The following is a 72089-nucleotide window of genomic DNA, read 5'->3' as shown; positions in this document are numbered from 1 at the left end:
AACGACATTCTCTTATTTGGACATGGCTCGATTGAAGAATGCAAAAGTATTTGTAACATAATTGTGTTGTATTGTGAAGCTACATGAATGGAAGTTATTCCTTCCAAGTCAATTATGTTAACTAATGGAGTTATTGAAAGTCTTAAATTTAAAAATAATCCTTCCTTTCCATATTTTTCCTTTAGATGAGGGAAAAAAATATATTGATTATCATTTAAAGGCTAACAATTACAAAGTTGTAGTTTGGCTTTGGATGGTAAAGAAAGTGGAATATAAGATCAACCATTGGTGCAACCGATGGCTCTTTTTGGGAGGCTAATTGATCCTGGTAAAATAAATTTTTGAAGCAAATCCACTCTATTTGTTGGCCGTTGCTATTGTACCAAGGAAAATTCTAAACATAATTAGAAGTTTATGATTCCATTTTCTTTGGAAAGGCAAAAAACACAGAAAGGGATGCAGTTAGCAAGATAGAAACATATTGCCAACCCAAAAAAATGGGAGGATGTGGGCTCAAAAACATTTTCATTTTTGCAAAGTTGCCAAAAGTCTTTAGAGAAGTATGTTTGACGTTGTCCCATGGGGAACTTTGATGTGAGACAAGTATTGGAAGAATAAAAAAATCAAATAATGGGTTTGATCATAGACGAAGTCATGGTAGAGAGGGTCAAATACTTTGAAGGTGTTGCTATCAGTGTTTGACACAATTAAAAAAAAAAATCGCTTGGTAGGTGTTGATGCCTCTAAAATTGCTGCATCAACATCGGGGAAAACCACCCGGTCTGGACCTTAAAGCATCTCCTTTTCCATTTGGTGTGGTGGCTCCCACTGGATGTAATGGGACCAGTTTCCCAGTGATATATGGGTGGATGGGTGATTGATTGGTAATATAACGGGAATGATAAGTGCTCTGTTCTACAATGCAAAAGTACACAAAGATAACTAATCTATCCCGAGAATTCTTTATCTTAGTACGATTCTTGATTGTTTTTATTGACAAGTAAACATGAAGATGACATAATCATAAATAAAAATATGCATTCATATGATAATTACTTTGTTCAATTAATTGAACAAAGTAATAATTAAAACATTATCGCACTAACCATAATATATCACTGACATATATATGAAAGATGACAATTCTAGAAACATTCAATAGTGAAAGGTTAAAGAATTGTTGTAGAAACATATACACATCAATAATAGCAAAATTGATAAATGCTTAATTCACACAAAAACATAAAGCAAAAACATAGATAGCAGTACCGTATGCATTTGTATATTCTCCGATGTGAAACACATTCAAATTTTATCTCCTAATTTGAGAATACTTTCATAGGAAGCAAAAGTGCATATCTCATAAAAGCCTTCTTTGTCAAAATTCAGAATTCAGGTCTAGTCTTTTATAAAAATAAATATGTCGGAAGCACAGTAGTGTAACTCCCAACTTAAGTCTTAATACAAAAAATGAGGACCCTTTCTAAAAACATGAAAGGGTCTATAAATACTACAAAAATAACAAACAATGAAAGAAATATGCTATGCGCTGGTATAACCAAAACACAAAAATGTGGAGTTCGTCTTGAAATAGCAGTGCTACAGTCGGTTGAAGGGATTCATTGAATCGACTTATCTTCTTGTGATCGGAGTTGACAAATGGCAAGCAATGGTTGGACCTTTGGTGTCTAACTCATACGAGAGTGTAACTGAGCTGCGAATGTGGCATCGACAAGTTTGGGGATCATGTGATTGATCGCATCAGTGAGATACTTCATCGCCATTCGCTGACTATGTGGTTTTACAAGGAAAACCAAAATGTTTCCCATGTTAAGCTGTGAATGCCTTCGATCAGTTTCTCTCTATGCATTAGATCTTGTTTCCACTGTTGTTCTAATGCTTTCACCTGTGGGAGTTTGCCTTAAGAGCATTCTGTTATTAGATTACATAAATACAGACTATTTTTGATTAATTCAATCAAATTATTTGTCGCTGATCTGCATCTGGATGTAGCTCTCTCAGCTTTCATTAACTGAGATTCCCATTCGGAAAATAGAATTTCTTTATGTGACTCCTGTATCTTTGGCAGATTAGCAGCTTTTCCTTCGTTTGTATCTTGCCAAGATAAAAACTTAGTTAAGCTTTCATCTGCCTTTTCTAGCTCAAGCCTTGCATCTACTGATTTATCGATCATAGCTGCTGAGATATCACATAAAGGAATAACCAACGAGATATTATAACACAGAAGGTCCAACTGCCGAGATAGAGCCTTTGTCATCTCTAGGGCTTCAGTTCTGAATTCTTCTACCTTGGGATATCCTTTGAATTGCTCTATTTGATCCTTCATTTGAGCGATTTGCTCTTCTTTTGATTTATTCGCTTGCTCGTTCAATAGTTGTAGTTTGCTCAATGCTTGGGACAACTCTTGCTGCTTAAGGATGGCTTGTTCATCAATTCTCTGCTTTTCATTAGTTAACTGCTCATTCAATTGTTCATTAAGTTGTCTCTGTTCCGCCAACTACTGTTCAAGCTACTCTATTTTTTGTTGTCGCTCTACCGATTGTGCCTCTAGCTGAGTGATCACCTGATCTTTTTCATTCAATAAATGATTAACCTCTGAAACCTTATATATTGTTGTTGTTGTATATGCTCCAGCATACTGAGAAAGTTTGGCTAATCTTCGGAAAGATTTACTTCCTCTCTCCATACCACATTCATCATTTCCATCTGAGGAGTCAAAAGAGGAGAGTGATCAATTTTCCTCTTTTTCCTCTGTCTTTTAACTACAACCCTATGCTTAGGGCTGTAGAAGACATCTAATGGTGGTATCTCTTCTACATGCAAAATAATTTCATCAGTGGGGTTTTCAGGGATGATCTCAATTTCTTTATGGAACTTGGGTGGGCCGCTTGTTCCTGTAATCGGAACTGTGTCGACTATTGATTTTTGTGTTGTAGACACCTCTGGTGTAGTGAACCCTTGGGTATTCTCTAGATTACTGATGATAGAATCGAATTGTTCCCATTCCTTGATCAACTTAGGGTCAACATTAATGTGTGTATCAAGGGGTTCACTAATTGTTACCTGGTTCTGCTCCTCTTCTGGTGTCTTCTTTTTTTCAAGAATCTTCTCCATTTCAGGAGCATTCTTAGTGATTTTCTGTTCACTGTGGCCTTGTGGTTGAACCGTTGAGGTTGTGGCTAATAAATCTAAAGGCAGGGTTTCCAATCTCTGGGCCCTGAGCCTATTGAATTTTTCTAATCCTCCTGGTCCCAATTTAGTCTTAGCCAATCCTTTGACCTGGAAAAATAGTTCTGCTAAAGAAAACAGGTCGTCAAAGCTATCCTCTTCATGATCAAATCTGGCGATTTTAGCCTGTGAGGTAACATTATAGGCAACCTTTTTAGGGTCATACTGCCTGTTTGGAATAGTCGCAAGATTTAACAACTTGATTTTCTCGGCCTCTTTTTCTGCATGTTTATAATCATGCAGAGTAAAGGTGCCACACCGAAGGGGAAATGTAGGCCACATGTGTTTCTTGGAATCCCTAAGGGTCTTTGACATTCCTGCAACTGTTATCTGATATGCTAATTCGCGGGCCAATAGTTTATCGGGGATGTACAGAGGAAGAACATGAGGATTAGTGAGACTGCTGAAAAGCCTTATATAGGTGAATTTCTCTTCTCCAAACCAACTACCCACTGCTGTTAGGTCAATTGCTGCTTCCTGGGATATCCTAGGGGCAGGCTTATCGAATAAGGAGTAATGTACAGGAAGAATAAAACCATTACAAATTCTATACAAATGGTTCTTATAATGGGCCTTCCATAGCTCTTTGTGATAGATGTGAATGGGATTGGGATCCTGGGGAGTCCATTTCCATCTGAGAACGGGGTATTCAGAATTAAAATAGATGGTGTCCATAATATAGGCACTGAAGTAAAAAGGAGGTATCACCGAGGAAACCACAAACCTATTTCTTCTATATTCAAGTATCTCAGTGGTCATTTTGTTGGACAAAATGTTTGCCCAATCCATAATATAGCCATGAACTGCAGCTTCCATTAAAGGAACCATATCTATAGAGAACTTAGCAGAATTATGGACTCCGAAGAGTCTGCACATTAATGCGCCAGCATAACAATAAGGAGAGGCTAATGAATCTACAGAGTACATACCCGATGTCTCGTGCTTGTGTTTGCTCGGGAAGTGTCTCCATTGCCGGATAGGATCTGATTCAATGTTGTTTTCCTTTGCAAAAGCTTCTAAGAATGCTTTATTATAATACTTCTTTGGCTTGGGTAAATGATACATTTGTCTGAGATCCTCCGCTCTAAACGACCCAAACACTTTTCCTTCGGCTGTACTAAACGTCCTGTCTGTAGTTGCAATGCTTTCAACAATCCATCTGACCATGTCATTATATGGCAAAACCTTGGCTCACACTGCTATCCTATGTAGGAACGAGCAAGCCAATTCTTTCAATGTATTTTTTGATTTGCTTGTAGAATCTCTAGTAGCTTCTTCCTCGAGTTCTTCAGGTTCTTCCGCTTCTAGTAAATTGTAGACGCTTTCCCAGCTTGCTTTTCATAAACCAAGGCAAGTCATATCTGATATCAATCCTTTCTTATTCAGCTCTGGTTGGGTTGGTTCTTTAACAACGACAGGGGCCTTGGCTTTCTTCACCTTCTTTCCCATATTTTCCAGATTCATAAGCTTAGAGTAGCTCTACACAGGCAATGGAAAACGTAACAGAGAAATACTTGCGCTGAAAGCTAAAACGGAATGAAAACAGTTAAGGCAATTCGCATATGATAAACCCAATGTATTTAAGAATCACCACGGTGAAATCCTCGAAAGATTCACCCTTAACTGCGAAATTAATAACCATCATATCGACCAATCGTAGTAAATAAATGTCATAATTACCCGTCGCATTGGCCATATGCTTAATGATCCTTTCAAGTGTGTCTTTAGATTTCCCCGATCAACGATCAATGATAAATCACGAATTGCAATCGGGAGATTCAACGGGTCGGGCTCAGTGTTTGAGGTCAAAAACTTCGATTGCGATAAAGGAATATAATAAGGCAGGATATGTTCAACGAATGGTTTAGTTTATTACTTTTAAAATTTATATTCGGAACCAATACCTTTTAACGAGGTTTCTTTGAAATGAGCGGCTTATTATAATATCGCAGTCAGGGAATTTTAAGTCCTTCTCGCTATGTGTTGTGTGATACCTTCGATTGTCGATTGCAATTATGTTATCGGATCAGAGGCTTTAGTGAGGACCTTTTTGAGTGCGTGCTTTTATCATTGCGATATGCGATCTTCGATCGCTTTATCGCATCAGAGAGTTTCTTAGTATGCCTTTTCAAAAAGATATTTCACATTTTATCAAAAGTTTTTAAGATAGGAGTTTTATTGTGTCGAGGCTTTTGATAAGGGTTTTCATGTGTTATATGGTTAATGCCATGCAAGCGATTTTATTGAATAACTAATTTAGTAAGTTTATTAAAAAGGGACCCATTTCTAATTAAAGCTTTTTGGGTAAAAATTAAGAAATGGGGGTTGTTGTACAACACAACAATTGGCGATTCACTAGAAGAAACAGTTATCTCTGAGAAAATAATGCAATATTCTAACTTTCTTTATTTGAAAACCTTTGAGTAAAGAGAAAATCTAAGGTCAACTAGATAATCATGAACTTTGAACATAATAAAATGTTTCTGCAATTTCTTTCTCATCTTAAAAATAAAAACATTCTAAGTTTATTTAAGCCTTGATTGGTTGATAAAGATAAAACAAGAAGATTTCTCCAACTTAGCTTATATAATGACTCCGTTGTCATAGGTAGAGCCTCTGCTACTAGCAAACATTTATAGTCTCGACAGGGTTACCTTTTAACCATTTAATCATTCATTGTCCCATCCATTTCAGAGTATAATTTCCAAGAGTAAATCCAAAAAGATATGTTTCCACATATTTTCTTTATTGCATTTTCCATCTTTTTTATTTTTATTTTAAAAGATAAAAAACCATTGTCCTGGTTTGGTGGCCAGCTATTGACAATGCCATTCACTGGTTGTAACTGAACTGAACAAGCTGGCTCGTGATGAGACCCCTTGTCTTATAATTATAAGCCATTACCCTGTTTTGATATGCAGTATTGGTAATGTTAGTTTAATTAGTTCCCTATGATCATGGTAAGCAGGCTCGTAATGAGACCCCTTATCTTTTACAACAAACATATTTTAGAATTACACTCTGAAATGTCAAAATCTTTGTGGATGGGGTGAATGATTTACTCCTTAAGAGAATATGGATGACAATGTAAGAGTTGAAGATGCTAAGTTTGGATAGGCCTTTGCTTTCTATAGATCACCTCATTCTGGCTCTAACAACTTGGAATGATTTACAATATTTTTTTAGATTTGAAAAGATCTTACAAAAATAAAAGAGGTTTTCAGAGTTTAGCTGTTATCTAATTCCCTTGTACTTCCTTCTTTTCCTTTAAGGCTTCCATTTATCAAAAGTAAATATTAACACTATTTCCTTTAAGCAAGTTTCAAAAATAGTAAAGGCCAATAGAAGGCTATTTCCAACCTTATTTTCTAGTAAACAAACAAAACTGCAAATCCACACAAATTCACACAAATTGAATATTTACAAATAAGAAGGGGTTACCTTCTTAAGTAAAGAATTTCTTCAAGATAAGCCCGTTGACAGGAAGAGAATCTCTCTTTCCTGATAGATCTTGCAATATAAATGTTGATGGGCCTACCTTCTCGATGATTTGAAATGGTCCTAGCCACATTTTCTGAAATTTAGTGTGTTTACCTTTATCTTCGTGGGCTTTGTCCCATTTCAAAACAAGATCACCAATCTGTAAAAATTTTGGGCCGGTAGAAGTTGTATCAAAAGAGGACTTAATAACCTGTTGATGCTTTGCATGTGTTATTCTGGCTTTTTCCCTTTCTTCTTCCAATTTAAGGATTTGATTATGTCTCAATTGAATAGAAGATGAGGGATTTTCTTCAATAAACTGCACTAAGGCTAGTGATGGGAGTGCTAAGTTGGCTGGTATGACAAATTCCTTTCCATACACTAAATGGAATGGAGAAGTGCCTATTGAGGCCTTCTGTGTTATGCGGTCTGCCCATAGTGCGAATACTAAAGACTTGTGCCAATTCTTTTGACTCTGATCAACAGTTCTCTTAATGATTTTGATAAGATTTTTATTGGTCGATTCTGCTAAACCATTACCCTGTGGGTAGTAGCTTGCAGAATATTTCAATTTAAATCCTCTTTTAATAGCAAATTCAAGTATAGTATTTCCATAGAAATAATATGCATTATCGAAAATGAGAGCATTAAGTACACCAAACCTGCTAATGATGAACTGATCTATGAAGTTGATAATTGCCTCAGAATTGGCTATCTTTAAAGGAATTGCTTCTACCCACTTTGTAAAGTAATCTGTGGCTGTAAGGATATATCTGTGTTGTTTGGATGAATGTGGAATAATTTCTCCGATGATATCCAGTCCCCATTGTTCAAAAGGTTGTTCGATGTTGACTGGTTGCAAAGGAAAGGCTGACTTCCTTTGTCTTCCACTAGCAGTCTGACACATTCTACATTTCCTTACGTATTCATGGGAATCTTTAAACAACGTGGGCCAATAATAACCAACATGTATAATTTTGTGAGTTGTTGTATCACCTCCAAAATGTCCTCCTGTTGGACCATCATGTAATTCCTGCAAGACCTTTTGTGCCTCAGTTTTTTCAAGGCATCTTAACAAAACCGAATCATAATTCCTTCTAAATAACACATCATAAATAATCTCTAAGTTTTTAGCTTTCAGTCTTATGGCATGTTTATTTTTATAGGAAATATTAGAAAGAGCATATCCATTTTTCAAATAAAATATCAAATTTGCATATTGAGATTCAGGATCGATGGTACTTATCTCATTGATTTCTTCAATATTGTTAGAACCTTCATGTTCCTGAATGTTAGAAGCTCCTGCTAACAACCTGCAAAAACCTTGACCTTTGACAATCTTTGCTGGTTTAATGTCCAAATCATATTCTTGTAATGTCGTGACCCAGTTTGCCCTCTTCTCTCCCAATTCCCTTTGGACTAGTAATTGTCTTACTGCTGAAAAAGGGACTATTACTTTTGTATGAGTCTTTAAGAGGAAGGGCCTAAAGTGTTTAATGGATTTGAACACAGCGAAGGCTTGCTTTTCTACATCGGAATAATTAAGCTCAGCACCTTGAAGATTTGAACTAAAAAATGATATGGGTGCTTCCATGTTTTGATCATTGATTTGTGTCAACACAACTGCATAGGAGTTATCGGATGCCAAAGTATATAAAATGAAATGATTTGAAAAATTGGGAGTGTTTAATGCAGGAGCAATTATGATTGTCTGTTTGATTGAATCAAAAGCTTCCTTTTCTTTATGCCCCCATTTGAACACTACGTTTTTCTTGATCATGGTCTGTAGTGGGAAAACGATCTGTGAAAATTCTGGAACAAACCTTTTTACAAAATTTATTTGACCTAAAAATGATTGCATCGATTTTTTATTATGTGGAAGTGGAATTTCAGAAATCTCCTTGATCCTTTCGGGATCGATATAAATACTGTCTTTTGAGACAATAAACCCCAAGAGTTTACCTTGGTCAAGAGCAAAAAATGATTTCTTAGGATTCAATGAAATCCCGTACCTTTTACAGTGTTCAAAGGTTTGTTTTAAATCATGTAAATGATTTGACCTTTTCTTGGAGAAGACAGTAATGTCATCTAAATAGACAACAACCGACTTATTAATCAAACCTTTGAATGCTATATCCATTGCTCTCTGGAATGTAGCCCCAACATTAATCAATCCGAAAGGCATTTTTTGGTAGGCATATGTTCCCCACTTAGTCCTGAAAATAGTCTTGAGTCTGTCATTTGGATGCACCAATATTTGGTTATATCCAGAAAAACCATCTAAGAAAGACATTAATTCAGAACCAGCTTGTTATGAAACCAGCTCACAAAAAGATAGACAAGATAGATCCACGCCTTAGAATTCAGCCTCTTTGAGGGGGCAACCTCCTTTACATTACACAAATGAATGATTCCTTGATGATTCAAATGACAAAACCTCCTTTCTATATATAGGAGTCTAAGGAGTCACAATATAACCCAGCCGACCTATCAATAATAATATAAAGCCACAAAAATAACAATAGAGGGATTCTATGGGGCACAGTAATAACAATATGGGGGCAATAGGGGCACAACAATATTAATAATGGATACAACTACAATAGTAATGGGGTAATCACTAGTATTATAGGGACCTAACATGCCCCTCTCCTTCAAAAAAGTGTTGTCCTCAACGCTTGAGTACTTCTGGATGCTTCTATATAAAATTCTCATCCTCCCATGTGGAATCTTCAGCCGATAAATTCTTCCACTTGATGAGATACTCCGAAATTGATCGATTTCGTAGCTGTCGAGTTCTCGTTTCTGTGACTGCTTTCGGTTCCAATATAATTTTTCCTTCCTCGTCAAGTTCTGGCAATATTGTTTGAATTGGGAGCTTGTCGCCTATAACCTTCTTTAAACATGAAACATGGAAAACTAGGTGCACTCGAGAAGCTGTAGGAAGCTCCAATTTGTATGCCATCGTACCAATCTTTTGCAACACCTTGTACGAACCATAATACTTTGGTGATAATTTATTATCCTTCTTAGCTTGCTTGAGGGACATTTGTTTATATGGTTGTAGCCGTAGGAATACCCAATCACCTACATCAAAAATTCTTTCACTGCGATGTTGATCTGCCTATTGTTTCATTCTATTCTGCGCCAACACGAGGTTATCCTTTAAGAGTTGGAGGACTTGTTGTTGATGCTCGATGCGATTTTCCACTGCTTGAACCTTAGAATTTTCTCTTAAATATGATGTGATGGATGGTGGCTGATATCCATAAAGTGCCATAAATGGGGTCATTTTTGTTGCTGTATGGAAGGAAGTGTTATACCACCATTCAACCAAAGGCAACCATTTGACCCATTGTGTCTGTTTATCATATACAAAGCAACGAAGATATCCTTCCAAACATTTTTTACTATCTCAGTTTGCCCATCAGATTGAGGATGATAAGATGAGCTATGAGCTAACTGAGTACCGAGACAAGAAAATAATTCTGTCCAAAAATTTCCAGTGAAAATGGGATCTCTGTCACTTACAATAATCTTTGGGTTTCCGTGTAGCTTTTGAATTGTTTCCATAAATGCAGTAGAAAATGTATTGGCTTTAAATGGATGCGATAATGCACAAAAGTGTGCATACTTGGTAAGTCTGTCAACTACCACCATGATGACACTCTTTCCCTCAGACTTGGGTAAACCTGTGATAAAATCCATTGAAACCTCCTCCCAACGTTGGCTTGGAATGGATAAAGGTTGTAATAGACCCGGGGTCTTAATTGTTTCAACGTTATTTTGTTGGCAAACCAAACATTCTGCCACAAACTTTTGAATATCTGATTTAAGGCCATCCCAAAAAAATTCCTTCTTAACCCCGTGGTAAGTTTTTAAAAATCCTGAGTGCCCTCCTAAGGGAGAAGTGTGCAATTCCATAAGAATCTTTTGTTTGAGTTGGGAATTCTTACAGAGGTATAAGCGATATTTGTACCATAACGAATCATTTTGCCAGCTAAATGTATCAAATGTACTGGAATCTTGTTGTAACTTTTGAATAAGTGCCCACACTTCTTCATCATTCTTCCATTCCTCCCTTGCTTCGTTTATCCAATCTAGTTGGATAATAGAAATGGCGCACAACAATGCTTCCACATCCTCATCCTTTCTTGAGAGTGCAACTGCCACCACATTTTGCTTCCCTTTTTTGTAGATGATTTCAAAGTCATAACCCAACATCTTTGTGACCCACTTTTGTTGCTCTTCAGATGATAATCTTTGTTCTAAAAAGTATTTAAGGCTATCATGATCTGTTTTTACCTTGAAGTGTCTTCCCATTAGGTAGGGTCGCCATTTCTTAAGTGCATGTAGTATTGCCAAAATTTCTTTCTCATAAATAGCTTTGTGTAAAAACTTTCCCCTGATTAGACGACTTTCAAAAGCAATGGGTCTTTCATCTTGCATTAAAACAACACCAATTCCATTTCCTGAAGCATCACATTCCACAATAAAGGTTTTTGTGAAGTCCGGTGTAGCTAGGACTAGTGCTTGGCACATTGCCTCTTTAAGATGTTCAAAGGCTTTTGTTGCTTCTGGAGTCCATGAAAATGAATCTTTCTTCAATAATGTTGTTAGAGGTGCTGCTATTCTCCCATAATCCTTAACAAACTTGCGATAATACCCTGTCAACTCGAGAAATCCTCGCAGATGCTTTATGGATGTGGGGATTTTCCATTCCTTAATGGCTTTTATTTTGCTAGGGTCTACCTTAACTCCTTCATGAGATACAATATGACCCAGATATTCCACCTCTTGTACTCCAAAGAAACATTTGGATCTTTTTGCATATAATTGCTTCTCCTCTAATAGTTGTAGTACCCTGTCAACATGTTCAACATGATCCTTCCACGACTTGCTGTAGATTAGTATATCATCAAAAAATACTAACACAAACTTTCTAAGGAAGGGTTTGAAAATGGAATTCATCAAACCTTGAAATGTAGAAGGTGCATTGGTAAGGCCAAAAGGCATGACCAAAAATTCATAATGACCCTCATGAGTTCTAAATGTTGTTTTCGGAATGTCTTTAGTGTTCATTCTGATTTGATGATATCCTAAACGAAGATCCAACTTGGTGAAGTAAATTGATCCATGCAATTCATCCAGTAATTCATCAATGACAAGAATGGGAAACTTATCTTTAATAGTGAGCTTGTTGAGCTCCCTATAATCCGGACACATGCGCCATGATCCATCCTTCTTGTGCACCAATACTAATGGAGCAGAGAAAGAACTTTGACTAGGTTGAATTATACCAGCCTCTAGCATTTCTGCAACCATACGTTCTATTTCACTCTTTTGGGCATAGGGATATCTGTACGGCCTGATGTTTGGAGGAACACTTCCTGGAATCAGATGAATAGCATGATCATGATCACGAATAGGTGGGAGACCTTTGGGAGTCTCAAATACCTTGGAATGATTGTCCAATACTTTTTGGAGATCTAGAGAAATAGATGATTTCGATGTGGAAACATCTAGCGAACATAATTGTGCAATTACACCTCTTTGTTCCTTTTTTAGAAGCTTTGTCATACGTTAGAGCTGATTATCTTTCCCGGTTTCCCTGCAATACCCCTTAATTCAACTTCCTTTCCTTCCGCATAAAATTTCATGAAAAGTTCTTGAAAATTAAAAGCTATTGTACCAAAGGATTGTAGCCATTGGACTCCTAGTACAACATCAGCACCTCCCATTGGAATGGAAAGCATTGGGCTAGTCAATACATATTCTCCCATGGATAACTTGATATTATGGCACTTTCCAGAGCAATTTATTGTTCCTCCATTTGCAACCATCACTTGACACTCTGGTGCTAGATATAGGAAGCAATTCAATTCTTTTGCTACTTTACAATGAATAAAATTGTGGGTACTTCCTGAATCAATCAACACTATTACCTTTTTCTTCTTGATTTGTCCTTCTACCTTGATGGTTTGAGGAGTGGTAATTCCAGCCAATGCATTACAAGATATGGTCGGATTCATTTCTTCTTTATCTAGACTTTGTTCCTGGAGTATATCCTCTTCTTTTGACCTCTCTTGCTCCTTTTCTTCTTCCTCTTCACAATCTATGTAGAATAATTTCTTCTCAGCACACTTATGAATTTTAGTGTATTTGCTATCACAACTGTAACAAGGCCCTTTTGCTATTTTTTCTTCCAATTGTTGTGGTGTCAACCTTATAGGTTGTGGAAAACTAGCTGCAACAACACTTCCATCTTTATAGTTGTGAGTGGTATGCTTCCTGGTTGCCATAATTTTGCTTTCCATTTTTCTTGCTAACTTGAATGCCTTCCCTAATGAATCAGGTTCCCAAAGGTGAACATCATGTTGGATATTATCCTTTAAAGTCCCTATGAACACATCAATCCTATGCTCCTCTGGAATATTTTTTACCCTTATGTTCAATTTTTGGAACTCCTCAATGTGCTCCATTATTGAACCCTTTTATTTGAGACTTATCAATTGGCTAAAAAAAGTGTTGCTTTTTGTATCCTCATAATGTGCTGTCAATTCTTCCGTAAAAATTGCCCAAGTGATAATTTTTTTACGAGAGCAAAGCCATTGATACCATACAAACTGATTTGGTTCCAAATATAAAGTTGTAATACGTACCTTTTGTGTGTTTTGCACATTATTGAGATTGAAAAATTGCTCCATCTATAATATCCATGTCGCGGGATCCTTGCCATCAAACTTCCTCATATCGATTTTTGGAATATGGTGGGTCTTTGATCCAACATTAGAGTCTATTAAATCATGATTAACATTTCTTTTGTTCGCATCATGAGTTTCCTTTACTACCCTTTCACCATTAGTAAGTATTTCTTGTAGAAAATTTGTCAAATCTGCCTTCAAATCTATCTTCAAATCGTCAATCTTAGCTTCCACGCCATTTATCTTAGATTCCACGCCATTTATCTTAGCTTCTGTTAGCTTTTGTGAGAGTGAAATTTGTTGCACTTGGTCTTGTAATTTTGATATATCATGTAGCATTTCTTCCTCTTCTTCATGAGTCATGCTAGAGCTTTCAGGTTGCTTACTAGGTGTTTGCATTTTCTTTCCTCGGGGCATCAGTTACCGATAATAATGCTCTAGTATGCCCTTTGAATTCCTTCAAAATAATTTTTCAAACCAAGCTTAAGAAAAAAATTTAAAAAAATCTACACACCTTTTTTCACTTTGTAGGAGCTCGATATTGCCTCTAATGTATCTCTGTAATTTCAGATCATCCAGTTCTGAAATTGCAACCTGCAGTAGCCCTCTGATTCCTCTTTCCAATTCCACCAGTCTGATCCCAATTGGATTCTCCAAATAAGAGTTATGCCAAATCTCCCACAGTGACCTGATTATAGACTAGTTCAGTAGAGCGAACTTGTACGACGTGCCACGTGTCCCTGTTTCAACCTTTGGCTCTGAAAAATATATATAAGGGTCTGTCCTCTTTCTGTACCTTCTTACGAATTTTCAATCCGATGCCCAGAGAGAAAGTTATGATGATTTTCTCGAGGTCACCTGTTTGGAATGTAATTCAGGAGTCTGCAAAAAGACCAACTTCCTCAGATCATATCTCCGTAACTATAGTGCGAAAAGCTCTGAAATTCGGACCCGAGCTTTAGTGTGATCTCATCTCAAATGGGTTTTTTTTTTAGCTTCTGAAACGTCGCAGAAAAAACGTTATAGCAAAAATTCCACGATGCCCTGTTTGGAGCAGTGAAACCCTAGAATCCAAAGCTCTAATACCAAATGTTATGAAACCAGCTCACAAAAAGATAGAAAAGATAGATCCATGCCTTAGAATTCAGCCTCTTCAAGGGGGCAACCTCCTTTACATTACACAAATGAATGATTCCTTGATGATTCAAATGACAAAACCTCCTTTCTATATATAGGAGTCTAAGGAGTCACAATATAACCCAGCCGACCTATCAATAATAATATAAAGCCACAAAAATAACAATAGAGGGATTCTATGGGGCACAGTAATAACAATATGGGGGCAATAGGGACAACAATATTAATAAGGGATACAACTACAATAGTAATGGGGTAATCACTAGTATTCAGTGAAATCCCGTACCTTTTACAACATTCAAAGATTTGTTTTAAATCATGTAAATGATTTGCCCTTTTCTTGGAGAAGAGTATAATGTCATCTAAATAGAACAACCGACTTATTAATCAAACCTTTGACTGCTATATCCATTGCTTTCTGGAATGTAGACCCAACATTAATCAATTCGAAATGCATTTTTTGGTAGGCATATGTTGCCCACTTAGTCTTGAAAATAGTCTTGAGTCTGTCATCTGGATGCACCAATATTTGGTTATATCCAGAAAAACCATCTAAGAAAGACATTAATTCAGAACCAACTACTGAATGAAGAGTTTGTTCCATTGTTGGTAGTGGGAAATTATCCTTTTGACTAGCTTTATTAAGATTTCTGAAATCAATGCAAATTCTAATGTCACCATTCTTCTTCCTAACAGGCACTAAGTTAGAAACCCACTTCGAATATCTAACAGGAAAAATTATCTTAGCCTTCAAGAGTTTGTTTAACTCTTCTTTAATTTGGCTTTCTAGTTCGGATGAATTTTCCTCAATTTTTGCTGTACTGGCTTTTCTTCAGATATCATTGGAATTGTGTGTTGTATGATAGAAGTATCATATGTTTTTAAGTCATCATAATTCTAAGCGAAAACATTTTTATATCTACTCAAAAGTCTTATAAAAGCAAGTCTTTCTTCTGAAGTAAGTCCTAATCCCAGATTGATATTTTGTGGTTTGGCCTCAGTGCCAAGATTTATTAATTCAAATATCAAAGTAGAACTTTGAAGTTTTGAATTAGTAACTTGTTTAAACCTATCCTTGATATCATATAGATCCTCGAGCTTGACTACTGATTTAGGTATAGAATTCTCCTCGAGTCTTTGCTTCATTTGAAGATCATGCTCACTCTCATCAATAATCTGGTCATCATAGGATTTATCAGAAGTTAAGAAATTTAAAATGTCATCGTCATGATTGAATACCCGCCAATTAGTGACATTGTCTGGAACCGATGGTCTGAAAATTAATTCTACTAAAAATCTATCAGGGTTGTAATCTTTGGATGGTAGGAGCTTAGAAGCTACATTGGCTAGTAAATCAGCTGCTGCATTCTGAGATCTAGGAATGGGAGAAATATTAAATGCTAGAAAATGAGATATAAGGTCTTGAACCAAGGACTGATAATGTTTAAGATGACTAGAAAGGCAATGTATAGTATTTGTTAATTGTTTAATAACAATTTCAGAGTGAAGAAATTTTGAATAATATGACACTTATTCATAGAGATTATCCTGATTATACACTATTGGGGAATGCATGCATAATACATAATCTCCTCTACGTTGATCATCAATTTTGCGGAATTAAAAACAATGAAACATCAATCGCATGCGCACATAAACACAGTATGTAACTGGGGAAAGCATACAGCTGAAAACCCCCAACTATCTGTATATTATATTGATTGAGAACATGTAACAATACATAGTACACTACTCCTCACAAGTACTCAGTACTATCTCCACCCGTTACACACAAACTAGCTCAGATCTGAATCAATCACAAGTTCAAATCTCCTCCGCTGCTTGCCTGCCTCTACTGCGCAATCCTGCATGAGAATAGATGAGAATGGCTTATCCAAACTCGTTATACCTTGTGTTGCACTGCGCAATCCTCATTGGCAATACTCAATCCATTGATTGTGAAAATATCATGCACAACTATAGTCACAACTGACAGTTGTCTTGCCCTTTCACTCACCTCTAACACCTGTCTCCACTGAACTGTCCATGCACTGAGTTAACTGATGTATTCTTTAGTTGATTTATGAGTTAATTAGTGAATTAATTAATAATTAATTCACACAACTCATCACTAGTGTATTCTTTAGTTAGACTAAATACAACTAGTTCAACCAAGTCAAACTGAACACAACTCCATCAACTCCTCAATCCACTCCACCAAAACTCAACCACTTGAGTTCTAACTGAAATCTATCATGCAATAGCTCAACTGACCCATAAGAAAAGCGTATTTCCTTCTACAACTGCATGTGCCACATCCGTAGCTCGAACTAAAGTGCTCCAAGAGGATAAGATATTGTTTATAGTCCAAATATTATTAAGAGCTAATAATATTCGATTGTTCTATATTTAGACTAGCAGTCTAAAAATAGACTCTGCCCTTATGTCTAAAAATAGAAGTCCATATATTTTTACCAACATGACCAATCATCCACAAATAGCATCCTGCAACTCATAGACCATGATCCATATGTCTAAAAATGGACTTTGCGCCAAAAATAGCCTGTGGACCCACTTAGTGAAGGCGACTCCTCTCCACTAAGCTCCATCATCTTGTTGCATTTTCAACACTCCCTCTCAACAAGATATGGATTATCTGCAACCCCTATCCTGCCTCGGTGGTATTCGAATTTGCTCCTCGTGAGCGCCTTCGTCAAGATATCAGCATCCTGATCCTCCGTTGGAATGTATGAAAGTAACATGATTCTCCGCTGCACACAATCTCTGATATGATGGTACCTGATGTCAATGTGTTTGGATCTATCATGAAATATTGGATTAGCCGAGAGTTTAATGCAACTCTGGTTATCACAATAAATCACAGTAGGCTCCAAGCATGAACCGAACAACTCGACCAGGATCTTCCTCATCCATATAGCCTCGCATGCAGCCAAACTTGCTGCCATATACTCGGCCTTTGCTGTACTAAGTGGCACAGATATCTGCTTCCTGCTGTACCAAGAAATTGTTGTCGACCCGATACTAAAGACCCCTCCATATGTGCTCTTTCTGTTCGTTGGGCTCCCTACCCAATCTGCATCCATGAAGCCACATAGCTTCACCTCATCCTCCTGTCTGTACCACAATCCATATCCTGATGTGCCTCTGAGATAACGCAATACATGCTTGCCTGCCTTCCAGAAGAGCTTGGTTGGCTTAACCATAGCTTGTGAAAGCTGGTTAACAACATAGCATATATCGGGTCGTGTATTGACCAGATACATAAGCGACCCCACCAATTGTCGATAAATAGTGGCATCCACTACCTCCACTGAAGTAGCATCTTCCTTCCTCCAATCTCCAGGAAGAGGAGTATCAACAGGCTTGCAGCCATGCATGTTGAACTTCTCCAGTATCTCCCGAGCATACTTACCCTGAGAAACAAATAGTCCATCACTGCACTGCCAAATTTCCAATCCTAGGAAATAATGAAGGAGGCCCAAGTCCTTCATCTCAAACTCCCTAGCAAGATCATCCTTGCATGAAAGTATCAACAGCTCATCACTTGTCAAAATCAAATCATCTACATAAAGTACAATGATAAGCAACTTACCCTCCACCAAAATCTGGTATAGGTTAGGATCCGCCTCACTCTTGGAGAATCCAAGTCCGGTGAAATAACTATCTATCTGTGTGTACCAAGCACGAGGTGCTTGTTTCAACCCATACAACGCTCTCTTGAGCCTGCACACATGCGACTCGCTGCTGAAGATCTCGAAACCTTTGGGCTGTTCTATGTACACCTCCTCCTCAATGACTCCATTGAGGAGTGCAGTCTTCACATCCATCTGATGAATGTGCCATCCCATCTGCGCTGAGAGAGCAAGAATCGTCCGTATGGAAGAATACCTAGCGACAGGTGCAAAGGTCTCCTCATAATCGATCCCTTTTATCTATGAGAAGCCTCGGGCAACAAATCTTGCCTTGTACTTCTCCACACTCCTGTCAACTGCCTGCTTCACTTTGTAGATCCATCTCGAACCCACCAATGATTTCCCCTCCGGCCTTGGGACAATCTCCCATGCACTATTTTTGACAATTGAATCATACTCTTCCACCATGGCATCTACCCATGCGGGATCCTCCACAGCTTCCTCGAAAGAGGATGGCTCAGTCACGACACATTTGCTCACAAGAGCCATGTATCCAGTGTACCGATCAGGTGACTGTCTCTGTCTGCGTTGAGCTGTAGGTGGTCCTACAACCTTCTCTGCATCTTGAGCTAGTCGCTCAGCTTCTGTAATGCGCTTTTACCCTCTGATGGTTGGCACTGCATGAGTGGTCTCTTCCACTCCATGAAATTCATCCTGTGGCTGATCCACATCTTGAAGCTCATCCTTAGGAACTCATAGCTCCTCATCTGCATGCAAGTGTGGCTTCCTCTCAAGCGAACACTTCATGGCTTTCTCCTCCTGAAATTTGATATCCCATCGCACAACAGTCTTGCGACTGTCTGGAAAATACACACAATAGTTGTGGGGCGTATCAGTGTACCCCACAAATATCCCAACCTCTACGGTCGGTTCCAGCTTCTTCCTGGCATCCTTCGTCACATGCATGTAAACGTTAGAACCAAAAATCCTCAAATGAGAAATATCAGGCCTCTTACCAGAATAAGCCTCCTCGGGTGTACTCATGCCAAGTATCATGTGAGGACAACGGTTCTGCACATATACTGTAGTATTGCATGCTTCCGCCCACAAGTGAAGGGGTAGGCCCTGATCATGCAACATCGCCCGTGCAACACCCATGATCGTTCTGTTCTTCCGCTCAGCAACCCCATTCTGCTGTGGGTTATGGGGAGCTATGAGCTCTCTTCGAATCCCTTTTGCACTGCAGAAGTCCTTGAACTCGCCAGAGATGAATTCACCACCATTGTCGCTCCTAAGAGCCTTCACCTTCTTCCCCGATTCCTTCTCGACCAGTGCTTTGAACTCACAGAACTTTGAGTATGTCTCGCTCTTCTTCTGCATGAAGAAGATCCAACACTTTCGAGAGAAATCATCAACAAAGATCACATAGTACCCGTGCTCTACTGTCGAAGCTACTGAGAAAGGTCCACACACGTCTGTGTGAATTCTCTCAAGGATTGTCGTGGCGTGACCATCCTTCTCGTGAAAGGTGGCTTTCACAAATTTTCCCAAAGTACACCCCTTGCACTGATATGACTGCGCAAGAGTGCCTTTAGGAAGCCCAGTAGTAATCTGCTGTAGTATCTTCAAGGCTCCATGGTGAAGGTGGCCCAATCTCCTGCCCCACAGCTCGCCATTATCCTGGCTCACCAATCCTTCTGCCTTGCATGCCATTGCTGCGCAGCCATCTACATGCAACTGATAAAGGTTCCTGACTCGAACCCCTATCTTCCGGGTTTCTCCAGTTGTCTTACTGCACAGGAAAGCCTTTCCCTCGCTGAAAACAACATCATATCCCTTGTCTTCTAACATCGCCACAGAGATAAGATTCTTCTTCAATCCTAGAACATGCATCACTTCCTTCAATATGAAGGGTTTACCAGACTCCCTCTCAAAGGAAATGGTACCGATACCGGTCGCACTGTATCTACCATCATCGCCCATCTCGATGTGCACTCCAAGATCTTTCTCCTTCGGATCAGAAAACAAATCTCGATCTCCTATCATGTGAAAAGACGCACCACTATCCAAGAACCATACCGATCCCATCACACTTGATACCAAGCATGCGATCAATGAAAAATCCAGCTGAAACTACGAGGCTAAGGCCTCTCCTGTGCAGATCTAGTAGCTTGCTTATTTTTCTTCTTCTGCGGACAATTTGTGGCATAATGTCTGTGCTGGTGATAGTGAAAGAACTTCACCTTGGACATGTCTTGCTTCTTGCCTTTCGCACTGGAATGAAAAGCTTTCTTGTTCTTCCCCTTCTTTGCTTTGGTAGCCAAAGCGCAATTTTCTTCATCAGTTGCCTTTGATGAAGATCCGTCCTTGGTATTCCGCCTAATCTCCTCCTGCACAAGATCTGACCAAAGTCTCTCCCATCCTGGCAATTTCTCCTGACCATTGACAGAGTCCTGATAGGAATGCCAACTCTTCGGAAGACCAAGGAGAGCCAAGCTCACCAAGTCCTCATCATCGACAGTCACCCCCACGCTTCCCAGCTCATCCCGGCATTGAGTGAACTTCGTGAGATACTTGGGCATAATGTCTCCTTCTCACATTTAATGTTTCTGAGTTTATCCTTGAGCGCTAACTTCCTCTGGTCACTCTTTCTTTGGAATAGATCTGTCAATGCTTTCCACATCAAGTATGGAGAAGCCTTTCCATGCAGGCTGGACACAATGTGATCCTTCACGCCCTCCAACAGAATCCTTCGACACTTTGCTGTCTTCTTTTGCCAAGCATCAACGTGAGCAGCATCAGTAGGCTTTGGGACCTCAGCCTCTATGAACTCCTTCAGCCCATTGTCATCTAACACCGCCTCCATCCTGTCTTTCCATGCAATATAATTCGATCTGCCCTACTCCAATCGCAATCCGTTGAAAGACATTTCAACTTTGACACCAAGAACACACTGCTGCAAATTCGAATTCCACCAGCTCAAAACTCAACCGCTTCTGATCTAAAATTTGTGAGAACAAAGTATTTCTTGTACAAAGATTGACTGTATGGGCATTCACCGGATATCCCACCTTCCAAAAGAAGGATGAATCCAGAGGCTACCTGGCCCGATTACAGACTCTGCCTGAAGAAATAAAATGTAAACACTTTCTGAATAATAGATCCGATTATCAACTCTGCTCTGATACCATGTAGAAATTTTGAATAATATGATGCTTATTCAGAGAGATTATCCTGATTATACACTATTGCAGAATGCATGCATAATACATAATCTCCTCTACGTTGATCATCAATTTTGCGGAATTAAAAACAATGAAACATCAATCGCATGCGCACATAAACACAGTATGTAACCGGGGAAAGCATACAGATGAAAACCCCCAACTATCTGTATATTATATTGATTGAGAACATGTAACAATACATAGTACAATACTCCTCATAAGTACTCAGTACTATCTCCACCTGTTACACACAAACTAGCTCAGATCTGAATCAATCATAGGTTCAAATCTCCTTTGTTGCTTGCCTGCCTCTACTGCGCAATCCTCATTAGCAATACTCAATCCATTGATTGTGCAAATCTCATGCACAACTATAGTCACAATTGACAGTTGTCTTGCCCTTTCACTCACCTCTAACACCTGTCACCACTGAACTGTCCATTCATTGAGTTAACTGATGTATTCTTTAGTTGATTTATGAGTTAATATTTAGTGAATTAATTAATAATTAATTCACACAACTCATCACTAGTGTATTCTTTAGTTAGACTAAATACAACTAGTTCAACCAAGTCAAACTGAACACAACTCCATCAACTCCTCAATCAACTCACCAAAACTCAACCACTTGAGTTCTAACTGAAATCTATCATGCAATAGCTCAACTGACCCATAAGAAAAGCGTATTTCCTTCTGGTAGTTGCATGTGCCACATCCGTAGCTTGAACTGAAGTGCTCCAAGAGGATAAGATAATGTTTATTGTCCAAATATTATTAAGAGCTAATAATATTCGACTGTTCTATATTTAGATTGGCAGTCTAAAAATAGACTCCGCCCTTATGTCTAAAAATAGAAGTCCATCTATTTTTACGAACATGACCAATTATCCACAAATAGCATCCTGCAACTCATAGACCATGATCCATATGTCTAAAAATAGACATAGTCTAAAAATAGACTTTGCGCCAAAAATAGCCTGCGGGCCCACTTAGTGAAGGCAACTCCTTTCCACTAAGCTCCATCATCTTGTTGCATTTTCAACACAGAGTCACCAAATACTTTAAGATATTGCACTTTCAGGCCTATTGCTTTATAAAGTCCTTGAATCAACGCCTCATATTCAACTGTATTATTTGTACACTCAAATTCTAGCCTATAGGATAACATAGTTTTTTCTCGTTCAGGACTCACTAAAATACATCCCGCTCTTGCACCGTCATTAGATTTTGACCCATCAAAATATAAAGACCAAAATATAGGTTTATCTACAGTTTTATTTACGATTTCCTCAGCAATATTAACACACCTTGATGTATCTGTATGGGAAAAATTTTCCATTTGAGATGTGAAACTATTAACTGAGAATGGTGATGATTGAGCATTAAAATTACCAAAGAATGATTCAGATGAGTAGTTACTAAGGATGTTATTGTTGAATGCTATGGGCTAGTTTTCTTGCTCAAATTTTGTTACAGTATGAGTCATATGCTTCTCTCAATCAATCTTGATCTGATTTGGCTTCCCTTTGTATGGAAGCCACATATGAGACTAATTGGTAGAAATGTAACCATGGAGTTTCTCATACCAATCCTTGCTTAAGATTATACCATAAAACTCAGGGATGTCAGCAATCAATATATCAATTCTCTGGACTACTCTTGAATCAGCTAATAACCTAATGGTAACTGAATTGATTTCCCCCAATACTTGGACCTTAGTTCTATCCAACTGAACAATATGCATTGCAGATTTTTGAGGCTCAATATTCAATTTGGAACAGACTAAAGTTGGCATTATATTCGATGAAGCCCTTGAATCTATCAAGCAATTATGCAAGTTTCTATTGTAGATTTCATAGGTCAAGAGAAAAGGAGGGGTATGAGAATTAGATCTGTCTCCGATTAACACAACATCAGTAGCTTCTACTCTATCAGATGGTGGCTTACCTGTTCCATTAGCTGCCTTGGATAGTACAACATTTGGAAGAGGAGAAGAAGGTACTTCATTTAATTCTTTGAGTAGCAATTTCTGTGGATGTTTGAGTTTGCTAAGCTAAAAAATAGAGATATTTGCTCTAGTTTTCTTCATGTCTTCAATGATGTTGTAATCCATAGAGTCAACAACTACTAATGTCTTAGATGATGAAGGTGGATTGGAAGATGATGGCTGATTTTGAGTAGGAACTGCTGTAGATTTCTTTGTGGGAATCTTATCTTTGGCAGTAGGACCCATATTTTTCTTTTTTTGAGTTGGTTGAATAGGCTCAGTGGTTCCTTTACTCCTGGTACTTACTCGGAAAGCTTCATGTTCGTTTTCAGTATCTGAATTAGGCAAGATGAAGTCCCACATACCATGATATTCTACAACCTCTTCTTCCTTAGTTTCCTCAGATGATAAGACTCTATCTTCTTCTTCATCGTTCTCTGGATCTGATTCTGCACTAGATATAGCATTAGGTGGTTTTGATTCTAGTTTTTTGAAGTTTCTAAATGGCTTTTTAGTGGAGGTCTTGACTACTTGTTTTTTAATTTCTACCATCTCATTTGACATAGTCTTTAAAACCTTTTGTAGACCTTCCATATCATATGGATCTTTAGCCATTTTCTTCTTTGAATCATCCTTAAAAGTAATTTTTTTGGACTTTTGCTCTTCAAGGGCAGTTTTCTTTTTTAAGGCAATGACACGTTTTTCGACAGCAATTGCTTCTTTCATATTCTCTGCTAAAGTGGGCTTTGCAACTCTGTCAACAAAGATTGCTATGTTTGAAGTTAAGGCCGATATGTACCATTCACTTCGAACCTCTTCACTAGGTTTAGATGCAGTAGGAATCTTATTTAAGAGCTTATTAAATCGTGACTTAAAATCTTTGATTGTTTCTCTTTGCTCAGTTTTTAGATTTGAGAGATCGTTGATTAAAGTTGTTGTTGACCTATCATCTCCGAATTTAGTCAAGAATTGTTCTTGAAAAATGTTCCAACTAGTAATGGATCCTAATGGTAATGAAAAATACCAAGACCCGGCTACTCCTTGGAAAGTATATGGGAAAATCCTGACAACCGTATCTTCTTCTGCTACTCCTTTTAAGTTTACTGACAACATAAAGTTGTTTATATGTTCTTCTGCTAGCACGCCTGTTTCGGGGTTAAACTTTGACAACCATTTTTTAGGATGGGCTGGCAACTGACTCAAGGGTGCAGGCATTGTGTCTGCCCCTGGATTGTTCCATGGTCTTTGAGCCATTGTTGAGCCACTAGCAGAGGAAAGCACAGATGAAGTTCCTTATGGTTGGGAAGAAGATGTTGAAGTTATAGTACCTTGTTGAACAACAATATGAAGTGGAGGAGTGGATGGTTGACTTTGCAATGGAGAAGATGAATGGATGATGATGATGAAAGAGTCTCACTATCAGACCCTTTAGGTGTCTTCCTTGCTCTTTTCCTTTTAGGCAGAGGGAATTCTGTAGGTTCAATACCAAGCTTTTCACTTTGTAGTCTAGTAAGAGGATGGGAAGGAATGTATTGCGAAGTCACACTGCCTTGAGATAACTCTGATTTCTATGGTGATATTAAAAATCCTTGAAGTTTATGAACTAGAGACTGAACTTCAGGAGGTTCAAGAGTGGATTTATCTGAGATGTTTTTGGGTTCAACAGTGGTTGTTGTTTTCTCTACTTCTCTCTTAGAAATTGGAGATTGAGAATGCGAGGGAGAAGTTGGAGGTGAGGTGGAGGGAGATTTACTCTCAGAATAGGCTATGGATTTGGATTTGCTCGCCATTCATAGTTCAGACCGTCCTTCTAGCGCCAAAAATGTTGATGCCTCTAAAATCGCTGCATCAACATCGGGGAAAACCACCTGGTCCGGACCTTAAAGCAGCTCCTTTTCTGTTTGGTGTGGTGGCTCCGACTGGATGTAATGGGACCAGTTTCCCAGTGATATATGGGTGGATGGGTGATTGATTGGTAATATAACGGGAATGATAAGTGCTCTATTCTACAATGCAAAAGTATACAAAGATAACTAATCTATCCCAGGAATTCTTTCTCTTAGTACGATTCTTGATTGTTTTTATTGACAAGTAAACATGAAGATGACATACTCATAAATAAAAATATGCATTCATATGATAATTACTTTGTTCAATTAATTGAACAAAGTAATAATTAAAACATTATCACACTAACCATAATATATCACTGACATATATATATGAAAGATGACAATTCCAGAAACATTCAATAGTGAAAGGTTAAAGAATTGTTGTAGAAACATATACACATCAATAATAGCAAAATTGATAAATGCTTAATTCACACAAAAACATAAAGCAAAAACATAGATAGTAGTACCGTATGCATTTGTATCTCCTTCGATGTGAATCACATTCAAATTCTGTCTCCTAATTTGAGAATACTTTCATAGGAAGCAAAAGTGCATATCTCATAAAAGCCTTCTTTGTCAAAATTTAGAATTCAGGTCCAGTCTTTTATAAAAATAAATATGTCGGAAGCACAGTAGTGTAACTCCCGACTTAAGTCTTAATACAAAAAAAGAGGACCCTTTCTAAAAACATGAAAGGGTCTATAAATACTACAAAAATAACAAACTATGAAAGAAATATGCTATGTGATGTTATAACCAAAACACAAAAATGTGGAATTCATCTTGAAATAGCAGTGCTATAGTCGGTTGAAGGGATTCATTGAATCGACTTATCTTCTTGTGATCGGAGTTGACAAATGGCAAGCATTGGTTGGACCTCTGGTGGCTAACTCATACGAGAGTGTAACTGAGCTGCGAATGTGGCATCGGCAAGTTCGGGGATCATGTGATTGATCGCATCAGTGAGACACTTCATCGCCATTCGCTGACTATGTGGTTTTACAAGGAAAAACCAAAACGTTTCCCATGTTAAGCTGTGAATGCCTCTGATCAGTTTCTCTCTATGCATTAGCTCCTGTTTCCACTATTGTTCTAATGCTTTCACCTGTGGGAGTTTTCCTTGAGAGCATTCTGTTATTAGATTACATAAATACAGACTATTGTTGATTAATTCAATCAAATTATTTGTCAAGGTAATTAATAAGCTAACTGACCCTGATACGGCTAAGTTAGTTGAAATTTGCCTTACCTCTACCTTTTTCAGCTTCGAGGGAGAATTCTATGAGCAAACTTGCAGAGTTGCCATGGGCTCCCCTTTGTCACCCGTCGTGGCTAATCTCTTCATGGAGGATTTTGAGTCTAAGGCTTTGGCCTCCTCTCGCCTCTTACCGAAGCTTTGGAAAAGATTCGTTGATGACACTGGTGTTGTCTGGTCTCATGGGCCTGAAGAGCTGGATCGTTTCTTCAGTCACCTCAATAACCAATCCGCCGCCATTAAATTCACGATGGAAAAAGAAGATAATGGTTGTCTCCTGTTCTTGGATGTTCTCATCTCTAAGAAGGCGGATGGTTCCTTTTCTCATCAGGTGTATAGAAAGAAGACGCACACTGAGCAATACTTGCATGCTTCTTCGCATCATTTCCCCGCTCAAAAGTTAGGGGTTCTTAGCACGCTTGCCACCCGTGCTGTTAGAATTTCGGATGAGGAGAGCCTGGAGTCGGAGAAGGCTCACCTCCTAGAAGTCTTTGAGAAGAATGGTTACAAGAGGCACCTCGGTCAAAAAGCCTTCCTCAGGGCCAAGAAGGAGCCTTCAATCCGAAAAGTTCCTAGTGATCATATCTTGGGTGTGAATCTTCCTTACATCCAGGGAACCACGGACAGGATTGCGAGGATTCTGAAGAAGTATAATGTTCCCGCAACTTTCAGACCTCTCAATACTATCCGTGGCTCCCTCAGGTCTGTGAAAGACCCGATTGACCCTAAGGACATGAAGGGCGTCTATGTCATTCCATGTTCCTGTGGGACCCCTTATATTGGTGAGACTGGTCGCTCTATCAATCAACGGATTAGCGAGCATTCGACGGATTTAAGACATGGTAGGACCAAGTCCTCGGCCCTGACTGAGCATGCTGGGAAGACTATGCATCATGTATGTATAGAGGAGGCTCAAGTCATTGCCAAAGTTGCGCAGTTTCACCATCGAAAATTTAGAGAGGCCCTGGAGATCGAGAAAAGGCCAATCAATCTTAATAGGGATGATGGCTGGAAGATTAGCAGTTGCTGGGTCCCAGCCCTATCTTCCTAGCCTCCTCATGCCCCTGTTTTTTGGTCTTAGGGCTTCTGTCTTCCCCTTCCTTTTATTTTCTTTTAGCACATATGTCCGATTATTTTGGAGTGTTTGAGCCTTTAATAAGTTAGGAGTTAGTCTCGGGCTTATTAGTGTAACCTAATTATGATACTATTGGGCATTTAATTTACTTTTCATACCTTGATAATTATTTCTATGATTAATTGAGTTTCCCTTTAACTAATGTCTAAAAAGACCCCCTTTTTTAATCCTTATAAATAATAATAATATTTACCTTATAACATAGTTGACTTTAATATTTTTGAATAAATAAATTTTGAATAAATATCGATTATTAATAGGAACTTAACCTTAGGTTTAAAGGATAAATTATGATTGACCATAATTTTAGTTATATTTTTATAATCTTTCAACCCTATAAGTAATAATTTATTTACCTTACCTCTAATATTTTTGAATAAAAAAATATTGAACTATTATTGATTATTTGACCATTAAAGGATAATTTTGATTTACCAATATTATTGGTTATTCTATTATGAATTAACTCGGACTTTACCCTTAATTTTGGCATTTACCTAGGATAACAAAACTCTAGGAAGAATAGTGTTTTAACAATTTGTTTGGGATTAATAATTAGTTAGTAGTTATAGAGTATTAATAAACATATATTAATTTATATAACTTATTATTTTAAAACAATGAAGAACTAACTTACCAATGGACCATTAAGTAATCATTGCATAATAGTAAATCAATTAATATATATTATATAATGACCACTATAATTAAAATATTAATATTATACTATAGATTCTCTTAATAATTGAAATATTATTAATAATATATCTATTTTAAACTAACAAATAAAATTTAATTATTTAATATATCTATTTATTATTAAATAAATATTATTAATAATAACTATTTAATAATATAATTATATAATAATAAATCATTTAGAATATATATTATATAATAACCTTTATAATTAAAATATTAATATTATACTCTTAATATTCGAAATAATATTAATAATATATCTATTTTTAAATTAATTTATTATTATTCTTTTATTTAAATAATAATTGAATAATATTAAATCATTGAATATATATTATATAATAACCATTATGATTAAAATATGAATATTATTAACAATGAATTCTTTAATTACCTATTTCTAGAAATATTAGTTAACTATTTTAGTAGTTTGACTAGGTCATTAGGTCAAATTAGCCGTTAGCATTATAGCTGTTGGAGTCTCTGCACACTCTATTTAATCTAGCTTAGCCGGATTGGTTCTTCAACTTGTCCTGACGATGAACCACACTGGTTGGTTCGAAACGCGTCGACAAAAGATTGGTTATGTGATTTTGCCGAAGACTATCTTAACAATGTTATGGATCACAGAAGTCTAAATTCCCTAACAAATTATTTGTCGTTGATCTGCACCTGGATGTAGCTCTCTCAGCTTTCATTAACTGAGATTCCCATTCGGAAAATAGAATTTCTTTATGTGACTCCTGTATCTTTGGCAGATTAGCAGCTTTTCTGTCGTTTGTATCTTGCCAAGATAAAAACCTAGTTAAGCTTTCATCTGCCTTTTCTAGCTCAAGCCTTGCATCTACTAATTTATCGATCATAGCTGCTAAGATATCACATAAAGGAACAACCAACGAGATATTATAACACAGAAGGTTCAACTGCTGAGATAGAGCCTTTGTCATCTCCAGGGCTTTAGTTCTGAATTCTTCTACCTTGGGATATCCTTTGAATTGCTCTATTTGATCCTTCATTTGAGCGATTTTCTCTTCTTTTGATTTATTCGCTTGCTCGTTCAATAGTTGTAGTTTGCTCAATGCTTGGGACAACTCTTGCTACTTAAGGATGGCCTGTTCATCAATTCTCTGCTTTTCATTAATTAACTGCTCATTCAACTGTTCATTAAGTTGTCTCTGTTCCGCCAACTGCTGTTCAAGCTGCTCTATTTTTTGTTGCTGCTCTACCGATTGTGCCTCTAGCTGAGTGATCGCCTGATCTTTTTCCTTCAATAAATGATTAATCTCTGAAACCTTATCTATTGTTGCTGCTGTATATGCTCTGGCATACTGAGAAAGTTTGGTTAAATCTTCGGAGGGATTTACTTCCTCTCTCCATACCACATTCATCATTTCCATCTAAGAAGTCAAAAGAGGAGAGTGATCAATTTTCCTCTTTTTCCTCTATCTTTTAACTACAGCATATGCTTAGGGTTGTAGAAGACATCTAATGGTGGTATCTCTTCTACATGCAAAACAATTTCATCAGTGGGGTTTTCAGGGATGATCTCAATTTCTTTATGGAACTTTGGTGGGTTGCTTGTTCCTGCAATCGAAACTGTGTCAACTACTGATTTCTGTGCTGTAGACACCTCTGGTGTAGTGAATCCTTGGGTATTCTCTGGATTACCAATGATAGAATCGAATTGTTCCCATTCCTTGATCAACTTACGGTCAACATTAATGTGTGTATCAAGGGGTTCACTAACTGTTACCTGGTTCTGCTCCTCTTCTAGTGTCTTCTTCTTTTCAAGAACCTTCTCCATTTCGGGAGCATTCTTAGTGATTTTTTGTTCACTGTGGCCTTGTGGTTGAACCGTTGAGGTTATGGCTAGTAAATATAAAGGTAGGGTTTCCAATCTCTGGGCCCTGAGCCTATTGAATCTTTCTAACCCTCTTGGTCCCAATTTAGTCTTAGCCAATCCTTTGACCTAGAAAAATAGTTCTGCTGAAGAAAACAGGTCGTCAAAGCTATCCTCTTCATGATCAAATCTGGCAATTTTAGCCTGTGAGATAACATTTAGGCAACCTTTTTAGGGTCATACTGCCTGTTTGGAATAATCGCAAGATTTAACAACTTTATTTTCTCGGCCTCTTTTTCTGCATGTTTATAATCATGCAGAGTAAAGGCACCACACCGAAGGGGAAATGTAGGCCACATGTGTTTCTTGGAATCCCTAAGGGTCATTGACATTCGTGCAACTGTTATCTGATATGCTAATTCGTGGGCCAATAGTTTATCGGGGATGTACAGAGGAAGAACATGAGGATTAGTGAGACTGTTGAAAAGCCTTATATAGGTGAATTTCTCTTCTCCAAACCAACTACCCACTGCTGTTAGGTCAATTGCTGCTTCCTGGGATATCCTAGGGGCAGGCTTATTGAATAAGGAGTAATGTACAGGAAGAATAAAACCATTACAAATTCTATACAAATGGTTCTTATAATGGGCCTTCCATAGCTCTTTGTGATAGATGTGAATGGGATTGGGATCCTGGGGAGTCCATTTCCATCCGAGAATGGGGTATTCAGAATTAAAACAGATGGTGTCCATAATATAGGCACTGAAGTAAAAAGGAGGTATCACCTGGGAAACCACAACCTCTTTCTTCTATATTCAAGTATCTCAGTGGCCATTTTGTCGGACATAATGTTTGCCCAATCCATAATATAGCCATGAACTGCAGCTTCCATTAAAGGAACCATATCTATAGAGAACTTAGCAAAATTATGGACTCCGAAGAGTCTGCACATTAATGCGTCGGCATAACAGTAAGGAGAGGCTAATGAATCTATAGAGTACATACCCGATGTCTCATGCTTGTGTTTGCTCGAGAAGTGTCTCTATTGCCGGATAAGATCTAATTCAATGTTGTTTTCCTTTGCAAAAGCTTCTAAGAATGCTTTATTATAATACTTCTCTGGCTTGGGTAAATGATACATTTGTTTGAGATCCTCCGCTCTAAATGACCCGAACACTTTTCCTTTGTCTGTACTAAACGTCCTGTCTGTAGTTGCAATGCTTTCAACAATCCATCTGACCATGTCATTATATGGCAAAACCTTGGCTCGCGCTGCTATCCTGTGTAGGAATGAGCAAGCCAATTCTTTCAATGTATTTTCTGATTTTCTTGTAGAATCTGCAGTAGCTTCTTCCTCGAGTTCTTCAGGTTCTTCCGCTTCTAGTAAATTGTAGACGCTTTCCCAGCTTGCTTTTCCTAAACCAAGGCAAGTCGTATCTGATATCAATCCTTTCTTATTCGGCTCTGGTTGGGTTGGTTCTTTAACAACGACAGGGGCCTTGGCTTTCTTCACCTTCTTTCCCATATTTTCCAGATTCATAAGCTTAGAGTAGCTCTGCACAGGCAATGGAAAACGTAACAGAGAAATACTTGCGCTGAAAGCTAAAACGGAATGAAAACAGTTAAGGCAATTCGCATATGATAAACCCAATGTATTTAAGAATCACCACGGGTGAAATCCTCGAAGGATTCACCCTTAACTGCGAAATTAATAACCATCATATCGACCAATCGTAGTAAATAAATGTCATAATTACCCGTCGCATCGGCCATATGCTTAATGATCCTTTCAAGCGTGTCTTTAGATTTCCCCGATCAACGATCAATGATAAATCATGAATCGCAATCGGGAGATTCAATGGGTCGGGCTTAGTGCTTGAGATCAAAAACTACGATTGCGATAAAGGAATATAATAAGGCAGGATATGTTCAACGAATGGTTTGGTTTATTACTTTTAAAATTTATATTTGGAAACAATACCTTTTAACGAGGTTTCTTTGAAATGAGCAGCTTATTGTAATATCGCAATCGGGGAATTTTAAGTCCTTCTCGCTATGTGTTGTGTGATACCTCCGATTGCCGATTGCAATTACGTTATCGGATCAGAGGCTTTAATGAGGACCTTTTTGAGTGCATGCTTTTATCATTGCGATATGCGATGTTCGATCGCTTTATCGCATCGGAGAGTTTCCTAGTATGCCTTTTCAAAAGATATTTCACATTTTATCAAAAGTTTTTATGATAGGAGTTTTATTGTGTCGAGGCTTTTGATAAGGGTTTTCATGTGTTATATGGTTAATGCCATGCAAGCGATTTTATTGAATAACTAATTTAGTAATTTTATTAAAAAGGGACCCATTTCTAATTAAAGCTTTTTGGGTAAAAATTAAGAAATGGGGGGTTGTTGTACAACACAACAATAGGTAGGAGATGGGAGCAAAAATAAACTTAAGCAAGGATTCATGGATAGGAGGTGATGGCCTCAAAAGGATATCCTTGAATCTGGTAGTGGCATTAAAGTACAAAGGCATTTCTTTACTTTTTGAACTGGTTGATCTTGGTGCCAATGAGATCTCCTTGCGACCTTGGAAATCAATTAATGCTCTAGGCAACTCAACAAATCTAGCATGGGATGTCGGCAATAATATTGCTTTTTTGGAATTGATGTCAACTTTTAGAGAGATTATGGTTTTTTCATCAAGAGTAATGGAACACAATCAATCCTTGATTTGATAATCACCAAAAGCGAGGATTAAATGCATTAATTGATTTGATTTGATCCTATTTGATAATCACCAAAAGTAAGGAGTAAATGCATTAATTGACTTGATTTTGTTTTATTTGATATGGTCAACAAGGAAAGTGGAAGGTAATTAATGTGATGATTAGGTCCAATTTGATGAGGACAAAATTTGTATAAATGTGTTATGTCATGGTTGGAACTCGGTTAACTACTATGCATAATGAAGCTTAATTTATTTGTAGCAGAGATTAGTTGTGAGGTGAATGTTGCAGAGATTGATTCCATCATTGTATAGGTGCCATGTCTTGTGTATCTTGCTTTGTATTACACTATAGTTGATGGTTAGGTTGTATGGCTAAGTGAGGGTTTGTACTGCTACCCTTAGACTTTGGCTATGTGAGTTTTGGTGCTATTGATTGTGTTGGTCACACGAAGGTTGTGGATTGTGTTATTGTTGCAGAAGAGGATCCAATATGGAAATGTATGAAAGCACAATCCTTTGTGTTTGAGAAGGTTGGTGCCTTTAGAAAGTGGTGGCTTGCTAGATAGGAAGCTGGGGTTTCCTTGTTGGTTGTGGCCAACAAAAGTTTCTGTGGAGGTTAGGACCTCTAGCAAGTTGGGGCTTCCTCGTTAGTAGTGGCCAACAAATATATGTAAAAAATATTTGAATATTAATGAGAAGAAGACAAGCAGAGCAGTAGTACGGTGGTTTTTCTCCCCTTGAGATGGTTTCCACCTAAAATCATGGTGTTTATGTGTGTTGTTTCTCATGTTGTGTTTTGAAGTTGCATGCATGTTAGATTTGTTGTGCTTGTATTATGATACTGGTTATTTAAGTGTTAATTGATTTGGTAAAGAATTGTATATTGTTTAAATATGAGTTATATTGATTGACCCCCTCCCCCTCTCATTATAACTAAGTTTCCAACAATTGGTATCAGAGTTGGTGCATTCTGTTGTAGTTTAATTGCTGAAAGGTAGATATGGTTGAATCATGAATTATCAAAGTACTCTGCTACTCAGTCCTAGAAACTTTCAAGAATAGAGAGAGAAGGTGAAATCCCAATTATTTGCACTTGGATCTAAAGTTTGGAATGTAGTGATGAATGGTTATGGTGAAGAACCCCCTTCAAAACAAGTTCAACAATGGAATTCCCAAGCCAAGTTTGCAATTTATGACAATCTTCATAATCTGGATCTTGAGAAAGTCATGGATCTCAAGTTTGCAAAGGAGATTTGGGAAAGGTTGCAGGCCCTGCATGAAGAATAAACCAATAGCAATGGTGTAGAAAATGAAAAGAGAAAGAAGAAGAATAAAAATGACCCTTGGAGGGAAAGTGATCAGCTGGATGAGATTCGTTCAACACTGGCTAAAATACAAAAGCCGTCAAGGAAAAACAAAGATCTGAAAAAGGCTCTTTCAAATACTTGAAGAGTGAGAGCAAGATTTTTAAGGAAGAAATTAATTTGAAAACTCAAATTGAAGATGGACAATTGAAGAGGGAATGAGTGAACAATTTAAATAAAATGAGCGTGAAATAGTATAACCTGAAGTGGTTTCAATGAGAATTTTTTTAGAGAAGGAGAATAATCAGTTGGAAGGAGAATCTAGTTCCAAAGCAGCATCTAAAAAGACTTTCAAGGAAAATGACTCCAACAAGAAAGGAGGCCAACAATTGAATCAACAACAAAAAAAAGAGTCAAGAATAGGACCCCCAAATAGAAGACATTTTGCTTCATCATTAGAGAATATCAAGTGCTTCACTTGCCATAATTCTGGACATATAACAATTGATCATGAACGCAAAATGCTTAATCCTTATTAGTGGAGTAGACAGTTGAATATGGAGCAGAATAAGAATCCTTTTCAAGCTAGCAACCAAAGAATAACATCATTAGTCATCAATTATATAGGTTTATTTTATGGCTATTATTACTTGTGCAATGTTTTCTAGCATAAGGCTATTGAATGCAGTACCTATGGAAAGAAGAACAAGAATGTTACACAAAACAATAGAAGATTTGAGTCTTTTTTGTCATTCTTTGGTCACATAAGATGTTATACATGTGAGAATCTTGGCCATATGGCCAAAGATTACAAGTTTCCTGATTCTTTGTGCGATCCAATAAAAAGAGAAGTTTATCTGAAGCAGATTGAATGGGAAGCCAGAAAGGGATCATTGGATTAGAAAGCAACACATTATGGGAAGAAGAAGGAGGAAGAAGTGACTTCAAAGAAAAAGTTGAAATCAACTCAACCTTAGGGGGAGCATGCAACAACTTCTCGAGTAGCATGAGAAATCATTTAAAATGAAGCTATAACGGAAGGTGCATGAGCTCGGGAGGATTTGCACATGGAATTTGAGGTTTGGAGTACTTTATGGTTCGAATTTTCTGCATCATGGGTATCAATAGTGTGCTTTCCAAAACTCTAATGCTATCATATATGATCTGGCCTACATTGTGAACTAATTCATTGATATGCTCTTATTCAATGACAATGAACTAATTCATTAATATGCTCTTATTCAATGACAATCTGAGTGATGGTATATATCACAACTCAAACAACCATGCATATACATCACAACTCATATTCCAAGTAGTATATACATAAAGATATCATGGTGGATATCACTCGTCCTTTGCTTTGACAGTTCACAAAACCGGTCCTCCTACAATGTACCAACACCTTGAAATGCCTCTGGGTATGCTAGTTTGTAATTTTGTACAAGGTTTAATTGCACATAGTATTGGTTCTCACGTGTTACACAAGAAAAAAGATTGGGACAAGGAAGGATCTGATTTGATAAGTGAAAGCTATACATACAATTCTAGAGTGCAAAAGATGAAAGCAAAGTAAAGTGAAGATTAATGGTGCAGATGACATAGACAGGTTTGGACACATGGATGTCAAAGAAATGGAGAGAAAAACAACGACGTTGGCATCAACAACGAGCTAATTGGCTTGCTAAAGTGCATGGGAAGATTTTCATACGATGTGATTTGTATTTAGGAAGCAATGGATGCTTTATTACATGGATCTGGACATTCCCAAGAAGAATGTGTTATTGTTCCAGCCATGCTTGGTTGTTTTGATTTAGTCTTCAAAAAGTTAACGACATTAATACTTTATTTGGGATGATTTGGTTGTTTGGTGCGTTGCTAATGTGAAAGGGTGGCTATGAGTGACATAGTGCAATTAATAAGTGTTAGGGTTGTTATTTGTTTTTTTTGTTTTTGTTTTTGTTTTTTGTTTTTTGTTTTTGTTTTGTTTTGTTTTGTTTTGTGTTTTTTTTGGTAGGATTATATTTTCATCATGTTCAATTTCAATTTCATCTTGATTGGGGATAGCACAAGATTTGAAACCCAAGACTTCCGGTTTGGTGAGACTTTATTTCCATGACCATTACCAATTGAACTATCCCAAACCGTATAATTAATAAGTTAATAAGGTCTCTTCATCAAAATAATTTGGTCCAAGTAATTGATCTGTTGATCTAATCAATTTGGTTAAGGCATTGTGGCTATCAATGTATTGATTGTCTTCAATGATCTAGTTGGTAACTCCACATTTGATTTGGTCTAAAATTTTAAATATGGTGCACAAGCATTTTGATCTCGTCACCTTGGTCAAATGTTCATGAAGTTAATGCATTCATCGATATGTTTGATGCAGTAAATCGTTGATTGTTAATTTTGATTAATTCAGTCTTAAGCAATGCTAAAGAGATGACTAGTTTGCATGAGTGCATTTTGGGATTGACCTATCCCTTGGGCACGGGAACTTCGACATCGCTGTAAAACACAAAAATTAGTATTCAAAAAGATAATTGGTGAGTTGGTATTGCAAACAAATTTTAGTCTTGGCTTGAAATTGTGTTTTTGTTCTGGTTTTCCCTTGAAAGATTGTGTAGTTTAACTGTCACAAAGAAAAATCTAACATGGGCACCTTCAAATCCACTATTATAGTAGTCATTGGCTTGGTTGTGGCTTGGTTAACAACAAAGGTTGCCTTCAAACATTAAAGGCAAGGACGCCATGGACAAGTCCCTTGATCCTCATCATGATCCTAATGACCAATTTTAGGATGTTGGTTCCAACCATGAGGAGGATCAAAGCGATAAAGAGGAGGGTGGTTCCAGCTCACCCAAATAATTAGCTAGAAAATGGTGTTTTCCAACACTCTTGAAAAGGCGAAAACAAGATAAATACTCTCTTCACTTTGAATGTGATGCATGCGTTGATGAGGTCAGACTTAATCATTTGGTGTAAAATCAGTCTAAATTTCTATTGCTAGAGATAAAAAATAAATAAAAGGTTAGACATAGACCAGTTTCAAATTTTATACCTCTGCATTGAACATGTGCTTGATCTAGTAAATATGGTGTAAAATTAGTTTAATTTTGAACATGTGCTTGATCTAGTAGATATGGTGTAAAATTAGTTTAATTTTGATAATTGGGCCTGCTAATTAAAATATGTATGTAATGTATTGATTGAATGACCTATGCATTTGGTGATTCTATCGGAAATTAATTTAAATGGTGATCTCTATCAAGTTGCCCGATTTCTTTTAAATATTGTGTGTCTTACTTGAAGTTCGAAGTGTGAGTGCAATGGAGAGAATGAGATTTAAAAATGGCAGAGGGAAAATGAACTTGCAGAGAGTGAGAACACACTGAAAGAAAAAGTACTTGCAACACGTGCGCATGTAAAGAGATTGAAGTGATTAACCAGACAAAAAAATGTAGTATGCATTCTCTAGTTCATAGAGAACGCATATGCTCTATTGAGTGCAATGATAAGGCTATAACATGGTGTATGCACATATCTTGTGAAGGATGACAATGAGTATAGTGTTGGAATGTCAATTTCAAGTTAGGATCATACTAGTTGTTTAAGTGTTAAGTGATTTGGAAAAAAATAGTTAAATGTTTAAATCTAAGTTACAGTGGTTCATCGCACCCCCATCTCTTAGTATAATTAAGTTTCCAACATGGGAATGGACACAAATTTTCTTTTCACTTTTCATAGAATGAAATTCTACTTAGCAGAGACCCAAACAAACTCATGTGGAAAATGAACAAGGAATGTAGGGTGGTGACGACGAAACTAGCTTATGAAGTGATGGTGATGCAAGAAGTAGAGTCAAACCCTTTTCAGTGGTATAAAGTTGCTTGGAAGTGGTGTTGTCCTTTAAAGATATGCTTCTTTCTATTACTTGCACTAATAACATGATCCTCATGTAGGATAATCTTCAGAGGTGAGGATGGGAAGGGCCTACAAGATGCCCACCCTGCTGTGATAATTAAGAGTCAGTGACACTCTTATTTGTGGATTGCGTTTTTCATAGGCAGTGTGGATAATGATCTTGTTTGAGGAGGCTTGCACAAGGACATGGTCGGTTATGCCATTAAGGGAATGCCAACCTTGGAGCATCGTACCAACCTTCCAAGTTTGGTCCTCTGGCATATTTGGTTACACCAGAATAGAACCATACTTGATAGTTAGGTCCCAAATATATGATAATGGCGCACAAAACGAAAACAACAATGAAGGAACACAACTCTGAAGGTATAAATAGAAGACAAAATTCCAATTGGGCCTAGGATAGATACTTCAAAGGCTTGGGCCTTCTTTGATGGATCCAAAATTCATATCAGGGCTATATGCTGAGTGAGAATTGTAATTCACATGAACAACCATCACACTTTCCTTCTTAGCTTAGGGTTGGGGCCTAGAATTAATAATAAATCAAAATTAAATTGGGCTTTGGCTCATCCTTAACTTTGCAATGTTATCCAGATTTGATCATTATATTGTTTGTCATCCATCTCGATGCTTTTAGAGTGGAAAAAATGGAGGAATCAACTCACAAGACCATTTTTACTGGCATGACCCAATTTGGAAAATTGGGGTCTAAAAGCTTTTGGGAGTATATTGAGGCATAAAATGACGTTGTTTGGGGGCAAAACTTTGCTTCTCCAACATAACACTTTTTTCTTGTTCCTTTTCATTGTTTGCACATAAATACCTTTCCAATGATGCAAGAATTGCATCAATAAAAGTTTGTATGCAAAAGTTATGCCACTCAGAAGTTGACCTTCCTATTTTCACCACCATAATTTGAGAGGATGCCATGTCAACCACCATTAATGGAAAAGGGGATAGCCACATGATTATGATGAAGAAGACCCTAGAAGAGTCCATATTGTAACTCTGGTTAAAAGTTGAAGTAATCAAACCTAACCAGTACTAGGCTATCAGGTTGTGTTATTATCGAGCCACTAGGAGCAAAAGGGGTTCCATTCCTTTGAGTGCATTTGTTCCATAGATGAGCAAAAATAACAGAGAAGGATAGGAGATAGAGCATAGAGAGAGGATTTGTGCATTGTAGTAGCCCATGGGCCATAGACCATACTTATTTTTACTCACAACCATCTTCTATTCAAAGAAAAAGAATAAAGCGCCCTCATCTTCCAGCAGGGTTTTCTCCTGAAAGGGTTTCCCAAGTAATATCTTGTGTGTATCATGGTTTGTGAGTTTTGATTTTGTTGTTCTCTAATTTTTGCAAATTTTATTTGCATGCATACAAAATTAACCATAATCTAAATATATGGAAATCTAAAGAAAAATCAAACCCTAATAATTCAAATTTTGGATTTTAAAATAGTTTATCAAATATGTTGTGGCGAACTATCCAATGGAATATCCACAACCATTTACGAATCAAATGGTCATGTAGGTGAAGTGTTTAAAAATATCTAGTGATTCTCAAGTGGTTATTGATTGGTTCTTGGGGATCAATACATTACACAACTTGACCCTAAATCCTTGGAAACAAAGAATGTTCCAATTACAATAATTTTTTTAAGGAGTTGAAGGTATCACTTATCGACGACGAACACAACATTAATGCGAACAAAAGATCAAAGGAAACATTACTCTAACATGTAGGATATTTAGTGATTACAAAAAAATTCGTTGATGTCCTTAGGGTGAATGGCAACAACATTTTTTGAAATTAAAACGGTTGAAATAATTGGGACCTTGCCTATTTTTATGTTTTACTATTTTAGGTTCCAGATTGTTAGAATACCATAACTCTCGTCATACTTATCCGAGAAGTTGTAATTAAATAGTAATTTGTATACTTTGATTTCAATGAAATAACAAGTATACTATTTTCCTGTGGGAAAAAAAGGAAGTTACAACACCTATCCTAATCTTTTAATTAAGGAATAATTCAACATGTGAAATGTAAATTGTTATATTAATGTTAAAGGGCTCATGCAAATTCAGGTGGTATTTCCTTCTCATATGCATGGGACATGCATTAAACTTTATTGTATGCCTTCACACATTAATGATGGTGGTCCAAGGCATTAAGGTATCATTGCTCATATAGCAAATAAAGGTGGGAGATTTTTAAATGGTTTGAATTAAGCATTAGGGTTAGCAAAAGCCTCCACTCCAAAGCTATGGGATGAATCTATAGAAATTAACATTGAAACTCAACCCTATTTGTGTTGCTAGCTAAGGAATAGGTGGCACTTCATTGTTTGTGGCATTTTGAAGGCTCATTCTATAATTTGAAGACCAATGTAAGTCCACTCTAATAATTTGTGTACTTGCTTAGCCTCGGTGCTTGAATTTCGGGGGTTTATGCATGGAAAAGCACAAACACTTAGGGAAATGTGCAATTTGTGAGATGTTGGGCTTATGGCGAGTTTTGAGACACCATAAAAGTCTGATTTCAAGCAACTCTCTATACTTACTAGTTGCACCAATGGGTTTGATGGCTAGGATGTATCCCTTGATCAAGGAAAAGCAAGGATATTGGAAATTATTTTTCAACAAAGGAGGCAAATAACAAAACTCGAGGAGAATTGATCACATATGGTGATAGGCTTGGCATGAATCTGACTGTCTAGGATACCACAACAAAGATTGTTAATTGGCTCAATACCTAAGGAAGCTCAAGAAGAGGAGTAAATCTATCAAGATCAGAGAGATGTGGAGATGGAACTTGTGGAACAAGAAGACATTGCTCTATAAGAAGTAAATGAGACATATAGTGGCCAAGCATATGTCTAATTCCAAGTTTTTTTTCTATGTTTTACAAAGAAATATTGGCTTTAAGACAACTTAATATGGATTACACCAATGGGATCAATAGTTATCTCTCTAAGAAATATAGAAGAATGATAATTCTTTTAAAGATTTTGAAATTTTGTAATAATTATGCTACTATAATATCACGATAACTATTCATTTTGTATTACTACGATGAATGGTGAGGTTGCAATGTCTTTTTAATACAAAATTAGTAGTTTTAGTGATAAATATATGTGTTTGTGTTCCCAATAAAAGTACTCATTTTATATTGAAAAGTGTATATAGAACACATTCTTCATATACCAAAGCATAACATACAACAAAAATGAATAACTAGTAACCTCCCTATTTCATGAAGTTTTGCCACTATTTATATGTCTACCATTTTTCATCCTACACTATAGAAGCTATTAATCACATCCAAATGTTCAATCATAGTCATAGTCTTCTCAAGAAAATATAAAAAATGAGAAGTATCAAAAGTAAATAAACTTTCATCACTTATTTAAAGTTTTTTTAAAACCCTTAATCATTAAAGCACTTATGTGATCAAACATCAAGCCTAGTTTCATTTGAAATGCCATCAAATACTTTTGTCAATAACATAAACTTGGGATTTTATTATAACACACCCCCTCCTAATCTTCACCTTAACACTAGTTAAAAGGAGGTGGTTGTTGAGAATGCAACAAGATGATGGAGCTTAGTGGAAAGGAGTCACCTTCACTAAGTGGGCCCGCAGGCAAATTATGGCGCAAAGTCTATTTTTAGACTATGTCTATTTTTAGACATATGGATCATGGTCTATGAGTTGCAGTATGTTATTTGTGGATGATTGGTCATGTTGGTAAAAATAGATGGACTTCTATTTTTAGACATATGGGTAGGTTTCTATTTTTAGACTGCCAGGCTAAAAATAGAAAAATGGGATATTATTGTCTCATAATAATATTTGGACTATAAACATTATCTTATTCTCTTGGAGCACTTCAGTTTGAGCTACAGATGTGGCACATGCAGCTGTCAGAAGGAAATACGCTTTTCTTATGAGTCAGTTGAGCTATTGCATGCAGGACTTCAGTTAGAACTCATGTGGTTGAGTTTGGTGGAGTTGGATGTGGAGTTGATGGAGTTGTGTTCAGTTTGACTTGGTTGAACTAGTTGTAATTAGTCTAACTGCAAATAGACTAGTGATGAGTTGTGTGAATTAATTATTAACTCATAAGGCAACTAAAGAATACATCAGTTAACTCAGTTGCATGTCAGTGCATGTACAGTTCAATGGAGACAAGTGTTAGAGGATGAGATTGCTATCAGTTGTGACTATAGTTGTGCATGAGATCTTGCACAATCAATGGGATTGAGTTATGCCAATGAGAATTGTGCAGTGTGGGCCAATACCAAGGGAAATATAGCCTGTGCTAATGTGATTTCCAATGTGGGTGATTATTTCTCTTGCAGGATTGCGCAGTGGAGGTAGACAAACAATGGAGAAGATTTGAGGCTTCAGATCTGAGCTAGTTTGTGTGTAACAGGTGGAGATAGTACTGAGTACTTGCGAGGAGTATTGTACTATGTATTGTTACATGTTCTCAATCATTATAATATACAGATAGTGTGGGGTTTTCAGCTGTATGCTTTCCCTGGGTTACATAATGTGTTAATGTGTGCATGCGATTAATGTTTCATTGTTTTTGATGCTGCTAAATTGATGATCAACGTAGAGGAGATTATGTATTGTGCATGTATTCCGCAATAGTGTATAATCGAGATAATATCTGTGAATAAGTGTCTTATTATTCAAAATTTCTACAGTGGTTACGATGCTGACCCAAGAACCAAGGTGCCATTTTGACAATGGGGTCTAAAATTTATGATCTTAGGAAGAATATTTTCGGTAGAAATCATATAGGAGAAATTTATGATCTTTTCAACTAACTTAAAACCTCAGTTAGGCATCACCATTGTATTTGTCTCGTCAAGATGATTCCAATGATATAAAATTTTACTTTAATCTAACCTCTAGATCAAAAGTTATGACCATTTGAGTTCTAACGGATCAAAAGGCACTATGTCACCACCCCGCTACGTGGCATCCATGTAGTGGTCCTAACTAGCCCCTCAACACCACTTGGCTTGAGCATATTAGTTGCCAATCCATTCATGGGTTGGGTTCTCACATAAATTGTTTGCATACATATATTTAAAAACCCCAACTTATTCACACTAGTAACATATAAACATATATAATTACATGATCGATTGACGGGTTGTCAATTGTTGGCAATCTTCCCATTTCCCTGTAGAAAATCTGTGATAGGTTAACCCGATAATGCAATATAAATCAAAGAAGAATACTATAACCTACTTCTACTATCAATTTGCGGAAGCTTAAAGATCGAGTTGAACAATATAACCAGAAGAAGAAGAACCAATGGCACAATATATATGAAAATACTTTGGGGAAAGCCTCAGTTAAAAACCCCACACTATTGTATTATCATACATGGTGGAAATACATAGGAATTATACAAATCCTTAACTCTCACAGCTAGCCAACTCTCAATACAATCCTCACAAATGCTCATAGGAAATATTGGCTTCTCTCTAGCCTTCCTCTCTACCCTCCAAGCTCGTATTTCCCTTCGTTGTTCCTTGTGGATGATTTGCCTTTTACCAAGTGGAAAACCCTTCCTCCAAAACTGCAGAATCCTCAAGGATGAATCATTGACTACATGCATGCATTTTCTCCATGAGAAAATACATGCAACTGATAGTACACTGTCCTTAAACATTAATCTCAACTGGATCTTTCTCAGAATAGACACGCATGAGTTTCTGATGAGTGAATCTTCAGTTAACTGGGGTAGCACTAGTTGAGTGCATTAATGCATCAACTGACTGTTAACTCACTATTAGTTCCTCAAACAATTTGGAACTAATTTAATTGGACTTAACTTAGTAAAATGAGTTAACTAATTACAACTCAAATATAACTCAATCTTATCTCCTTAATTTAAGGGATAACTCTTGCATGACTTCAGAAAGACTTCTAACTTGAATTTCTCCAACTAATTAATTTAAAATAAATAAATTAATTATTCCCAAGTAGCTGTTAAGACTCAATTCGATTTTAATTCACAATTTAATTAAAGAACAAATTAAATTGGAATATTCTTGTTGCCATATTTCAACACTCCCTCTCAACAAGAAAGGGATTATCTGCCACCCTGATCCTGTCTCTATGGAACTCGAATTTACACTTTGACAATGCCTTTGTTAAAATGTCAACATCTTGCTCCTCTGTCGAAATATACTGCAGCAACATGATCCTCCTCACTGCACAGTCTCTGAGATGATGATACCAGATGTCGATGTGCTTGGAGCTATCATGAAATACTGGATTCTCAGGGAGTTTGATACAACTCTGATTATCACAATAGATCACAGTTGGATCCATCCTCTGATTAAACAAATCAACTAGGATTTTCTGCATCCAAATGGCCTCACATGCTGCCTAACTTTCAACCATGTATTCTGCCTCTGCTGAGCTGAGTGCAATCGACCTCTGTTTCCTACTGTACCAAGGAACTGTCGTTGACCCAGGGTTGAAAATCCCTCCTGATGTTCTCTTCCAATCTGATGGACTCCCTGCTCAATCTGCATTAATGAAGCCCTGTAGCTTCACTCCCTCTGTCCGTCTGTACCTTAATCCATACTGAGATGTGCCCCTGAGGTATCTCAATACATGCTTTACTGCCTTCCAAAACATCTTGGTAGGCTGAACCATCGCTTGACTCAGCTGGTTCACCGCATAGCACAAATTTGGTCGTGTGTTCACTAAGTACATCAGTGAACCTACAAGCTGCCTGTACATAGTAGCCTCTACCACTTCTCTTGAGGTAGCAACCTCCTTCCTCCAATTACCTGCTAGATGTGTCTGCATGGGTTTGCACTTCTCCATGTGGAATCTCCTGAGTATCTTGTTGGCATACTTGCCCTGAGATACAAACAACTCCCCATCCTTCTGCCACACTTCCATGCCAAGGAAGTAATGCATGAGACCCATGTCTTTCATCTCGAATTCTCTTGCAAGGTCCTCCTTGCAAGACACGATCAACTAATCATCACCAGTCAATATGAGATCATCAACATAAAGTACGATGATCAACAACTTACCTTTCACCACAATATGGTATAGATTATCATTCGCTTCACTCTTTGTGAAGCCCAACCCGGTGAAGTAGTTGTCTATCCTGGTTTACCAAGCACGAGGTGCTTGCTTCAGCCCGTACAACGCTCTCTTGAGTCGGCACACATGCGAATCACGATCGAAGGTCTGAAAACCTTTCGACTGCTCTATGTACACCTCTTCCCGAATCTGGCCATTGAGGAATGCAATCTTCACATACATCTGATGGATCTTCCAACCCATATGTGTTGATAGTGCCAACATAGATCTGATAGATGAGTACCTTGTGACAGGAGCAAAAGTCTCATCATAGTCAATCCCCTCGACCTATGAAAAGCCATGGGCAACAAATCTTGCCTTATGCTTCTCCACACTACCATCAACAACTTGCTTTACCTTGTAAAGCCAATGGGAACTCACAAATGACTTGTTCTCCGGTCTCGGAACCACGTCCCAAACACTGTTACGAACTATGGAATCATACTCCTCCACCATAGCATCAATCCAAATTGGCTACTACACTGCTTCCTCAAAGGAAGATGGCTCGGTCTCAACACATTCCTCAGCAAGGGCAATGTATCCAGTGTACCTCTCAGGTGGCCTCCTCTGTCTGCGCTGAGAAGATGGTGCTCCCACATTCTCTCTCGCATCCTCCAACAATTTGTCAGCTTCTCTTGTGCGCTTCCATCCATCTCTGGAAGACTCTACTTGAGTGGATGTCTCTAGTCTTGGAACCTCTGCATGCGGCTACTTAGCATCAGTCTGAGGCTCCTCCTCCTTAGGAACCAATAGTTCCTCCACAGCCTGTAGTTGGAGCTCCCGCTCAAGGGAAACTCGCATGGCCTTCTGCTCATCAAACTTGAGATCTTTGCGAACCACTGTCCTCCGACTGGTAGGCAAGTACACCCGATAGTTGTGAGGTGTATTAGTGTACCCCACAAATATCCCCAACTCTGTTGTCGGCTCAAGCTTCTTCTATGCATCCGTTGTCACATGGAAATATACCAATGAGACAAATATCCTAAAGTGACCCACATCTAGTCTCTTACCGGAGAAAGCTTCCTCTGGTGTCTTCATCCCAAGTATGCGATGCAGGCTTCTATTCTGCAAATAGACCGTTGTGTTGCATGCCTCAACCCACAAGTGAAGTGGTAGGCCTTGGTCATGCAACATTGCCTGTGCTGCCCCTACAATAGTTCTGTTCTTCCTCTCGGCCACCCCATTCTGCTGTGGGTTATGAGGTGCCGTCAACTCTCGTTTAATTCCTTCCACTGCACAGAAGTCCTTAAACTCTTGAGAGACATATTCTCCATCGTTTTCGCTTCTCAAGGCCTTGATCTTCTTCCCTGACTCTTTCTCGACCAAAGCTTTGAACTCACAAAACTTTGTGAAGGTTTGGTCCTTCTTCTGCATGAAATAAATCCAACATTTATGAGAATAGTCATAAATGAAAATCACATAATACCTTTGCTTCACTGTGGATGCCGTTGAGAATGGTCCACACAAATCAGTATAAACTCGCTCTAAGATAGCCTCTGCTCGGCTGTCTTGATCATGAAAGGAAGACTTGGTGTACTTTTCCAAGGTACAACCTTTGCATGTGTCAAGTTGCTCAAGTTTACCTTTGGGAAGTCCTATAGATATCTGCTGCATTATCTTCAAAGCCCCATAATGCAAATGGCCAAATCGCATGTGTCATAGCTTGCCAATGTCTTGGCTTTGCACCAATTCTGCTTTCGTACTCAATGCTACACAATCATCTACCTCTAGCTTATAGAGATTCTTCACCCGAATCACTATCCTCTTGGTCTGACTCGTGGCTATATGTCTTAGGAATGCCTTTCCTTTACTGAAGACAACATCGTAGCCTTTGTCCTCCAACATCGCGACCGATACCAAGTTCTTCTTCACTCCAGGCACATACATCACATCTATCAAGGTGAGAGGAGCTCCATGCTCCCTCTGAAAAGCAATCGTGCCCACTCCTGAAACACTATGTCCTCACCCATCTCTATGCGCATCTTGAGGTCTTTCTCCTCCAAGGCACTGAATAATTTTTTATCACTAGTCATGTGGAATGAGGCTCCACTATCAAGATACCAGACACAACCCATCATCGATGGCACCATGCATGCGATGAGGGTAAAGTCCATTTCGAACTGAGAGGCTAATGCCTCACCTTCCGATCCTTCCGAGGATCCCTTCTTGGACTTCTTCGATGGGCAATTAGTCGCATAACATCCCATCTTGTGACAATTAAAGCATCTTATTTTAGACATGTCTCCCTTCTTCCCTCCATGAGAAGAATTCGATTTGAAATGGGAAGCCTTCCCCTTCCCTTTGCTTCCCTTACTTTCTAAGGCCAGATTTTCTTCGTCATCATTCTTGGATGAAGAACCATCTCGTGTGCTCCTCCTAATCTACTCCTACATAAGTTCTGACCACAGTCGTTCCCAATCTGGTAGTTTCTCCCTTCCATTCACAGAGTCCTGGTAGCTATTCCAACTCTTTGGAAGGCCAAGGAGAGCGAGGCTCACCATATCATCAGCGACAGTAGTTATTTCCACATTGCCAAGCTAATCTCTGTAGGTGGTGAGCTTGTTCAGATATGCGGAAATAGTATCGCCCTTCTCCATCTTGATTCTTCGAAGCTTATGCTTGAGCGCCATTTTTCCTCTGGTTGCTACTGTTCTGGTAGAGGTCCTTCAATGTCTTCCACATTGAAAATGGAGTATCCTTCCCTTGGAGACTCGAGACAATATGGTCTCGAACTCCCTCAAGGATGATCCATCTCGCCTTCACCACACACTTCTTCCACTCAGCCAACTCTTGTGCATTAGTTGAAGCTGGCTTTGGGATTTCTTGACCAATGAATTCCTTCAAGCCATTGTCTTCTAATACAACCTCCATTCTATCTTTCCATGCTATGTAATTCAAGCTACCTTCCAAGTCATACTCGAGTCTCAAGCCATAGAACGCCATTGGCCAACCTTGAAGTATGATATGAATTTGATTTGCACATGCAACCCCGAACTTCAAACTTTGAATTCTCTTCCCAGTATACTGTTCACAGCTCTGATACCATGTAGAAAATTTGTGATAGGTTAACCCGATAATGCAATATAAATCAAAGCAGATTACTATAACCTACTTCTACTATCAATTTGTGGAAGCTTAAAGATCGAGTTGAACAATATAACGAGAAGAAGAAGAATCAATGGCACAATACACATGAAAATACTTTGGGGAAAGCCTCAGTTAAAAACCCCACACTATTGTATTATCATACATGTGGAAATACATAGGAATTATACAAAGCCTTAGCACTCACAGCTAGCCAGCTCTCAGTACAATCCTCATAGATGCTCACAGGGAATCTTGGCTTCTCTCCAGCCTTCCTATCTACCCTCCAAGCTCCTATTTCCTTGTGCTGTTCCTTGTGGATGATTTGTGTTTTACCAAGTGGAAAACCCTTCCTCCAAAACTGCGCAATCCTCAAGGATGAATACTTGACTGCATGCATGAGTTTTCTCCATGAGAAAACACATGCAACTGATAGTACATTGTCCTTGAACATTAATCTCAACTGGGTCTTTCTCAGAATAGACATGCATGAGTTTCTGATGAGGGAATCTTCAATTAACTAGAGTAGCACTAGTTGAGTGCATTAATGCATCAACTCACTGTTAACTCACTATTAGTTCCTCAAACAGTTTGGAACTAATTTAACTGGACTTAACTCAGTAAACTAAGTTAACTAATTACAACTCAAATATAACTCAATCTCATCTCCTTAATTTAAGGGATAACTCTTGCATGACTTCAGAAAGACTTCTAACTTGGATTTCTCCAACTGATTAATTTAAAAATAAATTAATTAATTATTTCCAAGTAGCTGTTAAGACTAAATTCGATTTTAATTCACAATTTATTTCAAGGACAAATTAATTTGGAATATTCTTGTTGCCATATTTCAACATTTCCGGTCTCGTTACCCTGGCCCTTTTTACCTTGTGTAACCAAGGATTTCTCTAGGAAAATACTTTCGGGTTGAAGTGTAATGTAGGCCTGCCCCCGAGCCAGAACAATAGCAGTCGGGATGACATGGAAGCCACTGAGCCTCAATCCTATGTCATCCCGTTCCTTCCGTTGTGTGCCTCAACTTCAAATTATTGGAAGCTAACATTTGGGTTTACATGTCTGGTGGGGCTGCCTTGCACCAATTAAAGATTTGTCGGGCTTACGACACACACACACAACATCTATCAACTGTCGCTCAGTTTCCTGTTACCCTAGTTCCTCATTAAGGAGCGTCCCACTTGATGCATCTGGGGAAATAACCTTCATTAAGATCTTACAGGCTAGATACCCTGGATCCTCATTAACAAGTGCCATGCATCATGCATCCGAGGAATAACTTCCAGGATAGACCTTATGGGTTGGATACCTCGATCCTATTCCCTTGACTCCTCATTAATGAGCACCTTACATCTTACATATGGGGAGTAGCTTTTGTGGTATATCTTACAAGTTGGATATCCTAGTCCCATTACCTCAACTTCTCATTAACAAGTGCCCCGCCTCATGCATCAGGGAATAGCTTCCGGGATATATCTTACAGGTTGGATACCCCGACCCCATTACTCCGACTCCTCATTGACAACAACCCACTGATGAGCCCCAGAAACGGGTAATTATATGGGCTCATTTTACCTCTTAATTCGACTTAATCCACCATTCTCATTAGTTTATTGCATGTTTTTGATCATATTTATGCTAATAGAGTGAATTGGGTTAGTCATTATGCCAAAAAGTCTAATGTGTGCTTTATGCATATTTTTGGTCAATTTTGAGACAAAATCAAAGGTTTAATGAGCACTTGGCAGCCAAATTCGTGGAAGAACAAGGGAGAGGATTTGTAGGAGGGTGTCCCCTTCATTTATGAGCCCTTACCTCAAATTCTCCATCAAAAACTCGGAGCACAAAGCCAAGGGGCAGCCAAGCAAGTCAAGTAGGACTATTGTTATCTTCAGTTCCAGGAAGCCAAGTTCCTTGATTTTAGGAGGACTGTTAGAGGTACCCATTTGTATAAATAAGAAGGTTTAGGGCCTCAGTTTTGTTAGTTAGATTTTAGTCATTTGTTAGTCTATTTTTGCACTTTAATGCAGCCCTGTATCAACACATTTTCGAGCTTCTTCTTGTAGACAGTTTTTGGGATGTAACTATTATTTTTTGATCAATGAAGATGAATCCAGCTTTGCACCAGCTCTGAGCTTTCTTAGGAGGCTGTAGCTCTTGGGGTTGGGCCCAACCCAAGTGCCCAATACCTCCTTTGTGTACTTTTATGTGTTTATCTTGCATTCATAGAATAATTTCTGTTATTTAGGTTAAATTCTTGCTTTATCACTTAGGTTGTTTTTGATGATTAAGATAGTTGTTCATGCTTCAGGTTGATTTGACAGTTTGGTAACATAAAAGATCCACAAAAAGGCTACCAAGCAGTCCTTGATCTCATTTCTCCCTCCTTGGGACCATGAATTGAGACCAAGGTACACTTGCTACCACAAAAACACTGTTTTTGCCTTCCAATGCAATTGCTAGTGTTAGATTTTGAATTGGAAAAGTTGATATCAGTTGTGTTTTCATGTTCAGATATGTTCTTGCTTAGTTTCCATAGCTTTCTTGCATGATTTCCTGTCTATAAACTTCTGTTCATCACATTTCTGGTTTTTAGGGCAGATTAGGTCAAAATAGACAATTCTCTGTTTTTTTAGTCTTTGTTTGGATCAGTTTTGGAAAGTAGTGTGCAGAACACCTGTAAGACATCCCTACCTACCCTTCCTCCATCATACAACCTGCTCCAGTCCCTCACTCAAGATTTCTTTCCTTCATTCGCCACACTTTCCCAACTTGCCCTAATTTCTACATTTTTGTGCAACATTGCTTTCTTCATCCTTGAACAAATCCAACCATCTTCATCACTCCTGAGTTTCATTTACCAGGTCCTAAACCTCTCAACACCCTTATCCACCCTTCATTTCCACTTTCACACCGTTTTTCCACCATCAAACCTCTAAAAACCACTTTCGGCTTGTTCCTGTAGAACTTCCTATAGAATTTCCTGTAGATCCCCTGCAGCGTCTTGTAGAAGATAACGCGAGTGGTTTTTTCTAGATCTGAGCGTGATGGAAATCTCCAGAAGGGTGCTAGGGATTCCTTAGGTCCTCTCCACACCTTCCCAACCTCATGCAAACACCCACTCCATTTCCTATCACCAATAAACCTCTGCACAGTAAAAAATAGTTAAAACACATGCATAATAATTCTGCATAAAATTGCTCAAAAATACAAAAAGATGATTTTTCCATATTTTCCTTCAGAAGTAGCTTAAACACATGTATTTTACCTCTGCAATAGTCCACGACATCCATTTCAGTAGTTTTACATCTCTTTTCTTGCACAAGTAGGGTTGGTCGGTAAAACTAGGGTTTGCTAGGGTTTGCATTTCCTTTCAGCTTTCATCTTTTTTCTGCAAGTAGACTAGCCTCTTTTAAGTTATCTTTCATCCATCACTGTTAAAAGCTTCTTCTAAGAATAGAAGTTGGCTTAATCTCCTAGCGAACTTGTGCCAGCTGATCAAGTGACAGCCTGCAGTAAGAGCTAGTACTTGTGCATATAGCACCGTCGCTTCCAAGTTTGTTACGAACTACCGGGTTGATAAAAGTAAAGTAGGGAGTCCCAGGAGTTGCAGTATCATTGCTGCAATACTGGAGCTCACCACCCACATCATGCATCTAGGGAATAGCTTTTGGGATAGATCTTACGGGTTGGATACACTTGCCCCATTACCCCAACTCCTCATTAATGAGCACCTTGCATCATACATTCAGGGAATAGCATCCAGGCAACTACGCTTCAAGCATTTAATGGTTTTCATAAGGGTTTGTTCCCTTCTTGCACAATGCACCATTTATTTCTAACATGGCCCAGCTGTAGTGGTTCTACAAATGTCTAGACTTGCGTTAGAGTTCCATCGCAACCATTGGAGTTTGCTAAGGCACCCACTGGTGTTATCCCTCCAAAGCTTACTTCAGAGTTACTCTCTTTGGGTTCACATGTCTATGTTGAGGAACAATTGAGTACACCAAAACTTATAGATGTAATGCCCAAGAAGGTTATGGGAAGATCTGCATTCCACAAATAAACATGAAATCTCCTTGTTTAATTCACATGATAGGCATAATCATACATTCAGGCACACGGTAACGTTATGATAGGCCACAATCACCGCACTCATGCCTAATCAAATTTCCAATCATGAGCCACACAATGTGCATAAATGAACATTAACACAGGTCTGAGGCCACATGATGAGCATCCAATGCTCATACCACATACAAAGATGTTACTTAGTGCACACGACACTCATAAAGATAGTTGTATATTGTATTTCTTGCATCAAGAGTGTTAGCGCAACACTACAACATCAAAGCACATATTCATCAGAATTTCCCATTCTAATCATAGTGAACCATGAATCATTCAGACAACATGGCAAAGGCTCATAAACAAAATCATAACAATATTCAAGTAATTCTATTAATAAGGCTCATGCAACAATATCATGCAAGATTTATAGATAATTTTCTTTAAATTCACAGCTTTCAATTCAAAGTTTGTTTTTTTCATTTACAAATTCATAGAAGAAAGGCACTAAAAATGGGACTTTAATTTTCCACCCAACCTTAGACCTACAATAGCTAGGATTACTTACAACAATCACCCTTGAGCCATATCCACGATCTAAGGGGAATTTCTCTTTCAACAACCTTACAGAAAGCCTTCTTTAGGACACAAAGGTTGGGAAAATATAACAGTGGGTGGTTTATCAACTAGTCAAGTACAATAAAATCCGTAGTAAGGGTGGTTTATTAGTTGGGTCAAGCACTCCAAGAGTGGTTTATCATCCCCCAACAAGCACCCAGGGTGGTTTATCAACTATGTCAAGCAGTCTAAGAGTGGTTGATCATCCCACAACATGTACCCTTTTGCATGTGGTTTATCAACCCTACCAAGCACCCTGAGTGGTTTATCAACCGTGTTAAGCACTCCATGAGTGGTTTATCAGCTCACAACAAGCACTCAATGCCATTTCCTCTTGCTCTTCTGGTCACAATTATTTCTCTCAAGGAAATCCCAATCCCTCGGCTCATAACTTATTCTTACTATACTCATGAGCTCCACCAAGAAAAGGTCCCACCCCATATTGCTATGCATTCTCCTTTTTATTATTTCCCTAGGGATCTCTTCATATTCCTCTTCATTTCTTTTTCATTATTTTCACTTAAATTAATCTAAGGTGCCAACTAATCCCACATAGGTTCATCTTTCCTCTTCCCTCTTAGATCATAGATTCGTGGTCCCATACTTTAGGCCATTACATTATTACATTACACAAATCAGGGGAACATGTGCCATGCGTGTCACATTTATAACAAATGTTATTTGGATAATGTATGAGCTATAACATTATTTTCATTATATATGTGAATGAAAACGATCACTTTAACTTATGATTTAATCTCTTTTTAATTATAAGAGAAGATATATATTATAAAAATAAAAATAAAAATCACTTTTGTCAAGTGGGGTTATCTTGAGTGGTTGGGCAAAATGGTTGTTATCTCGGCCACCCAAGTTCAATTCCCTACGAGTAAAATGATGATGAGAAATATTGTTGTAATGACTACGTGCCTATGAATATTGTTGGATTGACCCTCACTCTTGCCCTCGGGTAGAGAGAGAGGATGATTTTAAGGTTACCATCAAACCATACACCAAATTAGTGTATAATTAAGATGAATAATAATAATAATAATAATTTAATATAATTTGATTTTAAAATAATAATTTAATTAAATGAATGCTTATTTGTTTGTTGAATTAAAAATATTATTCTTATAATTATTTGATTATCAAATGTAGAAATTCGGTAGAAACTGCAACTCCTCAAGATTTCAAACTGCAAAAAAATAAAATAAAATAAATAAATAATTTCTACTCTACTGATTTGCTGAATGGAAATCACACTTTAGAACAACATGCATAGACATTCAATAAGAAAAACCACAAATACACAATGATTTCTAAGGGAACCCAACTTAGAAAAATCCCTCAAGGCTCTTTGCATTAATCATTTGAATAGAGAAATTATTACAATTGCTTGCTCCAGTGATGAGCACAACTTGCAAAAGAATAATTGTTCTCTCTGCTGAATGATATCCTCTAGCCAACACTTAGCCAATTTTTTTCTCCTCCATCCTCCTATTTCCTTGTGCAATCTTCAGCAACTTCGAGCTCCTAAATAATAGGGAAGTCCCTATTTCCTTGCACATTTCCCAAGGAAATGACCTCCTGACTCATGTAACAACTATACACTTAACTAGTATACAACTCATGTTACACTAGCCTTATCTCCTCCACCTCGACTGAGCAATTCGAATTCAATGCATGCATAAGATATTTTGGGTTGATTGAACAGTTAACCGACAGATCTCTGAGTTACACTGTTGTCCCACTACACAATTGACCCTTCAACTAACTCTATCAATAGTTAGAGGTAGTTAAGTGAAAATAACTGATCTAGATTGCTAAATTTTATCAATCAACACATGCATGACTAAACTCCAAGCCCCTAACTCTAATTTACCGAGCTAATTGAGTGACAAGAGCCATGTCAGACTAGTTAACTGCCTCCAAGTTGTCCTGTCGATCTGGAAATTCGATTTACTCAATTTGACTAAGGCTAAAGTCACATTGAGCCTTTCTTGCTACATTTTTTAACATCAGATTTATTAAAATATACATAATTTATTCTATCTCATATTTTTTAATTTATTGTGCTAAGAGGCGCACTCCGACCTAGTATGGAAGAGATGTTATAATGTCCTGCCTTGTCCTGTTATGTTGTGTAAACATTCTAACTCAGTAAATTTACATAAAAATAAAAATAAAAATAAATTATTTTAGTATTATTATTATTATTATTGTGAAATGAATATTATTAATTTTTTTCGATGAGAGCCGGGAGAACGAGGAAGAGCAGCATTCTGATCTAGGGTTTGAGTCAGGGTTGGAAGCTGGTGACCATGGCAGGTCATGGAGGAGGGAGTTCTGCTCCCTCCTACAATCACATAGTCATGAACAAAAACAAGGAAACTGATCTGCATCACTTCAAGAAACCAATAGAGGGGATTACTGAGGACACTAACACGGAAAAAATTAAAACTCATGAACAAAGATCAAATCATGAGGAAGATAGCAAGGAGAAGTGGAAAGAGGGCAGCAGTTAGAAAGACGCACCTTTGAGGGCGACAGGGAGCTGCAAACCCAAGTCGACTATCATTCCCCGGGTCGTTTTAAGTGACCCAGCGCTATAGGTGCACAGATATCGCATGGCGAAACATGTGATCATATGCAAATTTATGGGGACCTGGCCAACAGAGAAGGTCTTACATGCATGGATAAGGTACCACTAGAAACCGAAAGGAGAAATAAACCTTCACCTTGGATCCAAGGGTTTCTTCACAGTGGTATTCACGAGCTTAGAAGATAAAGACAGAGTGTTCGAGGGAGGACCCTATTTTTACGCTGTTGCAGGCCTGTACATGAGACCTTGGGTGATGGACTTTGTCCCAGAATGAGAAACATTCACTTTAATACTAGTATGGATAAGACTTTACTCCATTCCTTTAGATTATTGGCTGTCGGAGTCTCTAAAGGCTATTGACAATAAACTAGGGCATTTTATAAAGATATGAGATGCAACATTAAGAGGCAAATACACTTCCTTCGCCCGGATCTATGTGGAAATGGACTTATCTGGGGCACTCCCAGATGAGATCATTTTAGAAGTTTATGATGAGGAATGGGTGCAGGCGGTGGAATATGAGCATGTCCCATTTAGGTGCCGCAAGTGCCATGAACATGAGCACCTATACAGAGACTACCCATTAAACAAACTGGAAAGCAACAAAAGAACCACCACAAGAAAAGATCCCGAGGGTTTCACTAAGGTGGGGGGTAAGGGGAAAGGAGGAAAGTAGCACCAAAATAAAGTCAATGAGGATGGATCACTGAGCCATAATAGTTTCAAAATCTTAGAAGAAGAAATTGGAAACAACAAGGAAAACTAGAAATCAGAGACTAAGACCAATGAGAAGGATAGGGATACTAGCATGGAGGACATACTAGAAAACAACCAGCAACAGGATGATCTACCGAGCAGTGTGGAGCTCAGCAGGGACCATGAGATGACCCCAAGTGAGATGGGAATAGAGGATCATGAACTACAGGAGATTCTTGAGAAGGAAAACTTGGATCTAAAAAAGTTTCTGGAGCAGGGCATTACCAAAGGAGTTGACTCCCTGCCAAAAGAGGAGTTTGATAGGATTCAACAACTCTTCCTATGGAGATCCCAATCGAAAAGCTCTGGAGTCAAAAGAAACCATGAAAGCCAAGAAAATAGAGGGGTGAAGACAATGGAGGATACGTCGGGGCACTCTTCCAAGAACCCGGGTAGGAAAAGAGGAAAGAAAAGACAGAATGAGCTGCTGACGGAATGTGGAAAACTCATGATCAACTCAGGTAAGATGAAAGATCTCACCAGTTACTCTTTTACAAAATTTTCTTAATGAAGTTCACAACCTAGAATATTAGGGGCCTAGGAAGTAAAAGGAAACAAAGAAATCTCAGCAGTAGAATAAAAGAAGGAAAATGAGACATGGTTTTCATTCAGGAAACAAAATGCTCAATGGATAAAATCAGAGAAATACATAGCAAATGATTGATCAGGTATGAGTATCTATAGGTTAAGGTAGACAACTCGGCAGGAGGGATTCTTACGCTCTGGGATCCCCAAAAACTTGGAATCCTAGACGCGGAAGTGTCTAGGAACTATCTTTCGCTGGTAATACAACCTGTGGGTGATAAGGAGAGTTGCATGATTACAAATGTCTATGGTCCTAAAAAACTAGAAGACAAACTCAAGCTTCTCACTTCCCTTGAGGAGCTAAAAGAGAGATATCCTGATATACCCTGGATTCTGGCATGGGATTTCAATATGATCAAATCTCTTACAGAGAAAAAAGGGGGTACCAAAACACTAGGCAGAGACTCCATTGCCTTCCAGAACTTCATAAATAACATGAGATTAGTGGACGCTAAAACAATAAATGACACCTTTACCTGGAACAACAAGAGAGGAGGGGCTTCTCAAGTTGCCTCCAAACTAGACATATTCATGATCTAAGAGGACCTATTTCTCATAGGCCCTGACATGTCAGCTTCAATCCTTCCTTTTGGAGGCTCAGACCACTGGCCATTCCAACTTGAAGCCACTTTTATGGGTACACTGAGGAATAGACCTTTCAGGTTTGAAAATGTCTGACTCTCTCACCCTGACTTCACCAACAATATTGATAAATGGTGGATGGAAGAGTTTCCCTTTCAAGGCACCAAAATGTTCATGCTACAACAGAGACTTAAACACATCAAAGTTAAACTCAAAGATTGGCACAAAAAATAGTTTGGTAACATTTTCAAGGCCAAAAAAAGAAGTTGAACAGAAACTTCAAGGGATTAATCAGCTTATGATCACAGAGGGCTTTAACGAGGAAAGGAAATCTCAAGCAGATATTCTTCAGAAGGAATGGGATGACAGGTGCAGGCAAGAGGAGATTTTTTGGAGATAGAAATCGAGAGTACAATGGATTAAAGAAGGGGAAAGAAACACAAAGTTTTTTCACAAGTCAACTTTGAGTCATAGGTCACACAACATAATTCTAAAACTCAAAGATTCTCAAGGGAAAGAGCTTGTCACCCACAAAGAAATGGAATCTGTCCTAGTACAACACTTCCTCAGCATTGCGAAGGAGCCTCTCTTAGACAGGTCACAGTTCATTAACAAATTCACAAGGTATATTCCCAAGCTTGTCACAAGGGAAGATAATCATAATCTCAATAGGCCAGTATCCGAAGATGAGATTAGGGAAGTTATTAATGAGATGCAAAATGGGAAAGCTCTTGGCCCGGATGGTTTCAATGTGGACTTTTTCAAAGCATGTTGGAAAACAGTCAAACAAGACATCCTTGAGGTGGTGGAAGACTCAAGAAGATCCAGATCGGTCCTGAAGGCTCTCAATGCCTCTTTTATAGCTTTGATTCCAAAGCAGGAGAAAACCATCACACCGGACAGATTCAGACCCATAGCTTTATGTAATGTGGTGTACAAAATTATTTCAAAAATAATTGCTAACAGACTCAAGCCCCTTCTTCCAACTCTCATATCAGAGGAGCAAACTGGTTATGTGGAAGGAAGACAGATTCTCAATAATATCATACAAGCTCATGAGATGGTACACTCTCTGAAAAGCAACAAGCAAGCTGGTATGATCATACAACTTGACCTAGCGAAAGCTTATGACAAGCTAAGTTGGTCTTACATCAGGGCAGTGTTGAAAGCTTATGGTTTTGACCACAATTGGATCATATGGGTTATGGCCCTTGTATCCACAGCCAGTTTCTCAATCCTACTTAACGGCTCGCCCTCGAGAACCTTCATGCATTCTAGGGGACTAAGACAAGGAGATCCGATCTCCCCCTTCCTCTTTGTGCTCATGATGGAAGGGCTAGGCAGAGCGATAAAAATGGCAAGTGCTAAGGGAAGAATCAAGGGTTTGAAACTCACCACAGATGGAGTGACCTCAACACACCAACAATTTGTAGATGACACTATGCTGCAGGGCATTCCCACAATCAAGGAAGACAAAGCTTTTAAACAAATCTTGAATGACTTTGCTATGGCCGCTGGTACAGAGATAAGCCTTGAAAAATCAAAAGTTTTCTTTTTTAACACTGACATTGCTACTCAGAGAAATCTTACCAGAATTCTAGGGTTCCAAAGGGATCAACTACCCTATAAGTACCTGGGAGTGCCCCTCACAGACAAACCTCTAAGCAGGGGAGTGTGGGAGCTGGTCATTAACAAACTTCAGGATAAGGTAAGGAAATGGACATGTAGATCTTTAAATTTAGCAGGGCGCCTTGTTCTCACAAAAGCTATCCCGTAGGCCATACCCATTTTCATAATGTCCGCTCTTCTTGTTCCTAAAGGAGTTTTACAACAGACCAGGAACATTCAAAGAGATTTTCTCTGGGGCAAAGGGGAAGAGAAAAAGTAGTGGGATTTGGTAGCTTGGGATGAGCTATGCAAACCTAAGGCCCATGGAGGTTTGGGGCTTCATGACTCCGAAACCCTTAGCAGAGTTTCGGGTGCAAAGCTTTGGTGGAGGTGGCTCAAAGAATCAACAACCCCATGGGCCAAGCTTTGGAAACATAAATATGCAAGAAATTGGCAAGAAACATATCATATTCGAATGTCTGGGCTTATCAAGGGCTCCCACATTTGGAATCTTGCTTGGGAAAATAGAGGCATTGTCCAGCAGCACAACTTCTAGGAGATCTGAGATGGGAACCTGGCAAGATTCTGGGAGGACAACTGGCAGCAAGAACCAAACCTGTTTAGGGAAGAACTAACTGATCTCAAGAATGACACCGACAACAAAGGTTTATGCATGGTCAATGACTTCTGGGAGCAGGTAAGGAACAACGATAATTGGAGAATATGGAAGGATCTAGGCCACAAGGAAGAGAGCCCTTTGAAAGCACAAACAAACTCTCTTGCTATGGACTTGGAACAAAGGAAGATTTTGGTTTCATCCTTGCCTGACCAACTAAGATGGGGAAGAAACACAGAAGGTAACTTTAACCTAAAAGAAGCCAAACAAATAACCCTAGGGTTCGATCATCAAAACCCTGATAAGGCATTATCGCACGGAATGGGTCGATCTTGCGGACAAGATAGACCTTCCTAGAATCTAAAGAAGACCTAACGACAAGCAAACCAACCAGACACTATCTTTCTCTAAATATGTTTCAATAAACAATTAACAAACAAGTGTTTTTAGGGCCTACCTTTGGTCCAACGCAAGCTTGTGGATGCCCTCGCTCCTTTGATCCAAATGAGTTCCTTTTCACGAATCTGCAAACACAAACAAGGCAAACAAATTAAATAGCACCTGAATAACCAATTGCATAAAACATATTTAACATGAAAGTCAAGGAGTCCATGAAACAAATAACATAAGATACTTGTTGAGAAAAATGAGTTTGATTGTATTTATTCAAAAGAAGAAGAACCTTACAACCTTTGCCTTGACGCTGTACAAGCTCCTCCCAGGGTCCAACAAGATGTCTCCTCTACTTTGACAAGTTTCATTCACTCTCCAATGGAACCAAGAGGTATGTGATCTCTCCTCTCAAGCTCAACCAAAGAGTCTTAATTTCACCAGCATTTACCCTCAAAATGTTCAGCTTCTAACCTCTCTAGTCCTAACCCCAATGCCTGTATTTATAGTGCAATGGAGGGAAGTTACTAGGTCCACCTTCAAAGGGATAAAGCCCTCCTTCAAAGGGATAGCTCCTTTAGTCAAGGGATTAGCTCCTTCTCTTTTGGGATGCATGAACCACCTCAGAGCGAACAATCCACGTCAAAATTCCTTCTAGAAAACTCTAGAATTAACCCAAAGTGAGTTTTTTAAGATAAAACTTGCGCCTTTTGACTTTCACAAGGGTCCGCACCTACACCGTTAAGAACAGAGCGGGTAGGTATGCAGCTTTTGTATACAGAAGATGCGGGACTGCAGGTGACCATGAGAGAAAGTGCGGAACGAGAGTTACGTTGATTTTTAATGTCTTTCTCCCACTTCCAAAGCTTGATTTGAAGAGCTGAGGTCTTAGACTTGCTTAGGAGGACAATACAAGTGATGATAGACCCATACTGACTACAAATAATCATGGTGACGATATTTTTGTGTAACAGATTGCCCCCTAAAGTGCGAAGTCTGTAGTAGATGAGGATTTCATTTATCATATAGGAAGATTGAAGTACTTTATCATTTCGAGGATCATCTTGTGGAGAGCCCGGTCGGAACCTGTAAAAACATTCAATGCAAGATATATATATGAGATCATATCATCGCTGAGGTAGGCATTCCCATACTCTGATCAAAACTAACTAGAAAACTATCTACTGCTCTGATATAGGAATGATCTTGTAAAACATCATAAGTATAGACTCGTGTGAACACAGTATGGACGCAACCATCTGTTTATGAATAGTCCACAACATAATGAATACAAAATTCCTCGTAGCCTGTGTTAGATACCTATACCAATAGGTTTCATATTTCATGATTGGCTAAGAAAGGTCCAAATATGCTTTGCTTTGATGATGCAAAGATCCCATATTTCCAAGAGAAGACAAGCTGTGCATATAGCTTGATATAGACTCAATTTTGATGGATGGTCCAACTGCCTAATCTGGATCATGCCATGTTTTAAATTTTCAGTTGTAGAATAGAGAAAGAAGTCTGTCCAAACTGTTTAATCTTGGCAGACAAGTAGCTTAGGTAGAGAAGTAAGGCTCCCAACTGCTTAATCTGGGACCTTGGAAGCAATAAGGGTAGCAGTAGATAGAAAATCAAAAGGAAAAAGCCAGAGAAAAGAAAAGGCAAATAAGGGTCTGCAAGTCTAAGTGCACCCTCCAAGAAGAAACAAAAAATGCTAGGCAAATAGATGGGTAGGCAGATGGGGTTGCAGAAGTGTCATTCCTTATAATTGAAGGTGTGCTAACCTATTTCACAAAGCAGAATCAATGGATTGAGAAGTCCTTCTTCTCTATCAGGTTGCAGCAAAACAAAGAAGCATGTCTAACTTCCCACTTTTCCCCTTTCCCATTCATTACTAATATCCCCTCATCAGTTGAGATTCATGGAAGAATTGGTGGTTTTATGGTGGTTCTTAGTCCTATTAGAAGCCACATTTCTTGTCTAAATTCTTTTCATTTTGATCTACTCCCTAAGCTAAGTTATTTTCAAATAAACTTAGTAATATTACCCCTCATCCACTCTTTCATCCACAGTTATTCCTAACTTCTATTATATAATTCCCCTATGTTACCCCTTCCCCTACTACTATAACACCATGGTGTATAAACCCCCAAGCATTGTATAAATATCCCTCCCCTTGGCATTATAGCCAATAAGTCCTCTGTCGGGGATCAAATGGACATCTGGTCAGTTTGAGAAACCTAAACCTAACCCCCTTCCCCCTTCTGAATCCATTTTGACCCATTACACCTCCATTTGCTAAGAAAAACATCTGAAAAACCCTTTTTACCCATAACCTGCTTCACTTGCCAAAAGCGCCCAAAAACCCACTTTGCCATTTTATCCAAAGTATTGGCGCGGTAATATTTCTATTGCTATTTTACATTGAAAAACCATATAAACCCGCTGAAACCCAAAGTCCTGCTGGGCACGTTGTTCAAAAGAAAATACTATTTTATTACCTCCCCGCTGCCGTATCGTCCGCACTGTTCGGCGACCTGTCAACCGTTCGATCGGGCGCCTTTGATCGGACGACCATTATGCATATCGGGTTGGGCCCAACGTCCGAAGATTAGCGCCTGAGAAACTGTCAAAGGGTGACGTCAGGCCTTCGCCACGCGTCGCCCTCACAATTTCTCGGGTCGCCCTCTGACAAAACCCTGACCGTATCCAAGGCGGTCCGAGAAAAACCATTACCGCTTATCATTTACCGCCGGTTCTATTATGCCTGCGTCATCACCACGTCGGACCCACGTCAGTGCCACCCCGCCGCCGCGTCAGCAACCTTGTCCGCCCCTGCGCTAATATGTCTGCCACCTCATTATCCCCGTGGACCAATCACAGCTTGCCACATCACCCGGTGACGTCATGCTGACGTCATCCAAACTTGACCCCACCTAATGACGTCATGCTGACGTCATCTTAAAAACGCGCCAGTATGCCAAAAATCCATATTTTAGCCAAAAATGCGTGTTTTTTCTCACTTTTACCAAAACAACTATTGATTTTCCTGCATGCATTTTACGACCAATTTAGCGCCAACCTGCATAATTCGACTCTGAAACCGTGGGCGCCTCTGTCGTACCTGCATTCGCAACTGTTATCGACAATTCGCAAGGTATTTCTCAAAATTGTTCCCTGCACCTGGTTTTATCCATGTTTCTGTAAGCAAACTGTTTAAGAGAGTATAAAACACCAAAATCACCATCAAGCATCCAGTGACCTGCACTCATTTCCGACTGGCGAGGCAATAAACTTTCTGCCAAGCCTGCATTTGATAAAATTCACCTGAATTCACAGGTAGTTCGCGCAGTCGTGAACTAGAAACCTCCATTACATAAATTCACCATAGAAATACTCTAGTCAGTCCTGCTACTGTTTTAATCAATCCTATAAACGGTACTTCAATTGCTGTTTGCTCAATTCACCCTCTGTTCCATACAATTCATATTTACATTGTAAAGAAACTCCTCTGCATTGTTCTGCTCACTCAAAACAGTTTACATACAATTCAGAAGCCTTATTAGCCATGGAAACACCAATAGCCCTGAATATCCAGCCTCTGAATGCCCCTCAAAGGGAGTTAGAATGGAAAGCCCTGGGAGATATAGATTATCAGATGATAGACTGGTTCCCAATGGGTTCCAAGTTCAATATTCACATGCTAAATGAATTGAAAGCCCAACACCTTGGTGGAGCTGATATTTTAGGGATTTGGGACTCAAATTTTCCCATTTACAACCTCCCTAAAGTCAATGCCCTTCCAGACTTGATCCACAAGTGCCAAGAATGCTATGATCCATGCCAAAGAGCTGTTCTCAGTCCTACAGGCTCAATCTTGTTCCATATCACCCCAGAAACCATAAACGAGATGCTGCATTTCCACTCTGCAAGGCCATTGACCCCTCTCTCCATGCTGGACTTAGTAAAGAAGGGCAGTAATTTGTCAAGTGACCAGATCACCAAAATTAATCAGTTATTCGTACAGCCAAGCTCTGAAACTATGAGGACTCCTCCTATTGGATATCACTACCTGAATGACTTGGGCAGAATGCTGGTGGATTTGATCAGCTACGTTCTGGGCTACAGGGGAATTGAGGATGTTGATGACACTATAATGGCAATGATGTCCATATTTTCTCCTGGAAAGCCTCCAGCTGTGTACTATGACTATGCCACATATATTGCAGAAAAGATCCATGAACAGCTAATGAATTTACAGAGGGAGAGGGTGTTCAGATACACCTCATACATCTACCACCTGTTCTTGTTTTATCAACCAGACAGTTTCTCCATTCCCCTCAAGAAACTTAATGCCCAGGGAAATCCAAGGTCAGTTGTGTTTTGGACTTCAGTTTTCCATAATATTTCTCAATCACCATACACATACTGTGAATTTATAGACCTGTTCATTCACCCAGCTATGACATTGTTGTATGGTGTCCCTCCTCCAAGGTTAACCGATGACATGCAGAGAGTTCTCCATCTCTCCAAATCCTACAACATTGGTGATTGGTATTTTTACCAACACCACACAGTAATCAGAGTATATGGCTGTGAGTTGGACCCTTATAGGCTGCCAAGGTATGTCCCTATGAGACTTTTTGCCCTAGAATACTTCAGGCAGTTTGGAAATGCAGACTGCTTCCATTTCCAAAGTAGGAATAAGAAGGTGCAGCTGAAGGTAAGGAACCAGCTAGGCCCTTTTTTATATAACAAAAGAGAGGAGGGATGGAAGGAGGCAGATATGATCTTAGAGGGCTTCAAATTACAAACCAGTTTCAAATGGACACCTTATGACCGTAATCATTTTATCTCCCTCAGAAGGATAAGATACAAATTGGGTAACTATTCACATGTTAGGCTGCCTCATGTTGAAAAGTATGCAAATTATTTAAGCTAGAAAGAGGGCACTCTAGAAGAGCCAATTACTAGAGAGCAGATGCTAGAAAGAGAGGCTAGGAATATGCAAAAAGAGGCTGACTTGGAAACTTGTGGACAGGTTTCCTTATCATATCAAAGGCAACTTGGAGTAGCTCCCTCTTCTTCAACAACACATCAGCAAGCTGCCATGGACACTCAACAGACATCCAGCAAAGGCAAAGAAAAGCAGGTGGAACAAGAGCAACCACCTCCCATGACTGAAGACCAAACAGAAAAAGAGGTGGAACAGCAAGAAGAAGTGCAGCAGCAGGAAGTACATCAACAGCAGCAGCAGCAACAACAAGAAGAACAAAGACAGGAGCAGCCTGTACAGCAAGAGCAGACAGTGGAAGCCCCAAAATCCACTGAGCAACAGCCACAACAAACTGTGCCTCCAAGGCAGGAAACATCAGCTGAAACATCAATCCTCCAAACTCCACAAAAGGAGGATGTAAGCAGAAAAAGAGACAGAGAGACTCCCTTAACCACATCAATAAGTCATGGTGAGAAAAGACAGAGACTGAATCCTTTCTCTGAGGAGGAAATGCCAATACGGCAGTCTCTGGGCATGGGCCCACCTAGCAGGGAAGCATCCGCAAGTTCCTTCCAAGAGGAACAGAACAGAACAGTGGGAGGAGAAGTCAGCTCCTCAAGCCAGCAGAGAGAAGGTGAACTGAGCATCAAACAACAGTTCATTGACATAAAGAGGAGGAATGAGCCAATAAAGATACAACTATACAATCATTTGTTGAAAATGGCTCCCACTAACCAGCAAACACTGATGTCTGCGTATGATGTTAGTGAAGGCAAAATGATCATGAGTCATTTTCTGCCAGCTGTAGCACAGCCCCAGTCTCCTGCAGATTATATAAGGACCAATCTTGAGGTCCTTGCCAAGGACATCCACCCTATGGACAAAATTGAATTACACAAACAAACGGGTGAGATGGTGTATGCCTCCTTGGTAGACAAAACATTGGATAATTATAGGCTAGAGAATAGCCTTCATAATACAGCTGCCCAACTTGAGTTGGAAAGGGCATCCTCTCAAGCTAAGGACAATAGAATTAGGTCCTTAGAAGATATAATCATAGAAATTGGGCATGATCCCAAGGATATCAAGGGTATACAAGAGATATTGAAGTTGAGGGACGCAGACATGGCAACTTTGAGGAGAAAGATCAAAATTCCAGCCACAATTCACCCTCAAACAGATGAAATTGTCCAGCAGAGGCATGATCAAGATGCCACAGCTTTGGTGGTGTCTCTATATAAGCAGCTAATCCAGACTCAAGAAAAGCTGGGAGAATCAGAGGCTGCACAGGCAGCATTACAGGCAGCCTTGAAGCAAAAAGAAGAAGGTCAGACCTCCCAGCCTCCTCCTGAAATAATTAACCTCGAGGAAGCTGCTCCAACTACTGCTCCTCCTCCTCAACAAACATGACATACAACACCATCCACCTCAGCACCACCACCACCAACAATAGAGCAGGCCCCAAGCCTGGACATGCAAAAGCTGAGAAATGAGATCCAGGCCTTGGAAGCACAAATGACAGAATTGAATGAGGCCAGGGAGAAACTAGCCAAAGTCAATGAAAGATATGACAAGTCCAAGCAGACTGTGGCAGAAAAGGGCAGGGAAATAAAAGCCCTCAAAGACAGGATAAAGGAGCTAGAAAAGGAGCTCCAACTGGATAAAGTGGTTGCCGAGATCAAGATAGTGCTATGGGCTAATATTGGCCAGTCTATTACTGACCAATGGTAGTATATTGACACAATCCATGAGCAGTTGGAGCTCATTGCAAAAGCACAGAAGGAGATTCAGAGATCAAGGGCAGCTCTAGGCAATATGCCTGAAGTTGCCACCAGGATGATCAATGTGCTCAATAATAGAACAAGTTCTCAGTTAGCAGCTATGGGAATTCCTAACAGGACTGAGACTATTATGTTGATAAAAAGGGTCCTTACACTAAGAAGCTTAGTGCAGACATTAGAGAGAAGGACCCAAGACATGCAGACCGAGGTGAACAGATTTATGGACAAATTTGTGGTATTACAGAACAGAGGTCTCCCTGGCTTACTGAACAGTGCAGGAAAACTACTTACCCATGAGCAGTATGCCAAGAGGGTCAATACATTTGCCACAAGTCAGATCACTGAAAGGCCCAGCACCTCAGAAGAAACAGGGCCAGCTACAGGACAAAGTCTCTACAATAGAGTAGAGAATTTATTCTTCATAATGAATGAAATTAATCACCTGTTTGAAGTGCCTCCTAACTTCTATAAATACACAGAGGCAGATGAGACTATGGATGCAATTCTCAGGCATCAACTACCCACACAGGAATGGTGGACAAAGTCAATACAGATGATCTTATAGACCAGGAAGCCATTCTTCAAGTTTTTCATCAAAAATACAAGGTGGCATGCACAGGAAAAGCTAGTAAAATCAGCATGCATGAAAAGATAAAAGCTGAGCCAACTCAGCAGGACTTTCGGCCAGCAAGTCAAGATGGACAGCTACAGGTGACAAGGCCGAAAAGTTACAGCAGAGCAGCCACATCAGCGCATTTTCCAGCATTTAAAGCAGATCATTCCAACCGACTCAGTGGCCTCCAAAGGCCAAAATATCTTCTGATTGATATAAATGAACATTTATGATGTATTAAAGACAGCAGTAACTTTTTATCTGCTGTTATGTACAAAGTTGGTGAAATATTTATTTCTCAGATGACTCAACGCCATAGATATTTTGTATTACCGTTTGTATATATTTGCTCCTCGCATAAGCTTGCAGGGGTTGTTGTTGATTTCTTTTGAAGAAATTTCCTATGCTGTAATCCTTGCAGAGTTTAATAACAAAAGTGATGGAATTTCTGGAGTTCTGAGTTGTCTGAATGCGTTCATGGTGTTTTGTTGAAGTTTGCAGGATCCCTGTGCATCTCATATACAATAAGTTTTTTGTAACTCTCTTCGTTCTGTGTTTCAATCTTTTACAACCCATAAATGTTTCTAAGTCCTTAGTATTTAGCAGCAAAGAAAAAGAATAGACTTTCAGGATTTATTCATGGAATACCCTGGGCTCAATCTATGTTGTTAATGAATGTTTTCTTCAGTTATAATCTTGATAAGTGTAATTCTTAAATGCTACACTTTTAGAATATATCTTTCACAGTGACCTTTGTTTCAGGAATTCAAGTTTGCTCCTGAGCAATATATTTCACTTTCACAACATTAGATTAATGGAAAATTCTTGATTGCTTTCCATTGGTTAAACATACATCATCATACATCATCACTCAAGCCTTAAATTTTGTTTGTTGAGATACCCAATAGGCCCTGCAGTCTGAACATTCCCACTGAAGCATTTCAAACATTTCACAGCTCTAGACTCCATTGCCCAATGAAATACAGCTTTCCAAACATTACATCTTAGGTATTGAAAGACATCCTTCAAACAAAACACAAACAAAAACCTGAGCATAATAGCTAGCCTAAAACACTATCATAACAGAGACAAATCATAAAGAGAGAGCCCTCTCTGATTACATCTTGGCTAGAAACTGTAGTCCAAAGATTGGTTAGTGGTTACCCCGACCGTATTCCCTTGGGAGTCATAGGGAACAACCTGGGTGTTAACATAATTGGCGATTCCACTGGGGACCTAAGCATACTTTTCAAACCGTTGTCTGTCCATAGACAATGGTTCTAAAAAGGCTTAATCAGTCCCTTAAACAATCCTAAAATATCTTAGAAAATACTCAAAAAGAAGTTCAGAAGCTGGCTCCTAAAAGGGAAAACAGGTACACTAGGTCAAACCCTGACCCGAATCCACCAGCTGTGTCTGAGAATCCTAATATAATCCCTAGAATAGTTAGGAAGCAGCAAAGGCAGGAAAATCCTAGTGATTTGACTCCTGAGACAGCCCACCCTGAGCCAGTTCCAACCCCAATCAAAGTTCTATTTAGGTCTACCCCTGTCTCCCCCAGTTCACCATCCACATCTCAAAGCCCTCCTTGCACATCTTCACCCACTGCACATATCCCCTTGAACTACACTCTAGGTGCTGCTACACTTGTTACCCCTGTGGCACACATCGTTCCTTTTATCCCAGTTGCTCCTGTAAATCCCCCAAACCTTGTGAATATGGCTAACAGATATGCACCCTTGCAAATACCAGCTAATGCTGCAGCTCTACCCCAAGACTACCAAACCAAAATCTCATATTTTGACTCCACTGGCCCTTTGACAGCTATTCAGCATGCCAAAAGGATGCAAGACCATTTTGAGACCTATGAAATAGATGATGACAGTGTGAGAATGAGGATGTTTGTTCAAAGCCTAACTGGGGATGTAAGAACTTGGTTTAGATCCCTGAATGCAAATTCCATCACAACTCCTGATGAGCTGTATCAAGCCTTTACTAACAGATGGGAGAAAAAGAAAGATCCTCTGCACATACTGGGGGAATATGACACTATCAAAAGAGGTCCCCAAGAGACTGTTTTGGAGTATAATTGTGCAAGATTCAACAATGTATATAACGCAATCCCACAAAATTTAAGACCCCCTCTTGATTTAACTTTGTACAAATTCCCTGATGGTTTTGACCCTGATATGGCCTATCAGTTAAAGGAAAGAGACCCTCAAACCCTTGCAGAAGCCCAAAAGGTTGCTGTCACAGTGGAAGCTAACCTGATTGCCAAAAGAAACAGAGCAAGGTTGGAAAAGAGAACCACTTTCAAAGAGGAACCCTCAGCCTTTGATCAAAAACTGGATGCAATACTCACTGGTATGAAGAGATTGGGGGATAGAGTGGAATCGGTTGAGAGAAAATCATCATGGGAAGCACCACAAAACAACCCTCCTAGGAATCCAAATTTTAGGAGAACTCAAAACCCAAACGTTGGCAAGCCCAGTACTGACCAAGACATAAGACCCCCTTTCCAAGAAAACTATGCTGAAACTTCCACATCAAGTGAACCCAATGAAGATTCTCAGATTAATTTAATGGGTCTAGATGGTGAAAGTCAAGTCTTTTTGACACAAGAAGACCATGAGGATGAGGTAATCAAGCTGTTCCCGATCAAATCAGGTGAGTCATTTGACTTCAAGCAAGGCTATGACACAGCTGTTTATGAAGTCCATAAGCAATACAAGCTAAGGAGCAGAACTGTAAATGTGACACAGCCTGAAAAGATAAAAGATAATCAGCAGCCCAAAAGAGCCATAGTTACAGAGCCAGATGACCCAACAGATTCGCTTGCAAAAGAAGTAACCATTGAAGAAGTCACTGAACTAGCTTCTTCAAAACAGCAGCCCATGGACACATCATCCTTGCACCCTAACCCAAGTGTCACCCCTCAAGAGGTGAGCAAGAAGGGCAAGCCTCAAAATCAGGATAAGAATCAAGAAGAAGAGTTAGTGAACAAGGAAAGAAATGTTATCCACAGCCAAAAGACCCAATCCGAAAAACCCTTTGACTTAGAAACTGAGATTAGTAAATTGAAGATAGCAATTCCTCTCTTAGAATTGGCCAAACACAACATCTACAAACAACAAATCAGGAAATCTCTCCAACTTACTAGCAACAAAGATGATGTTAATGTGTTGGATGATACCCCAGAGCTACTTTTTGGCCCAGAGGTAGATGGAAAGACAACAGGTGTAGGCATTTTACCTTTCTATGTCAGCCTGCATGTGCATGATAAGATATTACACAATGTAATGTTTGACTCGGGTGCCTCTCACAACCTGATGCCCAAATCAGTCATGGAAAGACTAAACCTGGATATTACCAGACCATACAAGGACCTGTTCTCCTTTGATTCAAGCCAAGTCAAGTGCTTAGGCCTAATAAAAGATCTATGTGTATCTCTTGTTCAGTACCCAAACAAAACAATTCTAATGGATGTGGTAGTTGCTGACATCCCACCCAAGTATGGGATGCTGTTATCAAGATCATGGGGAGCTAAACTTCAAGGTTCCCTGCAGTTAGATATGTCATATGCCACTATCACTGTTTTTGGGCAACCAAAGAGATTATACAGAGAAACATTAATGAAATACATGGTCAGCAGTGAAGAAAAGCCCCAAAACTTTCCCATATATGCTGTCCATTCAGACATAGACTCATACATTCTCTTCAATAATAATACAACTCTCTCAGATAATGAGGTTGAACCCAAGACACTCATACAAGAGGAAGACACCAATGAGCAAACTGCTACCCAAGAAACAATGACTAAGCAAACATTAAACACAACTGCTGTTCAAGAAAGCGAACAGGTGCCATCAAGTGAGCAAACTGCCCTAGAAAACCAACCAGATGGTAAACCACAGCTTCAACTTACAATTCCAGCACACAAGGAGGTCATTAAGTCCTCCCTGGAACCAGAGATCCTATGGTTCCTTGAATTTGATGGGTCAGTCAACAAATTAGGGGCAGGAGCTGGAGTTTGGATACATAATAAACAAGACAGTCATGCAGAAGGCCGAGCCTATAGACTGAATTTCAAGTGTACTAATAATATGGCAGAATATGAAGCCCTTTTACTAGGCCTCAAGCTAGTAAAGTTCTTACAAGCCACAAAAGTCTCAATTATGGGGGATTCAGATTTAGTCATCCAACAAGTGAAGGGAAATTTTGTCACCAATGACAAGAGACTGAGGTCTTATAGGTCTGCTGTGGCTGACACACTAAGCTTCTTCACTGAATTTCAAATTACTAAGATTCCCAGAACCCATAACTTGCATGCCCACAGTTTAGCCACATTTGCAAGTACCTGTAAGCTACCTTTTGAGCCCCACCACTGTTTTACAGCTGAGGTAAAACAC

Source organism: Pinus tabuliformis, chromosome J, assembly GCF_031772625.1.
Source record: "Pinus tabuliformis cultivar Carrire ecotype Pingquan chromosome J, CPIR1, whole genome shotgun sequence".
In the NCBI taxonomy this organism is placed as follows: domain Eukaryota; kingdom Viridiplantae; phylum Streptophyta; class Pinopsida; order Pinales; family Pinaceae; genus Pinus; species Pinus tabuliformis.
This window is presented reverse-complemented; position numbering follows the sequence as displayed.